This window comes from Centruroides sculpturatus, unplaced genomic scaffold (assembly GCF_000671375.1).
Source record: "Centruroides sculpturatus isolate CEXI.00-Female unplaced genomic scaffold, Cexi_2.0 scaffold10, whole genome shotgun sequence".
Taxonomy (NCBI): Eukaryota; Metazoa; Arthropoda; class Arachnida; order Scorpiones; family Buthidae; genus Centruroides; species Centruroides sculpturatus.
Genome location: NW_019384396.1, coordinates 1,323,992 through 1,396,080, shown reverse-complemented (window position 1 = coordinate 1,396,080; position 72,089 = coordinate 1,323,992). Strand labels below are relative to the sequence as shown.

Here is a 72,089-nt window from a genome sequence, read left to right as displayed (position 1 = left end):
TCATACAGACTAGTTCAAAGATCACATAAGAGAACTTAATTCTCAGACACCTAGCTTCATGATACTAAAGCTCAGGTAGTACTATTATTAATGTATTAGTTTTTATCTTTGTCTTTCAATTCTAATTTTATTCCTAAAGATTTTTTAAATAGATGTTTTATTATGTATTGTTATAAAATTTTAATATCTACAAGTATATTAGTTAAGCTTTTATTATAGCATTATACATAATTAAACATAATGTTGATATTTTTTAATATTTGGATTTGATGATGTGAATTTTTATGAACATTTTCTTATTGGGCTGCAATTTGAAAAAAACTGTAGACCTATAAATTTCTATCCTCCGTTTGTCCATCTGTCTTTCCATAATCTTGAGAATGGAGTTAGATAGATGAAATCCGAGACTATATATGGAAACCTTAGGGGCAGGAGACCCTGATTAACTATTTATGAAGTTTCAATGCAAACTGGAAGTAACGTTATTTCAATTCAAAAGTTTTCTCCAGAAAGCAGTTAATAGATATCCGGCAGGACTCTTGTTAAAGGAAAANATAATAATATTTTTTTGAATTTAAAAATTTTGCCAGGAAAAATTATCAGAAAGGAATAACATAAATAATGCAATTATATTTTTATAAAGTGTTAAATATTGTATTAAAGTATACCAGATTTTAATATTGTTTTATTTGTTAATATTCATAGAAATTGTTACCAAATGCAAATACACTACATGACAATCTTCCAAATATTAAGGGAATGCTGCCTGTTAAAAATTAAATTAAATTAATTAAAAATGGAGAAGGAAGAATAAATTGTAAAATAGATGCTATGGAGTATGAAGTCAGTTTCTACTATTTCTTTTCATCAATGCTTCATTAAATATTGGGTTGTTACTTTTCATTTTAATACAATAATCTGTTTATAATTGAAATCTTTTTCTGTGTTAGATTCCTATAATGTAAATCCTTCAAATATTATGAAGGATTTCGCATGAATAATTCATAATATATAGACATAAAATATTAGTATTTTCTCAAATAGCTAATTGCAATTCAGAGTCTTTATACATAGGCAAAAGGTTCATCTTATTATGCAGTGAATTATGTTGCAAAATAGAATATAGTAATCCCTTTATTTAAGTGAGTAACTGGTTATGTGAAAACAGCAAATAAATGAAAATCATGTAAATAGAGCCATGGAAAGTAGTTTAAAATAAGGATTCATATTCTCAAATATAGTATTGTAGTAGTCTTACTGGGGTAGGAAAATTTTAACTAACTATTAACTTTGACAGATAACAAAAAGCACACTTTTTGATGTAACTGTCATTTATTTCTATAGAGTTGATTATGTAAAAATTTTTCAACCATGTTAAAGTGAATTTGCATAAATGGAGGGATTATATATATGTAAATGCATTTTACCAAATATACTTATGAATTCTTCTCTCCCATTCATTACAAATGCATGTTATGTGCACATAATACAAGATAAAAGAACCTGCAAATGTGATTTGTCAGGTGGTCTATACAATGAGAGAAACTTTTGAATCATACTTTGCATTATGATATTTTGATATGTGATTTATCATTTAGAAAATGTTAATGTTTCTTCTGTACATTAAACAGAAATGAAGATCTTCCTTGAGCAGAAAATGCAGAATTTAATTTTCTTTTAAGATTCATAAATAAAATATTTATTAATTTAAAATACGTTTTGAAAAATAAAAAGTAATTAATTATATTATATTTTTTCCCATGTAGTGAATGCTTAATTATCCTTAATTAAGAGCATAATGCCCTTAAGGAGATTATGCTCTACAAAATTTAAACAGAATGACAAATTTAACACATTGAAATTTCTAATTTTAAACATATATAGAAGTATAGACATTTAAAATGTACAGTTGAAAAACTTAATTGGAAAGGTGTAGAAATGAGGACTTGGAATAAAAATAAATGTTCTTACATTAATTAGAAAGTGTGTTAGCCAGTATATGAATATAACTCTCAAATGCACATATTTATTAAATAACAATACATGTATAATACTGTATATAAATATTTAAAGATGTAGTTAAGCAGCATAATATCAACTTTTTCATAACATTTTTCTACGCAAATAAATACTAAAACAGTTATATAAATCAAAGATAGTTGTACATTGATGAATTTGTATAATTTTATTTTTGAATTTTTTCTTTTCTATCAGAGAATGTTTTGATTGGAAAATCATGAAACTAGCATTTCTTACAATAAAACATGTTAGTGAATAATTCTGTTTAAAGTATTGCCAAGAGTTTGTTTAATCTTAACTCTTCTCTGTGGATTAATTGCTATACAGTGAATCTTTTTAATCATGGATCTTTTCACTTACATACAATCAGGGCCAGTGAGAGGGAGAATAAGCCAGGATATGCTCCCAGAGCCTGAACATGTATAGGGGCCAAAATCAGAGTTTGTATAATAAAAGTTTTATAATGAAACCTAGAAAATCAGTTTATGTAATTTCAAGAGCACAAAGAGAGGAAAACAAATATGATAAATCAAGAGCATCAAATCAGAAGGTATAGAGCAGTAATTTCCACCTTTTTTTCAATCCACTTACTCCTTTCTTGAAAACAAACAAAATTTTATCTATTTCTAAACATCTGTAAATTGAAAATAGTTAAAACTATTGTGGAATGGTTTTTTGACAGTTGCTTCATAATTATTGACTTTTAATTATTAATTTGCAATTTAAAGTACGATGACACTTATTTTTGTAACATAAACATTAAGTTAGTTGATACTAAAAAACAGAATATTGCAAAGCAATTGAACTCAGACATTCAGAAATCTATAAAATATAATAAAGCTTGTAAAAAAATTAAAATCAGCAGTTTCTGTGAACTTGGGTCTAGAAAATTTTGAATCATCTGAGCATGAATTTCTTTTAAATTAAAAAATTGCTGATCCCTGAAGTTTCCCTGAAAGAAAATCCCTGAAGAAAATCCCTGAAGTTTGAGAAATAAAATTACATTTTATTTCTCAAACTTCAGGGATTCTCATATCCTAGTTTGGGAAATACTGGTATTGAGGGAATAGGGAAGCCCTAGTCCCTGGGCCCATGATTACTTTCCACATCTCTGCATACTATTCAAGATACTTTTTCTTTTCATTGTATAATTTATTTGAATTTTTGATAGCACTTAATTTTTATAATGAAAGATGATTAGATTTATTCATGTTATATTATTCTCTTCTATATTTTTAATATTTTCTATATTGTTATAAGCAAGAATGATAATCATTGTTAATACAATGATTATCATTGTATTAAGCAAGAATGATAATCAAGAATGATAATCATTGTTAATACAATGATTATCATTCTTGCTTTTGTTAACTAGTATTTTGATTTGGAAAAAAATGTTATGGAGAAAAATATTTTTTAATAAAGTAGCAAGTATTTTTATTATGATAGGTAAATTGATAAATTTCAATTGATTTACTTATACTTAATCTAATCTAATTTGCAAGCATAATTCAAACTATTTGAATTTTTCTAATTTGTATACGAAAACAACTTTATTAGGAGAGAAGAAAATGTTCTAATATTCTGGCAGTAATCTTGTGGTTACATTTAATTTGCTTGTTTAATTAAATTATATATGTTAATTGGTAATATTTGAGTGTTTATATAATTGAAAGTATTAAATTATCTATTTTTAAAAAATATATACATTTTAAAATATATATTAAAATGTCTTGACATATCCATCTTATCCAATCATCAGGAACCAAACAGTCTTGCTTCACAGAAATGACTTTTTATTAGAGGCTATGCCTCTGTAAAATTATGCAAATATAATTAAAAATGTTCACTGGTGATAAGCCCAATAATTAAAAAAATAAACATTGTTTCAATTAAATTTTAATTGAAACAATGTATATTTAACAAATTAAATAATTTAATTGATTAAATTATGTAATTTTATCTACATAATCTACATAATTTTATCTACATAATAAATAATCATACATGATTATTTATTAATTTCTTTTATTTTATATACATATATAAAATTTTGATATCTGATTTGCTAGCTACAATATAACATGAGATAATTTTACATTTAATTCCAAAAAACAATAATACAGTAATAATAATAATTGAAAATTTCAATGTCTTTGTACATTTATATATTACAATATTTAAAATATAAATAAAATATTAATAAATAAAACTATTTGTTAATATGCACTTATAAATAAATTTGGTTTGAGCATAAATTGATAAATAAAAATTGGCAACATTCTCCAAAACATAGTGATCTCAGAACTTTTTAGCTTTTGTAGACTAAATTCAGTTACATTTGTATATTATATATTTTGATATTTTATTAAAATGAATTTGCTCTTTCTACAAAATGAACCATTCAGATTTAAAGAATGAGATTTAATGGTTGCATTTGTATACATAAAGTTTATTTATGGTAGTATTTTTGTTTTTTTTTTTCTTTAATACAGTATTATTCAATTCATTGATCTCTCAGTGAGAACTGCTTGTAACATAAGGAAAGCATTTAACATAATGATTATTTATTAATTTCTTTTATTTTATATACATGTATAAAATTTTGATATCTGATTTGCTAGCTACAATATAACATGAGATAATTTTACATTTAATCCCAAAAAACAATAATACAGTAATAATAATAATTGAAAATTTCAATGTCTTTGTACATTTATATATTACAATATTTAAAATATTAATAAATAAAACATTTTAATTTAAGTAATTGAATTAATAAGTAAGTAATATTATCAACAATATTTTTAAATGTAATAGAGAATTAAAAATAATATTGATAAAATTACTTTAATTACTTAAAATAAGTTATTTTACTATTGTTTAGTAATGAAGTTTTTATGGTAAATTTTCATGCACTTTCTTAAATGCACACAATGGGAACAAATAATAAATAGTTAATAAAATACAATTGCTATTACTTCATCACACCCATGTACAGTGGTACCTCAGGTTACGAACGCCCTAGCATACGAAATTTTCAGGATACGACATGAAATTCGAACATATTTTTGCTCCACGATACGAACAAAAACTCACCATACGACGTTACATTAGTTCGCATTTTTCATTTGTTTTTCTTACTACAGTTATTTTTTTAAATGTATTACTTGGCTTTAATTTGAGTATGTTTTTCGCGTTGGAACGAATTATTTGGTTTTACATGTAATCGTATGGGAAAAGATGATCCACCTTACGACATTTTCATGATACGATCTCAGTTTCGGAACGGATTAATTTCGTATCCTGAGGTACCACTGTATCTGTGTTATGATTTTCTACATTAAGATTTTATATTGGCATAAACTCCAGAGTTTTGGATCAGTGTACATAAATTTGTTATATATATTTTACAATATATATGATAAATGAAATATTTCTAATATATGATCAACAAGACACTAATGCCAATAAATTTCAAGGAATCAATTTATTAGCAATGATGTTTTATTGATGATATAAAATGGAGTTGCTTGTCATTATTGACAAGCAATAAAGAACTGATATCTGAAATTATTTACAGAATAAGTTTCTTAAGCAAGAATTCGATTAGCTTTCTAAATGGACATTTTGTTATCGGTTAGATAATATATCTCAATAGTTGAGTAAGATTTTCTGACTGTAATGAAATATTTCACATGTTTGATAAAATAAAATAAATAATACATTTTCATCAGACATCGTTTTTTATTAACAGATATTTATCTGGAAAAAGATGATTTGTATAGAAGAGAAGGGATATTTGTATGATTTGTTTACAAAAAACATAAGGCTTTAAAGATTTTTAAGAAAGAGATTAAAGTTAAGATAAAGTTTAACTACAAGATAGCCAGTAAAGACAGCCTGCCATTCTGGGAACCAGGGTTTAAGTTTGGATTGAGGATGGTCTGTCAGGCTCCATCCACATATTTGTATGAGAAGTTGAGGAAGGCATAATTTAATATTTTTCATGTTGCAAGCAAATATACAAATAGTGTTTAGAATAAACTTCCTTGAATCTCTCCTCTATACAAATTTTTTCTTAAGCAAAGAGACATCTACTTTAACAAAAAATAATACATCTCTCATATTTATTTTTATTAGATTTATGTAAATTCTTTACCATAATTTGCAACATTAACATAAGTTTTATAAATTTTTTAAAAAATTATTTAAAATAGAACTAGATACAGTAAAATACTTGTTTCTTTTTATCTTTGGTTAAGTAATTATATTTGCTACTTCATAAAAAAAATATGTATATATTTTGTTTAAAATATAAAACTAAAAATAGAGTATTTATTTCTTCTAGGAATTAATTCTGATAAACTTGATACAATTTTCTCTTTGCTTTCAAAAATCTTATCTTAATCATTATCATATGTAATGTATGTACATTTATATTCTTATAGAAATGAATATTTCATTCCTTTTGATAAAAATAATTTGCTACTCATTCTGGAATCTTTTTTGTATACTTTGTATGTAACCGAAGAGAAACTGAGAATATTCAAACTTCAAATGAAATTCAAACATTCTTTGTATCTTCTCAGTTGCATATTTTTGCATTTATCTATAAAACTACTTGTTAATCTACTTTTATTTTTACAAAATTATTTTTATTGCCATTTATCAAATTTTATAAGTATGCTATGCAAATTATTCCATAGTCATCATACCTTCTCCCTATTAAACTTTTTTAAACACCAATGAAGGAGAATTGTGTTGTTATTGCATCCTTCAATTCCATTAGTTGTGGGCAAACTTCCCTTAATATGATGACAAATAATGCACGTACCCATAGCATCAAAGTTGTCCAAATACGTACAATCAGTTTGATGTTTTGAGCACAGACATCAATGTTATGTCGCAAAATTTCAGATGTTATCACTCAACTGCAGTCATTAAAATGTATTTTCTTACAAATTATTGGCAGCTGTGCAGTTAGATTTTTTTAATGTTAATTTTAAGAAGTGTTGTTAGAGAATAACTTTGTAAAACTTAAATCTGTTCAGAGTTTATGCACTTCAGAGATTTTCTTTATGATAAATGATGGAATAACCTGAAATATAGTGGAAGGCATTCCAATTATTTTGCTAAAAAACTGAAGTTAAGCATATTTTATCAGGTTATTTCACTGCTTGCTATTGATTATTATAAAATTAAAAAAAAATCAAAGTATTTTATGCCAGTGTAAGAGCAATAGAGTACCAAATGTTTTGTAAAGTTCCTACCTATTGTTATCCAAGTAAGTAATGATAATTCATTATATTTTTATACTTGTGTAAAATCTTTTATTTGTAAATTGCTTCAGCAGACATTTTTGATTGGTTGATAAACAATTCTATGTAAACATATCATGTTACAAAGAATATTGTACCATGTATAGAAATATTTTTTACTTTTTTATGAAAGTACAGCATCTGTTTTGGAAGTGTCCCTAATTAATATGTATAGTAACACCATTATAATGTATGAAAATAATCTGTAGAATATATGTAAATAAAATTATAAATTTTACAATTATATATAATTATATAGAATTATTAGAGAAACAATGTATCGGGTGTATAAATAACACAGAATAAATAAATAAAATTGCCAAATGGTTATTTATCTTTTGTCCAATTTATTGTTAGAGAAGTTGAAAATTACGATTGATTTGTCCTCAAAATGTTTATTAAATTACCAGAAAATTGTTGCCACTAGAGGCTTAAAATAATAAATTTTCGTGTTTGTCTTTTGTAAGAATTGCTTGTAATTAGATAGAATCATTTTCTTTAACAAATAAATAATAGACAATGTTAATAAAGTTTGTTGTAAAACAATTAATGTTCTCTATTTGCAATTACTATAACTTTTTTGTTGGTAACTTATAGTTTAATTTAAGAAAAAATTAAAAATTACCATCTCTTTCATATTGTATCCTAGTAACAATACCTTAATTTTCAATAATAAAATTACTCAGATTTCATATTCACGCAGCTAGAATTTAAAATAATTTCCCATGAATAAGAAAATTAAATATGACATATTAAAATGAATCATATTCATGTTTAAGCATGGATAACTTAAGCTTTTGCCATGCTAAATTTCACATACACACAAATATGTTTTCCAATACTCAACCTTGATCCAGTATCAACAAACTGGATAAGAAGGAATTTAGTACCGTCTAGATATTAGACCTTGTGCTATATTAAGTATTGTGTTATATGAACTTTTTATAGAGCTGACATAAACTGGGTTCAGCATGTTTCTCACAACTCAGCCCCACTATCTATGAAAAAATCATCATAAATTTTGCAGTGTTCTATGCATTATATCCAGAGCTGACACTAGAGTGTATGCTGTCTGGGTCAAGATATGCATTTGATGCCCCTTATTCCTTACATAAAGTAAAAAAAATTTTGTTTTTAAATACCATAACTTGCTCCATTAATCAATATTCAACTTGCACATGTAATATAAATATAAATAAAAAAAATATTTAAAAAAGTAATATGCCTAAAAATTTTGTATAAATTATGAAAATTTGCTGTCCTTGCCATTTGCCCCTGGCAATGCCCAGTTGCCCCTATGTTAGCACTAGCTTACATATCTGTAAACATATGATACTATCTATTAGATAGTATCATATGTTTACAGTAAATTCAATTGCAGAATATATACTGTAGTTAAAAAATAATAAACTAAAAAACCTAAAAAATAAGACTGTCAAGTGCTCTTGCACAAGTTTTCCAGTACCAATAATTTACAAAATTAGTGTGTGTGTAACATCATATGTTATGAGATTTTATTAAAAAATAATTTATAATATTCGTTATTATAAAAATGCTATTGGCTTATTTTTGGGGTAGGAGTAAGTGTTTAAAGAAATTGTAAATGCTAATAACAAGTAAATCCTTAATTACATCTGATCCCATTGGAGATATGATGCATGACTCCCCCTCTATCTCCCCACCCCTTGACCTTTAACTCCTAAAATTTAATAGCATCAATATGCCATAAATAGAAATAACCCTGCCGAGTTTCAATGTTATGTAAGGGCATTTCTACATTTTTTGGGCTCCTGGAGTGTTAAAGTGTTAAACTCAAAAAGTCCAGGGGAGTTAAGATTTTGGCTTATCACCATACTTTCTCTATGTTATATTCTATAATAGCCAAGATTCTTTTTATGTAAGAATTGAATAGCTGATCTATTAATTAATGGATAACAACTAAAATACAAATCCTTTCATAATTATTTTCCAATAAATACAAGAAGGAACGTTTGACAGGAAAAATGTTTAGTTATATATACTTAAAAATAATAATCTTTGAAATGATTAACTTATTTTGTTGAAGAAACAGCATGTCTCCCAATAGATTTAATAATTGGAGCATTAGGCACTTTAGAAAGAATACAGATTTGACTAATTCACAGCTAAATGTGTCACTGTTCAGCTATGCCAGTGTGAAAAATATGCTATAATGACACAGAGGCTCATAGTTTCAGAGTTTATTTCTGGAATTTTCAATGTGCATCAAAACTTCTAGACACAAACTCTCTTACCTGATGTTCTGCATCAGTTCATACAGACTAGTTCAAAGATCACATAAGAGAACTTAATTCTCAGACACCTAGCTTCATGATACTAAAGCTCAGGTAGTACTATTATTAATGTATTAGTTTTTATCTTTGTCTTTCAATTCTAATTTTATTCCTAAAGATTTTTTAAATAGATGTTTTATTATGTATTGTTATAAAATTTTAATATCTACAAGTATATTAGTTAAGCTTTTATTATAGCATTATACATAATTAAACATAATGTTGATATTTTTTAATATTTGGATTTGATGATGCGAAATTTTATGAACATTTTCTTATTGGGCTGCAATTTGAAAAAAACTGTAGACCTATAAATTTCTATCCTCCGTTTGTCCATCTGTCTTTCCATAATCTTGAGAATGGAGTTAGATAGATGAAATCCGAGACTATATATGGAAACCTTAGGGGCAGGAGACCCTGATTAACTATTTATGAAGTTTCAATGCAAACTGGAAGTAACGTTATTTCAATTCAAAAGTTTTCTCCAGAAAGCAGTTAATAGATATCCGGCAGGACTCTTGTTAAAGGAAAAGTATGATGTACAGGGGCAAGCCACTACTAATTTGAGGTGGAAAGCATATATTTTAAATTTATTTAACTATGCAGCTTGTCATTGTGACGATGTCACAATAAATAATTGCTCGTTTACATTATTTTTACATTAATATAAGCCTATATTTTTTTACAAAAACTATTTACTTAACCAATTTAAAGATGTCAAAGATATTTTTATAAATTTTAATATACTTTAAATTAAATTTGAAGTGTATGCTTTTTAATTAATAAAATATTAAAGAAAACAACAAAAATATAGATTTTTACATTAATTTATTTACCATTAAAATTACATAATCTTACGTAAAACAAATAAATATATATAATTTCTTAATAATTACTCACATTCTTAATAAATATATCACCATTTAATCCTTTTGTCGTTTAAATTTTTTTTGGAAATTTTTAGCATTTTACATAAAATAATACTATATTTTATAAATTTAAGATGATATTTATTAGTTTTTTTAATGTAATAATTCAAACTATAAAGGCAAATTGCAATATTTACAAAAATTTCGTTTCTGATTACGTTTTGCAACTTTTTACTTAACTATTAGATTTCGGTTTGACATTACATATGAATGTAGCTCGCGTCCTACTTATTGAGGAACTCTACTTAGGTCATTGACTAGTATCGTAGTTGATAACTTTTTAAATAAATAAAAATCTAATTTTGGCACGAACCGTTTTATGTAAAACACTTCCAACTGTCTTATTTTATGTATGCATTTAGGAAAAAGTGCATACTTAAATTTTAAATGAAACTTAAGATGAGGTTTTGTGTAAAGGAGTTTTGCATCATCGTGATGCGGAAAGGAGTAATTAGTGCCGAATGATAATTCAAGATCCAAATCTCTATAAATGTGGTTACAAATTTATTAAATAAATAAAACAATTATAAAAAATACATAGATTTTTAATTTTCTTGACAATAATTATCAATATAATCATGATCAAACACTACTTGACCATAGTTATATTGATCCTTCTAGTTGTTTCCAGTGTTTTATAACATAATCATAAAATTTCAGTTTTTTTTAGCGATCTTAAATACCACTCTCCATAACAGAATGTCGTAGAGTACATTACAAGATTTTACAATTACCATAAAAGCATACTTCTGCGGTAATTACAAAGTATGGTGAACACCAGTGCCGTAACTAAAGGCAGAGACTAGGACAAAGGAGTCCTGAAATAAGGTATCAAAAATCATCGTAATTTTTTCAAAATAAGAGGGCCAAAAATAAAATTATGCACAGGACACTTGAAAAACCTAGTTACTACACCTATAAGTGTGATCATACTCAAAGAATTACCATACTTACTTCTGTAAGTATGGTAATTCTATGGAGATAGTAAGAAATCTAATCTTGTGCCATTCAGTTATTTTTCAACGCGTGAAATCATAAAGCGAATGACACAATATATTTATATTTTGGTTCCTTATGTAGAAAGATGCGCTCGTTCTTCCGTATACGAGTATTTGCTTTACCATGGAAAAGTAAAGTTTAACTCGTTTCTATTCGATCTTTAGGTGTTAGAGACAAGAGTACAAGAATTGATTATAAAAATAAGATTCCCCCTATTTTCCAAGAAATATCGATCCTTAGAAAATCACCTTTTATTGATAGATAACTTATAGTCGGATACACACGACTTACGTCATAAATTGTTTTTTTTACAAGCGATTTTCATCTAAAAATGTTTTCTACAAAAAGCTCATCTCGCAGAATTTAATACCCGATTACTTCTCACTATTTCCATTTCGATAATTTTATAAAATATTAAAAGTTTCTTAATAATAACAATACCGAAAACTTTTTGGAATGTCATTTTTTAATCACCATTGACATTTAATAAAACTAAAACAAAAATTAAAAGATAATTTTGTATAATACATTGGAGGATATGTAGTTATTCATAAAATATACATCTAAAAAACACCTTTTCTAATAAATTGTTATATAATTTTTTTTTTGGTTTTACGTATTTGGAATGATGATAATTATCATATTTTAACTATATATACATAGAGAAATTATTTTATAATTTGTGCCAGTATCAATCTAGTAGTAAAAGAGATGAATTGATAGGACAAAATCTCCCAAATGGAAGGCAAACTTGTTTCTTTCCGGAGATATTTGGATATAAAAATTCACATAATAATGTAAATAATTACCATTCTTTAATTTGTTTAATTAAAATCGTTTTGAAAGTCTAATCATTCTATAGAAAGACTAAAATTTTGCATGATTTTTTCGGATTGAATATTGTAAAGTAAAATTTTTTCCAATCAGATTTTTATTTTAAATAACTACGGAGCTAAATTTATGGAAAAATGAAAGAAGAATGCCTGTTTATGCGATCATAAAAGAAAAATATCAGTCTGTGAGATCGCAATTTATCGAATATCGTACGCAAAATGCTCCACAGTTTCACCATTAAATCATCCGTAATACGTCATTGTGACTATTAAAATTTTAATTTTTAGTTACATTTACAATGGTTTATAAGTTAGTAAATCAGTATTAATGACGATAGTCTCATAAACGTTTTTTAAAACGAGAAATAAAATATTTAAACTTAGAATTGTCTGTTATTTGGTTACTATTTGAACTCAACTTCCAATTAAAATTCATTTAAATTCAAAAAGTCGAGTTTTTCGTTTTTATTTTCAGTTTATCTTCTCAAAAAAAAGAATTATAATAATAAATGTTTAGTTTTAATCTCCAAATATTGTGCGTATTAATAATAATTTGTTAAAAAAACGACCGCTCTCACAACGTTTTGCTTTGTATATCTGCACTGGAATGCCTCTTCAATGTCGAAGGCATCAAACTGGGCACGGTCAGACTGTTTGTCTGGACGCTTTCCTTTAGAATAAGGCTTAAATTCGGTACCGTGGACAAATAAGGTGACGCATTTGGTACTTGAAGGGTGTTGTAAGCCGATGATCCGGTAGCGGAGGAACAGCTGCTAAGTCGATGCTCCTTGCAACCTGTAGTTTAATGGGAAGAAAAAGCCTTACAAAATGGAAAAGGAAATGATAATTTCCGAAAAGAAGTCGTACGACATACAAAAACACGGGAAATTAACTACAGTTTGGATGCTTCCAACTTCTGTTAATTTTTTTAAAAATACTCTAATCCCAGTGATGTATTTTTAGGAAGATGCAGACCAACGATTCCCAATCTTTTTAAATAGGAAGATCCTAAGATGATCATTTTCTCAATCTAGTGCCTTAGAAATTCGAATTCCGGAAGTTTTATTTAAATATTTTACCCGTATTTTTCTATTATACTACACGAAAGAATTAGCAAAAACAAATTAATACCCTCGAATGTCCGCGGAACACAAGTTGCAAATCGCTGATATAGGCCTAGTTTTAGAAACTGAAATTTATCACGTGTTTCTAGTAATATTTTTGATTTATTTAATCCATTTTTTTTTTAAGTCTAAGACATTCAAATTTTATTACAATAAAGATTCTATAAAAATCTAATATTGATTATTTGATTAGACTTGATGTTCTTTATAGTTATGTGACAGATTTCGGAGGAAAATTGTCCTAATAAATTTCACTTAAGAATATCCAGAAGGAATTTCGGAATTGTGAATGCCGAGAATGTTGACATCTCTAAAAATAAATGGAAAATTATTTAAATTTCTCGAATTTTTTAAAATTGATTTCTGTCTCGAAACTTTGGGTGTGTGCGGGGGAGGGAATTTAAAAGAAAAAAACAAGACATTCGCTATTCGTAGAAAGTGTTATTTGTTTCAGATTTATTCAATCTGTGAGAAAAATAAATTTTAATTTATATCTACGACAAGATGTCGATAATCGGCATCACTTAGACTACTGAATGTCGCCAGCCATCAATGAAGCTGATTATTAGTGAGTAGTTGAGTGACATTGAGTATTAGTGTGTCGATTGTCCTTGTTGTCGTCTAAATTTAATTTTCCTACTCGCTCGCAAGTAATTGTTTCGGAATTCTATTCATCCTATCATGAAAAAATTTCGTACTATATTTAAAATATAGCAGTTTTTTAAACCATTAACTAAATTAATAATTAAAAACTTACATGAGAATGACCAGTTTAATCGATCTCTTATCGGAAAATTTAAAACTTTAACTGCTTAAACAAGATGTTCGGTACACTTGTAAAGTAGCCTACAACCTCGATATAACGCCTATGAATACTTGCGAACGGATCTTCCCCATCAGGCCACAACTCTAATATTTATGGAGATTATCCACGAATTACTAAATATACGATTTTGCATTGCAAACGACATTATTATCAGCAAATTCTGCAGTTTAGCGCCTGTTCGATTTAGTGTTAATTTTAAAGGCGAAAAAATGGTGACGTTAAATCAAAGTTTGATTGTACATTACTTACAAAAGATTTAAAATTGATTTGTACAACGATTTTATCGCTGAGAACTTTCTAAACTTTTTTTTTTTTTTCTGCATTTGTAAAAGATGAATTAGTCGAAGTGATGCTGTTTTGTAAAAATTTACAATACAGGTTTGTAAGCAACAATATAAACGTGTTTCGTATTTAACTTGATCACTTTTGATCAATGAGCCTTTTTAGTCTATTTTAAAATGGAGTAAAATAAAGTTTAAGTTGGTACTCACCTCCATTAATGAGTATAGAAGGAGTAGAAGGCCCTAGAGACGACGACGTTTGCGCCAAGTTGGAATTTCGATTATGATGACACATGACACTTTCTTTGGTATTTTTTTCCGGTTTCAATAGAGCAATATATACTTTCGGCATGAAGAGGCATGACAGTTGTACGGCCCCACTTAAACTCAGAAGAAAACTTAAAGTTACCACACGTATTGCGTTACTCGTGCTCAAAACGAAAAGAGGAAGAAAAGCCAACCAGATAACACAAGTGGTATAATTTGTGAATGTCAAATATCTAGCTTCGTTAAAACCGTCCGGACATTTTCTGGTTTTGAAAGCGTAAACGGTACAGAAACCGATGAGAACGAATGGATAAATAAGTCCAACTAGATACGAGGGTGTATCGGATCCTAAACAGATCAATAAATTGGCTTCTCGAGAAGGATGTATTCGAGTAACTGCCGGTCTGTCGTAAAGTAACCAAATGGTATTGATGATGACTTCTATAGATACCAGAACTGCCGTTATGATGAGTTGCGACTGTGGACTAGTGTAACGGGGTTTCTGACACGGTCTTCGTCTTCTCTGGTTAAATATCCGAGCGATGCGATTAGTCTTCGTAACAATAGCTGCATAACATAACGTGTAACAGAATCCTAAAAAGAATCTTGTAAGTCCACACGTAAAAGCCGATGGTTTGGCAACGATGATGAAGGTCATACCAAATGACAAGAATATTCCTGTTAGCAGAAGGTAACTCAGTTCTCTTCCTGATGCTTTAATAAGGGGAGTATCGCTGTAAGCCCAAAATACTAAAGTGACAAACGCGGTTAACAGTATGCCCATTCCTGCAAATGCCATGGTTCCCACTGCCCATGGACTCGTATAATTTAAATAAGCTTCCGGTATCGGTATGCAAGTAGTCTTGGTAAAACTCGGTAGAGTTCCCAAAGGGCAATCTTTGCAATGATACTCATCCGGTAAATATTGATATTGGGAGCAATTGGTGCAGAGCCAACAACAAGTGTCTCCTTCCAACTGTAATTTAGCTTGTCCGGTACGACACGGTTCGCTACAATAGGATCTGGGAAACGATGGCTCTTGAAATTTGAACCTCATGGCATTGATGTCCAAGTCTAATTTAGCTTCTCCATCGTCACCTACTTTAATACGTAAACAAAATGCTGATTTAAAATTTGGGTTAAATCTATTTAAATCAAAGAATTATGAAGTGAATTAATATTGTTAAATAGTGATTTCATAAAAATGAACGATGTTAACTAGTTTATTATGCAATAGATTCGGACTATTTTACTTAATTTAATCTTTATTGTCAAGTGATTTGTCCTCCTTTTCACGTAAATTTGTCCTTGAACTATAATTACTGTGTATATTTCTTTGGTTTATGATGCAACTATAAAAACTAGGATACTAAACTGAGTACTGTAGCTACTACAAGTCGACCCCCTATAACACTGTTGATTTTTCCCTTTTATATGAATTCCATGTTGTACGAGTCACTTAGATTTTACAAATATGTGAGCCGTCACAGCCCGGCACACATATTTGTAAAATCTAAGTGACTCGTACAACATGGAATTCATATAAAAGGGAAAAATCAACAGTGTAATAGGGGGTTCGACTTGTACTCGTTGTGTCGACCAGCAATGGTTTTAGTCTTAATGCAGCACTTTCATAGTGCAAAAAAACGAAACCTAATGCACTTGTGGTACTGTACTTTAATCGAAAAGGTAATTTCACTATTCAGTTTAAAAAGGCACAATTTTAATTAAAGACATTCGGCCTATAAATTATTTCCAGAAGTAGAAATATTGATATACAGTAATACAAAATGATTCCAATATAAAATATCATTAGCCACTTTTACGTTGGAGCAATTTTTTTTTTTCTGTTCTCTGTTACCGGTGATACTTCTTACCAGTTATAAATTGACCTTTTCTTTACATTGAAATTGTGTACATAGTTTCGTAACAAAATTTAATAAGTTTTATACAAAAGTTAACATAGTTTTATAACAAAGAGATTTCTTTGTTAAAATAATTTATTATGTTATATAATCAATCAAAATAGAAAACTGTTCTACTTACGCAAATAAGTTCCCACGGATCTCCAAGAAAAGCTTCCGTTGGGTAATTTCTGATAATTGATGATGCTGTATCTGGGAGGAGCATCTCCACTCGGAAGAAATCGGAACTTTTTACCACTTTCGTCTATAAAAGATCGAATATTTCGCCAATTTTGGATCACAACAACGAAAATTACATGTAGGAGCTAAAGGGAAGTTTAATGGTACGACTGCCAGTCTTTTATTGACAAAACTCTTTAACAGATTTAACTGAATAGTTTTTAAAATAATTATTTCTTGAGCTTTTATAAAAATTAATTCTCATAATCTCTACATAAAAAATAAATCATACTTTTATACTGAAACATTTAAAATCAATTATAGTATGATCCTATGTATAACTTATCTATAGGATTTATGACACTGGAAATATTTTTTTTGCATGTCTCTTGTTTTTCTGTACGAGGTTTTCTAACTGTTCTAATGAAAATTTCATTTCGTTGTCCTTGACTACGAATCAATTTGTTTACTACTTTAGTATTTTCCTGCGGGCATCTCTCCTATATTGCATTTTGAAAACTGAAATTTTTGCATTTCGCTTGATGTTACTACTTATTATTTCTCATTTAAAATATTTTTAATGAGTTCAAAATATCTTTAACATAATAAGAAAATAAAAATGATTAATTCCCCATTCTTCATTATTATTATTGAAATTGCGGGTTTGTTTCCTGTTCAAGACACGAATATTTCTATTATTGTTGTTTGGGGAGCGAACTGTAGCCTCTATTATTTGTGTGGTAACTATAGAAATGACAAAGAAATCATAAACACTCACCATTAAAAGAAACTTGTTGCAAATATTGCTTCAAATCTTCTCCATTAATGTGGGTCATTTTGTCACAAAGTCCGGGAATTCCTTTACACTTTACTTTGTGCATATCCTTGAGGGCGTGCGCAAAGGCATAGGCTGCATCTCTGACGAAGTGTAAGGCGGGAGCTTGTTTGTAACGGGTATCTTGAGAAATATCTTTAGTGGGCGAACACCAATGAGGATAATTGGTATTGTAGGGAGTGTGAGGCGATCCGGATACTTTACAATGAAAAAATTCCTCCCAAAATTCGGAAAACCACGGATTGTGATGATTTGTTTCTGGACTGAGTTTCTTGAAATAGTCGTCGAAACCAGATAAGGGATGAAGAAGAGGAGATACCGTAATAGCGCCTTCTACTACCGCTTCGTGATTTTCTACTACAGATTTTCGACCTCCCCAGGCATCGCTTCCTATCCACACGAATCGAGTGATCGCATTCTTCCTCTTAGCCGCGGCCATTAAATTACGAGCTGTCTGTTTGTCGGCAAAAACCACCACAACTGCAAGAGAAACATTTGAATTAGTGTTTAATCGCTTCTAAAAATATTAAGAAAAAATACTTTTATCTCATACTTTTCTAAATTTTGAATTGGTCAAAGTTAATATTTTGACAAATTTTTTTAGAAAAGTATAAGGGTATTAGCCTATATCGGTACTTAACTAACAACTAAACACGTTGGATACCTACTGATTATATCGTTTATATTTTGTTATTGGGCATATTATATGCTAAAGCGGCTATAATATAGCTAGATAAGCAAACCAATGACATAGTCTGTTTCAAATGAAACGAGCTGTGTCATCGACTCGCTTATGTTCTATAGAATATGCATATTTTGACCACTTGAAGATTATAATTCGCAGAAAATAACACATAAAACATTACTCTTTATATTAAAGGAAGAAAAAGGAAATTTACAATATCACATTCATTCTGTGAATTTTGTTTCCTCTTTAACTGTTCTTTGTTTAATACAGAAGAGATATATAACAACTTATCTCGTGTCTACTTCTACCACATTTACACTCACCTCTGGCATTTGTCTTGTGCATTAAATTTTTTACGACAGTATCGTAATCTGCATCAGAAAAATGGTCTACATTGATGCTTTGTGGACTCGAAAAACAAATGTTATACTCCAGAGCCAGATCTTGCAACTTTTCGTATCCTTTGTTTCCGTAATCGGTGTCCGAATAGACAACGGATACGTAAGTCCATCTGAAAGTCCTGAGTAACATGAAAAAAATAGGAAATTATTGATCTATGAAATGTATTGATTGAAGGTAATAAATTATATTGATTATGATTAATTTATGGAAAATTATGATCATATTCTTACATCGTATTTATGAGTACACTCACGTATAGTTTACCAAATCAATGTTGAATCCTAAGATCAAGATTAAATAAAGATACAATTTTGCAGTTGTTACTTTTACATATCTGCAAAATTGTTTTGTTTTATATAAACTGCATGAAACTGTATTGTTTTATATGGTTTATATAAAACTATATAAAATTGTATTGTTCAGACCCTTTAAAATATGCTTTAAAGTTTTTAGCATGTTTTACATCCTTTCAACAATTCAGATTTCTAATGTTTATGGGCGTCGTCAGAGGAATGGGAAAACGGGGCACTTGCCCTCCTCTGGGATTGAGTAAAAAATTCCACAAATTATAGGATAATCTTAAAAGTGATTGAGATGTATACTTACACCCTCGACCACGGGACGCTTTGTCTATCTTAAAAAAACCCCAAAGTTAAAGAATTAGATGATTATTATTATGATAATTATTATTTGTCTTGGAGTTTACCTTCTGGAAAATTTTCTGCGGAAGTCCATGCTAATGTTTCATACCGTGGTGCAGCGGATTCGATAAAATTACACTTTAGGATGAGTTACAAAGCGTAAATATGTAGAAAAACCTATTTACCTGAGAATATCCAAAATGGCTTGAGCTTGATTAACATCGGAAGGCACAGTTCGGAAAAAATATTCAAACTTTTCTTTGTTACTCAAGGTTGGACTGGTAGATTGATAACTGACCTTTAACAAAGCAAACAATCTTCATTTTAAAAATATCTTCAAAAATAACCGACACTCCAAGTATGTTTGAAATTGCTCACCTGAGGCACGTTAAACAATCTCAACATGTTGGCTAATTGAATGGAAACCGCGCTAGATTGACCTCCTATTACTCCAACGACTCTATCGAACATACCTTCACGATATTGTGGAACCGAACCGTCACTACACGTAAATTGTTGTTCGTCGTGGGCATTTCTTCGCGCGATAAAACCCTTTATGAAATCTAAACTCTGTTCTAGGGCATAAGCGGTGCTATCGCAACTGTCCAATGCTAGAATGCCCAGTTTGATTCCGGGTAGTAGTTCCGGATCGGAATTAATTTTGTTCAAGGTAAAGACGAGAGCCTCCAATTGTTGTAGTCCTTCGTCCTGGAACGATCCAGATAAGTTTAAAGATCGAACTGTAATTGTGGGATCCGAAGATAAACCTTACTTACTTGTAGTTTACCACACTCGAATTTAGCATTTCTTTCGTGAATGGGGAAGAGAGCTCCTAGCATAATGTCACCAGAATAATTACTCATTCTTTGCAGTGGCCATTGGATTGATGCCTTCGTTGCCATCATTGGTAGAAGAGGAAGAATGAACGCGATGGAAAAAATCCTCAGCCATCGATGCATGACGATTATTCCATCTACGGAAATTTCTTAATTAATTAGTTTCATGTAAATTCTTTAGAACATTTAGAATATTGAAAATCAAAAATAATTTTGAGAAATTTTGCTTATACAGTATTCAACTCGAGATGCCCAGTAATGGTCGAATGAATAACACTACTGAGTAGTGTAATAGTTATTGTTCTCAGGTGGGCGCCCGATAGATTTCACGTGATATTTCTGGGCTTTCTGCACGTGTATAACACCTAAATAGGGGCCCAATTTCCCGTAGAAAATCTCGCTGGAAGGTATTTCACCTTGGCAGATCGTTCTCGTTTTGCATCCCAAAAACCATTAAACTAACTCGAGATGAAATTTTTGTTTTCTCTATAACATATACTACATGTGGAAGATATTGTTTTCGTACATTTACATATTAGTTTCATATTTCTACATAGAAAATGATGTTCATATGATGAACAAACATGCCACATTTTGTGTTGTCACGTGATAATTACATCCAGGCCGGTCTTTAGGTATGGGCCTACCGGGCCTGGGCTCAGGGGCCTCCTAACATTCGAGACGTCGAAAATATGCAAAATTGAATAGAGCAACAAGTAATAAAATTATAATAAACAGTAAACAATCAAAAGATATGTTTGATAAATTTTATTAAACATAAATATAACAATACGTTTAGCAGAGAAAGCTAATTGAAAACATTTATGAACATTAATCCTCCATTACGAATTCCGTAAGGGGGCCTCTAAGTGTTTTTTTTTTGCCCAGGGCCTCGCACGTACCAAAAACGGGCCTGATTAGATCATCAGATGATAACACTTAAAATGCCCTAATTTAGAAGATATAAGAAGTCCTTCTTCCACAAACAATAATAAATTTTAAAGACGTGAGGCCCTAAAGTAAATCCTTGTAAGGCCCTAGCTGCAGTTTGTTTAATTTATGTGTAGAATAGAATTTAAGAATTATTCAATAATAAATGAAAATTTTGCTGTTTTCATTTTTAGATTTTATTTTAATAAAAATCGATATATTGTAATTTCTGTACGAATATTTTTTTAAATTAAAAAAAAAGCGTTATTTAATCATCTCAGACAGTTAAAAGTTATGTGAATTGTTAAATAATTAAAAAAAAAAACCTTTAAAATCACATAAATCATTAAGTAAAGTAAATATTTATGGATTTAGGGTAATCTATTGTCAAATTTTAAAATATATTATCAAATAAATGCGTTTTCAATTCATAATAATGCATTAAAATGTGATTATGGTACCATCTGATCCATTAAAAATCTCTAAAGGTAATGATAAATTTCTGATTTTTTAGAAAAATCTATCGCCATAACGCAAAGATATTCCTATGAAAAACTTTCCCTTAAATTAATTGGTGTAATTAATTTCAAGTTGGATAAATAGCGCAAAAACAAAAGATTTGTGTTCAATTTCTAAAAAAAAAAAAAAAAAATTCCTAAAATAATTTAAGAAAATTAGAATTAGTAAACTAAACAGTATTAAATTATAATTAAGTATAAGTTTATTTTGATCTTAGACATTTAAATATTTTAATAACTTTAAAAAAAAAAAAAGACTAATTCGTCCTTCAATAAACTCATTTAATTCAACAAAAATAGTCTAATTTAATTAACAAAAAAGCTATTTTGGCGTATAAAAATGGATCTTAGAAATCTAAAAAAATTATCAATAAATTCTTGTTATTTACTTTATTTTCCTGTTCTTTAGTTTGAGTCAATCCTTTAGCTTCAGAAATCGTCAGAATCTTCTTTCTAAATGAAATCCGAGCATTTAGATAAGAAACAGAAACCCTGTCATTTGATTTCCATCACATTCCCATCCATTCTATATAAGTTTATAGAGAAATTTAATACTTTTACTTATTGAATGATCGCTCTGACAGTACTTAATTCCCTGTATATCTTTTTATCGCCGTTTTCTTGTCACTTCTGCCTGTTTCTCAATGTTATTTTGTTAAAATTTCTCCAAGTTATCGTATTTGGACAATCTAACAAAAGTTGAGTTATAAGCAAAATAGCTATAAATATCATCTATAAAAATATACAGGAGTGTTATAGAATGATATAAATAATGTTAAATTAATAAATAAATCATAAAAAAAATGTAAAAAAGATCAGAAAATGTAACGTAAAAACATAAAAATGGTAGTCAATAATCGCAGAATGTGTTTAAAAACACCATTAAAAATATACGAGAAAATCATTTTAAAGATAGAAAATTTAACGTTGAAAGAGAAAATTCAGAAAATTTGACATTAAAAATAGGGAAAATGTTTTTAAAAAAACAGAAAAATGTTCGAAAAGCAATAGGGGTTGAAAATCTTACGTCATATACATGACATTTCCAATTGTAAAAATGAAATAAATTAATAAGATATAGACTAAAAGTAGCAAAGAAGAGCGTTAAAATAGTGAATATATTATAAAAAACAATATAGAAACAATATTAAATCCTCTACAATACCAAAAAAACACACAAAACAGTACACAAGAAGCAAAATGTGTAAGATAAAAACAGAAAAATGGCACGTTTTTTGTCATTTTAGCATCTTTTAGGTACAGAAAACTATTAAGACAAATCGGAAAGTACGATAGAAAAGACAAAAAGCAGAATTAAGATAATCTAAAGTTAACTTTTATCTAAAAATCCGGATAGTTTATTGCATTTTTGTCAAAATGTCAGCGGTAGAGGACGGCAAATAATCCACATTTCTAGGTAACGCATTCATTTTGGTATGATTCAATAATACGGATGCGCGTGTTTGATACATTTCGTATGGAAGAGTGTGAATTCCACAATTCCTATTCCCTAGAAAATAAGCGAAAGACAATAAGAGTGGCGATTTTTCTAAAGCGTTTTGACAGATGGGATTCGAAAACGAATTTAGAAAAGACAAAACGGAAATGAAACCTTGTGTCGGCTGATCAATCAACCTTAATGAAATTCTTTCCCGGTATTTTAGGCTTCTGACTTTGTCAGGGTTGCTTTTAACTCGAAACGTTTAGAGAAGCCCGAGAGTGGATCTTCGAATAACTCTTAAAGGATATCCGCTATTCCACTCCATCACTCTTCTTCCATAAATCAACAAAATTATCCAATAAACTAGAGTCTAATCACTTCATCTAGACATAAATATCATAACCAAAACACCTGATTTCTGTATTTTACGGCTTTCTCCTTCCTTTGTTTTAGCCTATATATAAAGAATTTTTCTAAGCAACTAAAAAAACCTAAATTCTCGTATTTCGTGACAATCTGGAGAACATTTAATTACTATTTCCATTTCAAATCCCCGTTTTGTAATCACTTTTCTGTTTCATTTTAAATCCAAAATACCGTTTTATATACTCTCCTCCATTTTCTACCTCACCCTAAATCCAAATCCTCGCCTTTTATACAAGAAAAATTACTCAAATTGTTTCTAATTTAAGACAAAAATAAGACGTAAATAAAAACACTTACAAGAATAAGCAAAGTCATCTTGTCCGGTTTGTTTCTTGGTGTGATGAAGCTTCGAAGAAGCGCGTGCAGCTCGGTTGCTGTCGTTCCACAGGAAGTGATGTCAACGATTGACGTCACCGCTTCTCCTCCTCTTTCGACTTGCGGTTTTGATCTGGAGTCGAACTACTCAATTTTTATTCGTCTTAGAACTGAGTCATATCGAAGTGACATTGAACTTCGTTTCCTTCTTTTTATCTAATTCGAAACAATACGAGAACGTAAAGGATGACAATTAAATCTTTGATTTTGATCTTAAACTTTTGAGCCGCAATTTAGGGGTACGCGGCTTAAAAACCTCGATTAAACTAGCATACATGAATCGTTTGATGGACGAAAATTATACTTTTAGTGAGATTTTAATCACAATTAAACAATATTTAATTATTTTCTTTAATAAAATTGCAGGATTTATAATAAAAAAGAATATTTCTTGCATCGCTCGCGAGTTTATTTATCACGCTATGTAACCGGTTATTGAAAAATCATACACGAAAACAATAAAAAAACACATGACGTTGTCTCATTACGTGTTTGTTTTTTTTTTTAAATTTTTTTTTGATGGATAATGTCGAAAAAAAATTTTTAAAAATTAAAAAAAAAATTGTAAAAAGTGTGCTTAAAACCGTGATAAAATGAAGCATTTTGAAGAAAATTCGTGAATGGCAAATAAGAATTAAGTAATATTCTTTTAAAAAAAGAATTCATTCTATTCAATTGAATATCCGTTTACTTCTATTCTATCTTTGATACTGGCAATAGTTTCAATTACTTTTTATTGTTCCATTACTTGAATATCCGTTTCAGAAATTCGTGTGGGTGTTTTAATCGATGTTTCTACCGTCAAAAAAAGCTATAAAATTCAAAATGAATTCATAACCAACAAATTTATGAATATATTTAAATTTTTGCTTTAATAATTAGACTATAAACTCTACATTTTTTAATATTATGCATGAATAAACGTGGCTGTAATCGGTGTTTTTTTTTGATAAATAATAAAAATAATATTGTCCAATCAATTTTTTCCAATCATTGACAAGACGGATGCTGAACAATAACAATATATAAGATGACAAATTTATCCAGAACTAGACGAGACAAGAGTTATTCTTTATCCAAAGTCATCGTGTTCGATTGCTGTACTTAAATCCTAATTTTTTGAAATTATATTATTTTCTATATATAATTAAATATTATATGACGTTATGATGAATATATACTTAAATTTCCGTGATTTTTAGGTGTTATTTCGATGCAATTTCACGCACGAATGGATTTAAATCACGAGATAATTCGATGATTCATAGGACTTATATTCGAGAATTGTATGTAAATGGATAGTGTACGATACTACATAGATGTTACATAGACTTGTATAACGTAGACTTCTCATAGAAACTTCGAAAAAGTCATTTTTATAGACAACTTACACGAATTACTATTTGTATACATAGAAACTGGAGTTTATTAAATAGAATTGTAAGTTTTATGAGGTGTTTAGAAGTCTAATAAGAACTTTAATTTCGTGTTTGTATAATATACGTTTAAATAAAAAATATTTTATGTAATTGTGTATAACATAGTTATGTAAGAGCACAGTAACACATTTAAACATATATTTAAAGGATAATTATTACATAGATTTAATGATTTTCCTTCGTTCTTTTCTGTCACGTAAAATTTTTTTTTAGTTTTTCTTTAACTTTGAAAAATTGGAGTTAAACGACTAGAAAAATACGGATAAAAAAGCAATTTCTTGAGAATTTCATACGAAATAATCTTTATAAAAATAGTACACTATTATATTAGGTAGTAAATCATTTTTTTCTTTTTTTTTGGAGATTTTTGTAATTTTTGAAGAGAGAAAAAGAACCGGATTTATCGATCGACATTACATGCAATTGGAGAAAGTCAATTTTAAACGGAATTCTGCATTTTCGTTTACATTTTTGTGTGTGTTTTTTTTTTCTTTCTTTCTTTATTGGTCGAATGCTCGGGAGTTACTTTCTTTCTCGCTTAAAAAAATGTTTTTTTCCCTCTGAAAATAAACACGAAAGTAATTTAAATGTGAAAGAAAACCGTCGATATTAAAATATCGAAATTTTATTAATAAATTTAGTCAAGCATAATTTGAAATTTTCGACTGAATGGTCCATTAAACTGGCGCGAGATCCGAAAATTTTAACTATGTTTAATCTGCTTAACATTATATAAATTTAAAAATAAAAAATACAATAAATTTCTCATTCAATATTTAATACTCTTAATTAATAAAGTAAATTTTTGGAAGAAGAAGATATTTTAAGTTCGAATAGAAGTGCTTTTTTAGACCCCTTTTTTCAACTCCTCCATGCAGAAGTAATGTTATTAAAGTTGCATTTTGGAAAAACGATTTAAATAAGACCTTCTATAGCTACTACATAGACAAATTTATAATATAAAAATGCGTTTTCAGGATACTTGAGAATATTTTTAGCTTATTTATATTGAAAATGAGTTTTTATAGATTAAATGTGTCTGTATAATAGGTGTAGAAGGACTTTTATACAACCTTTTTTCAAAATGTCCGACTTGAATAACATTATTCCTGCACGAAGGAGTTGGAAAGTGTCTTAAAAAAAGCCCTAATTTTACTAGGTAGACAAATTTAGACTGTAAAAACGCTTTTTAAAGATACTTAAGCGTGTGTTTAATATAAATAGGCTAAAAATATACTTAAGTATCCTGAAAATTCATTATTATAGTCTAAATTTATCAAAGTCTACTAGAAACAAGAACTATATTTCATATATTTGCAGCTTTTATGCTCTATAACGCTGAAAATAAACTCATAGTTACAATATTGGTGAATATCCTGTCGAGAACACGCGAATTTCCCCAATAAATCCAACTTTACAAGTATATAACGCATTCGTCATCTTACCCAGTTTTTAATAAAATGAAGAATTTTGATCTCTGATTTATATGGTATGCCGAGAGAATGAAATATAATAAAGTTTATAAATCATTTTCTATAAAAATCACCAAAAAAAATACATTTTTATAGGCAAAATTTTGTGTTATTTCTATGAAAAACGAAATAACTGACCGTGTTGCATGTGTTCTACAAACAACAATACAAATGTATGAACTAAATATAGAGAAATGAAGTAGAAAAACCAGAGATCAAGGTCAAACTGCAATCGAACTAATATCATGATAAATTATTAAAAACATTAATGAATAATTGTAGAACGTTGGAATTTTTATAAATATTTAAATATTTATACTCGAATCTCTTACATTTTCTACTTCCTCTTGAAATTGTTCTTATCGTAATACATAAAACACTAAAAGGGACGAGATGCCAATTCGCCATCTTACCTCTTCTCGTTAATTTCTTCATATTTTAATACTTTTTTTTAAATATAAAATTCAATATTTTATGTATAATGTGTACTTATAGAAAGTATGTAATAGTGGGGGAGCGAGTCTTACTCTCCTCGACCGAGTCTATTGTGTAACCACTTTAACTTGTTTGAGAAAAGACAATGAAACACTTAAAACATGGCACTCACGAAAGGTCAATTCAGTTTTAAACGGAATATTGCACATTTCTGAAGCAAATTTCAATATAGTTTGCCTTTCATGAGTTCGGGTGATGTCTGTTATCATCCCTTTAAGAGTTTATTGCCTTTCCTCAAACAGATTCTAATGAATTCTTCTAGAAAATGATGTTTCGCACTCTGTTCTGGCTGATTTATCTGGAACTTTAGCTGTGAGTGTACTGTACAGTATGGCATTCAAAATGAAAGGCGGAGAATTTCATCGGCAGTTAGTGTATTTAATGAGCAAACTTTTATTTTGTAAAGAACCAAATGACATTTATAATGATCTATTGCGAAGAGAAACAATGCCAAGTTTGTGTTACAAATTAATAATATTACTAGTATTAAATTTGTATGAATGATGTAGTAATTATCCTTTGAATGTCCTCAGCGTGAGACCAGAATAGAAGAGGAGTCTTCAATGGACTATAATCAAAACTTTTAGAATGTATTTAGAAAATTGATGGGAGTCCTAATTTCTGAACTGATTACTTTAGTAGTTGCTTATATTTTTTTTCGAAATATTCGACTAATTTTTCAAATAAAAAAAAACTTGATTAGAATAATTTTTAAGAAATGAAAATGAAATTCGTTTTCTTGTGTTAACTATATCCATTTGATTACAATTTGTGACAAGAGAGTTCGTCATCTTTGCCCCAACTCCTTAATTTATTCATGTTTAACTACGGGTCCATAGTATTAGAAACATATGACTCGTATCTGTAAGTAGAGTGATTACAGATTTATAAAATCTTGGCTCCATCTTTACTCCTTTACTCTATCTAAATGCTTAAGAGAGGGGTAATACTGTTCGTGTAAATAGATCCATCGTTTTTCTTACGTGTACAACTAACTGGCCATGTCTACCTGGCCATGTGTACGGTGATTAGAAGAGACGTTTCGGGACACGTATTAATCATAAGGGTGAATTCGGACAGCACCATTTTCATCCGACAGTGATCCTCTTCCTCCATTTTCAGGCATCTTCGCATTTGAACAACAGGAACACACAGAGAAGCGCATCACCTGGCTCACTGAAGCAAGTAATACAGAAAACGCTTCTGAGATCTCACAAGAATTAACTCTGAATCGAAAACGGTAAATACGACGAGAGTTATGTAGAAGGTTAACTACTCGATGACAGGAATAAATCAGCAAGGCTTTGTTCCTTGTCTACAGAAGTTGAGAACCAATTTGGGTTTTGTGAACGTAGTTACTTCGATCCCAAGTCTTAAAAACACAGAGATTGGATTCGTTGCTCTGCCTGTTTAATTTGATTTCATGAAAAATGTGTTGACCGAGCTGACTTTGTGGTAAATGCGATTAAACTGAACAAAGGGAGCAACATTTTCCCGAAATACCCCTTGCAATATGCTACATTTCGAAAACAAACAATGTAACCTACTTTTTCACCTAATACGTAATGTGCTATGGTACAGTACTGTGACGTACTGTACGTTTCTTCTTAAAAAAACGACAAAAGTATTTTCCAATTATATCGCTCCCTGTGATGGAGCTGTTCCCGGATTTAAGATTTAAATTTGTTTCTTCGTACTACCAGATAACGAAATAACAAAATCCAAACTGTATACGGGGGAAAATGGCAAGTTTATATCAATAAAAATGTAATAATTATACATTATTTTGTGTGAAATGTCCGAATTTTTCCCTCTTTAATATACAATAAGAAACCAGAATAAATGGCCAAAAAATATTTTTACAGACGTTAATACGCATTTCTATAAAGTTAAGTATTAAATTGAATATAAGAAAGATTTTAAGAAATAATTTTCGGGAGAAGACACCCGTAGCTCTTCGAAAGATGTAAAACCGGAAACGGAAGCTGTTAAGATTTTTGATTACCACCGGGATGCTCTTCACAGGATGGACTTTATGGAAAATGTCACGTAAGAGTCGCATCACATTTTTTATTGTATAAATTTACTTTTAAATATATTTTCTAAAAAAAAAATCGTCTAATAATTAAAAATTCAATTTTTTATTTTTATTTTGGAATTTTCCTACTTCAAACTTTCATTATTTATTATTTTTCTAGTTTGAGTGAATTTGATAAAATCGCAATTTAGAAATCAGTTTTAGATCGCGATCTACAGTTTGAAAACATACAATTTATTACTCTCTAAATATTTGAATCGGTAGAAAATCTCTTATAAATAGACTCTAAAATTCTTCTAAAATATTATTAAAAATAATTTTAGATTCTTAATAAAAACATCATTTTTTAAATTCGAGTAAAAACACCCGAAAATTTCTTTAAAGAAATATCATTCTATTCAATCTCGATTTTCAACTTCTTAAAAAAATTTTGTGATAAGTTTTTTAAAAACAGTTTTATATATAAAAAGAATATGTATTTTATTTTTATTAACTTTGTAATAATAAAATTTTATCTTTTATTTTATTTTTTTAAAATAAAACTGTTTAAAAGTCTAAATAAACTGTTTAAAATAAAACTGCCAAGAAATTCTGTGCAAGAGTTGAAAATTAAACAAAGTTTTAGATCTTTTAACGTAAATAAAGTTTATAAAAACTTATCTTAAATAATTTTTAGAGAATAGAACCAATAAATGATTCTAACTGTAATTGTTTTCACTCGAAGATAATTCCAAAATGATCTTTCTAATACAATTTTCGAATTTTTGTAACGTACAGACTTCCAAACGTGCTCTTCAACTTTTTCTAATCTCGAGTGAAAGAGTGAGTTTTAAAACAAAAATTACTTTCGAAATAACATCACTCGAAAGTCTCTTCATTCACTTCTCTATTCGTCAGGAGTTACAGAAGTATCAAGTGCAGCTGTGTGTCTGTCCTCATTTAAATACAGTATTTATTTTTTTTTTTTATATCAATTCTTTGCCATTCTACTTGTAAATTAGAATTGAAAGTCTGAAATGGCTCAATGTAAAGGATTTCGTTTGAGAGAATCAAGCAAGTGCTAAAAATAGAGCCGTTTTAAACATTTTTATTTGAGAGATCCATACAAGATCCACGAAGTTATTTCAATGGCTTTATATTGTGGTGTTCGAGTGGTATTGCATCATAATATGGTATTTAAAGAAATGAAATACTATAATATAGAGCCATCTGGAAGAGTCACACGCACAGAGATTCAAAGAGTTCTTTTCATATGAGTCATAAGGCCTTTTCGTTAGATATAAGAACTTTTTGTATAGTATAAGAGTTCTTCAGGTGGATCATGAAAAACAGTTAATCAACGTGAAGAATTCTTATACTAAAGAGATCGGAGCCTTCTGAAGAGTTATTATTTAAAATCACTTTGCAAGAGAGCCAATTTCTAGAGAGACATTCGAATAATCGTCATATTTTTTTTTCTTTTTAAATTTAATAAGCTTACAAGGAAAAAAATTCACCTTTTGACACTCCTTTTCCTTTGATTGCAAATGTCAATGAACTCTGACATCAATCGTTGATAAAAAAGGAGTGCATAAATCTCAATTTATATCAAATATCCTTTCTAAAAAACAAAAAAATTTATTGTTCTTATTCTTTAACACGGTATTTATTTTAGATATTTTATTTTTTCAAAATAATGATATGTTTTTTAATGAACACATCTCACGAAATGCTCTTATAATATCGAACAAATACAAAAATAACTTACATTTTTCCAATAAAATTTCTCGAATGACTTCCTACTGTCTATAATTTATTTTACCCATTTTACAAAGAATGAAATGTTCTTTTCTATATGCCAAAGAGACCGTCTGTTTGTCTGTCTTGCTATATCGAATGCAAAAGGATGTACGGAAAGAAGCACGCCACTAAATTCCTGATTCATTTGAGCAGGACCATGTTGTTATCCAAATAATGAGAAGGCAGAAAGCCAAATAAATACGATTTCATCATCTGTAAGCTTCAAGAACCTTTCTGCAAATTTTAAAACTGAAAATAAAATGTTATTTTAAGGCTAATCTATCTGAAAATCGGGATGTAAGCGTAACTTCTCTTTCAAGATCACGATCAAAAACAGAAGAATCATTTTATCTCGAGTTTGGCCTCTTCGGGAACAGGATCAAAGCTTAAATGATAGAGTAAATGAATAATTTACATTTGGAAAGATTAGAAATTGATAGAAATGTCAGTAAGAATTCGGGTGAAGAAACTGCAATGATATGGCCATGTTATGATGAATGACTGGAGGCGCAATTACAATATGTGGATAAGAGGATGATGGAGGCAGAAAATCAAAAGGAGAAAGAATAGGTGTAGACTAAGGAGAAGATGGAATAGCTACATAGAGACAGAACGGAAGGAAATTATAGTACTTACTGAACGAAAGAAAGAATTGGAGACATCCGAAAAGAAGACGGGTTAAAGGGGACTTTGGATCGCAGAATAATAAACCAATGCTTAGCGTGTTATGAGCTTTCGAATTCATTCTTCTTCAAGGTATTTTACACTGAAAATCAGGATTAGATCGAGTAAACTATTGGATATTTCATCAATAATTATGTAAAATGTGCGCACACGAAACGAACGATTAATACGATTTATGTAGTGGAAATCTCTGTTGAATTTTCTTCATTGAAACATAATTCCGTTTTTTTTTTTTTAAATTTAATGTTTAAGGAATGTAGTTTATTTTTTTAGCCTTTAACCATAGTTTACTGTCGACTTTTCCATTTAAAGTAACACATAAACGCTCTCGAACTTTCGTTCCAGGTCTAAGAGCGTTTTCGTGTCGGATTCAAACAAAAGTTTTACGAATAATTACAAAGTCTCTACCGACTTCATTATTTAAATTTGTCATTTGACATCCGTGCTTAACAGTGGAAAAACATTTCTGCTAAGTAATTTGCAAAAAAAAAAAAATATTTAATATTTCCACTCGAATACTGTAAAAAAATTAAAAAAATGATTTAAAATAAAATACGAAATTTGAGTAAATATAATGGTAAACCAATAAAAATTTCACGCATATTCGTCGCTTATAAACGGTGAGAAAATGAAATTTGTAATAAAAACGTTTGTGGAAACCTATTTTTTGCGCTTATCGATCGGATTTTTTTTACTCTTAATCGACGAACTTCTTCAATCTTTATTTGTATGCACGGAAGGAAAACGTTGCCCGAGGAATTTCTTCACAAATACTTTTAATCTCTTAAAACTATCCATGAGGCAGAAAAAAGAGAAATTTGTCAACATCCAAATATGATATTTCTCTCTCAATTTGTGTAGAACAAAGGAATTCTCCCGTATACTTCGATCGGAAACACGTTTCGAATGTGTCACGATACAAGAATGTAATACCCACGTGTGCACGCGTACATTATGTAATTATCCGGTTGCCCATTGAACAAACACTAGATTTAATTAATATAGGCCTAATTACCGTAACATAAAAAAAAAAATAGTTTAAGGTTGATTCGTATTATTTAACAAAGATCTTTTTGAAAGAAGTTTTTGTATTTCTCTCTTGTAATTACAAGAATAATTTCTTTTATGACATTGAAAACGGACACGAGAGGAATTAATAATAAATGAGAGAGGTTTATTTTAAAAAGTTAATTAATTAAAGAACAAAACAATACGAAAAACCATGCGAATTAAATTGCTCGGAGGGTTCTTAATGCATCCCGGATTACGTGAATTTCGAACAGGATGTACTGTACAGTACGGAAACGTGTGGAAAATTTGTAAATGTCAGAATTTTGTCTGTCTGAATCACGTTCTAAGGCAGACAAAGGCTTCGGCGATATTATTTGGATGATGCAAATAAATAATTTAATAATATTCGTTTAAACGAAGACGGGAAGTTTCTGCGTGAAAACAATTTTGTTGTTCGTTTTTTTATTATCGTAGCATTTCGTTTTATTAGAAAAATCGTGTTTTAAAAACAATTGTTCGATTGTTACGAACGTGCGACAGTGACATCATCGAAACTGTCGTTGAATCATCGTTTCGGTAATTCCGGATGTGACGTCGTAAAAGTTTATCGTCTCTTTTAATGAAACTTGAAAAGGAAAAACAAAATTGAAAATTCTAAATGGTATCCCGAATAAAATTGTTGATTTACACAGGTTTTTACGTAGAAAACGCGTGTAAGGTAAAATCAGTTACCTTACACAAGGTATTTGACTTCGGCTCTAAAAAAATTCTCTTATCTTTTTAAATACAATTTAAAAATTATTTTAGAAAAACGAATTCATAAAATTAAATATTAATTGAAATCACGTAAAAATTGATTGCTTTCAATTTATTTCATATTAAAATCGTTATCATCAATCGAATAGTCGAATTATCAATCCAATATTATTTATCTGTAAACATTTTGTTTGGATATAAATAAAAAATCTTTATTTATGAATGTAAAAATGAATTTATATTTTTAATAAGTACGTATTCTGAATTTAAATAAATTGTATTACTGTATTATAAAAATTGTTCCAGATAATAAATTAAAATTCTGTAAAGAATTGATATTTACTCAGGCATTTTTGTATGCTTCCTACTTGTTCTTTTGAGAGAAATCTTTAAAGTATTTAGGAACTTGCATCTGACGTAGGACTCTTTTCAAATGTTACTTAATTTTTCTTTGGTAGCTATTTGGGTAAATATATAAAATTAACTAAATCCTGTTTTATTGGAGTGCCACCATTAATAGCTGGAATCTAATGAGTAATTTTGCAATAAATTCAAATTTTAAAGCTTTGTTTTCTGAGACTAGTACATGAAAAGCTAGAAAATAATTGGGTACTAGTCTCAGAAAACAAAGCTTTAAAATTTGAATTTATTGCAAAATCCAATGCAAACTTCTTATAAAAAAAATTAGCAATAAACTTTACTCTTATGTTCAAGATCAAATGTAGGAAACCCATAACTAATTTGTGGTAAATAAATGTTTATTCCAAAAATTTGAACATTTTCATGTTTTTTTAAGTGAATAATGTTCATATTATGTGAAATATATTGATGTAGAAATGGTCATTTTCTTTCTTTTGTATGATCTTGAAATGTTAATCAATCTTATTTAAATAAGATTTAAAAAATGTTTCTTATACTACAATTTGTTTCAATAACAAAATTATAGTATTGTCTTTTTTTTTTAAAAATGTATTTAGGCTATGTCTGCTGTAGGAAAATGTCAATAGAGCAGTGACTTTCGACCTTTCTGAGTTAGTGGTACAGCAAAGAGCCAGTGTCTCATTAAAGATAATCTCGTAATTGAAAAACAACATTGAAGGCTTGCTTTTTTATACAAAATAAAATCCAATAAGGAGTTGCATAACTTTCCTGGCAAAAACATTCAGAATTGTGTATGGCACCCACCAATCCCTTGGATTTTTTTAAATCTTATTTTTAGTATTGAGAACATCCATTATTTCTGAACTGTATTCTATAATGGAACAGTATTTTAGCAACTCTAATAAAATTGACTCTTATAAAAGATTAGAAAACAAATGTAGATGCAACTTCATTTAAACATTAATATTGTTTCAATAGTTTATTTTAGAATAAAGTTTTACATAAAGACTGTTAAACAATTAAAATATTTTCAGTCATTTTTTTCATAATAAACTGATGGCAATATTTCCTTTATAAAAATCTTTATATATCTGATTTTTAAATTAACTTGAATACAGAAAAGTTTTTATATTTTGTATTTATTACTAGATTTGATTACAATGAAGGTGTTATTTAAAAAAGGTTGATTTTAATACACTTATTTTTCTTATTCTTCTGTAAAATTGTGTAGAAAGTACATTGTAAACAGACCTACTAACAATGTGAATCAATAACATGCAAAAGTAATTAAATTAAATTAATTAGAAAATTGATAGGATTCATTAATGACAACATTAAAATCTCATGAATAATAAGGCACTAAAGATTTTATGAAACCTAATTTATTGTCATTGTAGAATTGTTTACAAGTATAATATAATCAACAAAAATAATTATGTATATCTATATATAATGTATATACTTTTTTAAATACATATTTCACATTTTTTTAGTTTTTTTTGAAAAACAACAAAAACTTTATAAAAATTTACTTAAATACAATAATTCTTGAAATTTTAATAGAATAAAAACAATGAGATCATTTCTAAAATACTTAACAACTATTTTACATTTCGTTTCTTGATCCAAAATAGGAAAAGAAAAAGAAACTGGAATATTTTATTGAGAATAGGTTCTTCGTAATGGACGGAATTACAGGCAATTAAGTTTTGGTTGTCTTCCCAACAAAAGTATTTAATAAAAATTTTTTTAAAAAATTTGAAGCAAATTTGCAGATCATCCAATATGATAAACTGTAATGGCACTAACATAACAAAAATAATTAATTGTGCTTTGTCAAATTGTAATCTTTCTTTTTCTTTCTTTCTATGTAAAAATTGAGATAAAAATTATCTTACAATGTATGGGATGAATGGAACTTTGATAGATTCAATTGTGGACAGATAATAAACTCATTTGAAAAAAAAAAAAAACTTTGAGAAAATAATATGTCCAGATAAATATAACAGTGTGCAATTTAAAAACATCTCTGATATAAAACTAAAAATATCACGATCACATTGGAAGAACATTGTCATCATCTCAGTATATACAAGATATAAATTATATAGGAATTAACTGTCATTTTGATATATTGCACAATAAATAATTTCAAATAATACAAGAAAAAAGTCAATAATTATATTACAAACAGACACCAAAATAAATGCTCAATGTTAGAAATATTTTTAGGGATTTTATTAATAAGCATTAACATTTAGACCCTTGTCCCAAGATTCTGCCAGCTTCTGAAAACATGCTGCATAACAGTTTGTTGATTGCTGTTGAAATTACTAAAGTTCCTGAGTCTCTTCATTTCTCAAAGAACATTACATTAGTCACTCAAGTGTTTAAAGGTCCAAAAAAATATGTGGCTTGGATCTGACAGTGAGCAATTACCATTTTTTCAGGCCTTTAAAAAGAATGCTGCAGTGCCAAACATTTTCAAGCAGTGAAGAATCAGGTACATATACTGCAGTGACAGCAAATAAGCTTATGCAGCATATATTCAGAAATTGGCAGAACATTGGAGCAAGTGCCTGAATGTTTATGGGGATTTTATTAAAAAATTAAATATTCTAAGTTAGAACTTTTATCTATTTTGGCAAGTGTCTATCTTTAACCTAATTACTAACTTTCCCTTGTAAATTTCAATAAATAACACAGTGTGTCTAGTTTAATTAATAAGACTAGCATAAATATTTAAAAACAAAATTCAAATCTATGATAGAGATCCTCATCTGCATCAAATCACTTCTAAAAATACTCTGAGTATTATAAAAAATCTTTGGCCAATGGTTTTAAAAATCTAAAATTAAATTCCTGTTTTATATACATAAAAACACAAAACTGAACCAAAACAAAGAAAAGTTTGAGAAAGTTCATTTTAGAGTGAGATTCAGACTCACTTTTCTCAAACAATTCAGGAATGTATATACAATATTTATAAGTTCATATATACATACACAGTCACACACAGATAAATATGTATATATATAAATTCAATGTACAATATATAGGTTTATAAAATTGATATGAACCTATAGAATTGTTAATTATATACTGTCAAGATGAGAGGAAAAAAGAAATGCTGACTCCTTATCATTCCGGAATTATGTAAGAAAATGCAATTCTCTCTTTCAATTCCTCGTCTTTTTCTATTAACCTGTAATTCAATTTAAAATAATTACTTTTATGTATTAAGTTAGTAGTGTATGTATGTGTATATAATATATATTTTGCATACTTTACTAATAAATGCCTTTTTTCATCCTGTAAATTTTGACAATTTTTCTCTAATTTCTTCTTCCATTCTTGTTCTTGATTAAGCATCTGCTGTACAAGTTTTAATTCCTGTTTTAATTCTTCTATTTTCTCTCTTGAACAAAGTCTTTCTCTCTCTATAATGTCCCTTTAAAATAAATTCAATAAATTACATATGCAATTTTTTATTCCAATTTTATTCTTAAATTAATATACTGCATCAAATATAATCATGATCCTTAAAGTAGATAAATCTAATTTAATTAATTTAAATCTCCCCAAATGGTACTAATTAATATGAATTGGAATGAAATAACTAATGAAATTTGGAGAACAGTAGAATAATTTCTCAGACTAAATATATGATTTTGCAAAAAATTTGTTGAAATTTTGGTTACAAGAGGAATAATACTACTATATAATGCATAAAGTGCTTTTCCATATATAGGTTCACACAAAAACCAAGACGAGGATTCATAAAAAAAATTTTTTATTATAGTGTTCTTGAGCAGCTCAGTAGCATTACTCAATTTTAACAGTTAAACTTCATTAAGAATTTACAATCTATTAAAATTATATAGTAATCTAGCCATTGTTTCATTTAATATCTGATAATAAATTTTTTTTTGCATAAAACAGCCATCAGCATATTGTGAAGTCATTCCCAAATTTCATTACATTAGTTCATCTGATCTCATTCCAAACATGATGAATAAAAAGATATAATTATCTAGTAACTATGTATCTCTATTTTCAAAAATATACTGCTTATTGTTTTACAGTATACTTATACACACAGCTCTTTCCTTACACAGTGCACAGTAGATTGGTTCCATATAAAATCAAGACATATATATATTAAAAATAAAGGCTAGTTTCCATCTTTTTATTAAATTTCTGTTGAATTTTTCTGAATATATTAAACCAAAATCTAATTTGAGTACTGTGTAAATGAGGAATTAGGTGTATACAGCAGGATCCAACTTTACGTGGACTTGCCATTACTTCAGGTTTACACTTTCACATTACAAATTTATAAAATAAGAATTCTCAATTGCACACTAACTATGTAATTTTCCAAGGTGCATGTAAGTTTTACAACATCTCATTCATTCTTGTTCTGAGAAAGCATTATTATAATTCATTTCTTTTATGAAAGTACTTTGCAAGCATGAGAGAGAGAGAAGATAAAAAAATAATTTTTAAAAATTTTGGTTATGATTTACAATATTATGCTAGTTATTGTTAATATAGTGTTTATTTGCCTTGTTTATATAAAAATGTGAGATAGGTATAATAGTATGAAAAATATTAAATAATTAATGGGGTTCACTATTTTATGCAAATTTTCACATGTGTGAGAAATCTTGGAATGTATTGCTCATGTATGGCAAGGCCCTACTGTATATATAATCAAAAAATATATCTGTGTTGTAAGCTGCATATGTTAACCAACAATTTCAAATAACTACTACAAAAAAATGTACTTAAAAGTATTATTTGTTAAAATTTACTTTTCATTTCTAAATTATATATTTTAATAAAATGATTCAAACTACTTACTTAAGTTGTCTCACCCTATCTTTGTGACGTGTCTTTTTCTGTTGATATTTCATTGTAACAGCTTCTAATTTATTACTTGTCATAAGAAGTTGATCTTGTAATTTTGTTAATTCAGTTTTCAATTTCCTAGTTTGTTCAACAAAAGATAATTCCTATAAAATAAAGAAAAAATATTACGAATTTTCCAGAAGAGAGATGTATTTACAATAGTTTTTATTTACATGTTGAGCTGAAGAAGTCCTGTTATCTAAGAATGAATATAGACTGTCTCCTTTGCTGGGATTTTCAGGAGCAGAAAGTTGTTTAACTAAAGAATCTCCTGCAAATGATTTTTCAATATTTTATATATGATTTTAATACCATGGTTTTATTTACTATTTTTCTACTCACTTCTAACTCTTGTTTTCTCTTTCCTTAGTTGGTCTTCTAAATCATCAAACTGAGATAAGGCTTCAGAAAGCTAAATAAAAAAATTTAATGTAAAAATAGCCATAAAATGTCAATATAATGACATTTAAAATTTTATATAATTAAATATTATAATTTACTTTAAAGGCTAATGTTTCATTATCTAATTCCAGTTGTTTGTTGGACCTTTCAAGAAGCCTGACACGTTCTGAGAGTTCTCTTATCTGACGTTGTTGTTCTTGGCAACGTAGTTTTAACTGCTGTTTTTCCAGTTTTAACTCTTCTAGTTCTTGTTCCATTCCACCATTCTAAATTTGTTAATAAGAGAATAATTTTATGTAAGAATAATTCCTGAATATTGTATGAACTTATTTTATAATTTTGTTTTATTTTATTTCAAGTGAGAAAAGATATATGCTTTTAATTTCACTATTATTTAAATATACTGAGATAGACTGGATTAATAAGATCAATATGTCAATTTTATAATGCTCAGCAATTTGTATTTTCACTACCAGCTAATTTCTTCCATCTTACAATGATTTAGTGTGTAAATTATGTATATTGCTTCTTTCTGCATTTTACAAATTAAAATACCTATTTATTGATCAGGTTGATTTTAAGCATTTATTTGATAATTTATCCATTAGTTTAATGTCCTAATGATATAATAAAAATGAACTATGCAAGTATTAAATTGCAAATGAATATTCAAAATGTAGAAAATCTGTTTTTCAGCTCTAATTTAGAGCTCTAATTTAGAGCTGAAAAACAGATTGTACATCAAAAATTATTATTATTATTCCAAATTTAACTCAAACTTTACATTGCCTTACTACATGACATTCAACACAAATATAGGCAGTCCTCAAATTTCAGATTTAACACATTCCTAAAAATGTGTACAAAAGTGGAATGTCCAAAAGTCAAGCATAGAGTTGCATGTTAAGGAGTTCCTATTCCTAGAGTTAAAAACAAACACTATAAAATTTATTGTTAGTGAGAGAAAAGTTTTCATTTATTTACTATAAACAAAAACTTTTGTTGGATGTAACAAAGTATGAAATATTTAAAATATTAAATGTTTTTACATTAACATTTAATATTTATTATATATATATCAGTGATATAGTAGAGTGAGGAAAGTGGAATTGTTTAGCAGGGTATTTATTGCTAGAATATCTCAAGAGCTAAATAGGAGAGATAGGGAATTGCCATTTAAATTGTTACATCACCAATTCAGTTGGATAAGATGGTGATTATTCCTATGTTAAGTTTTAACAGTAGATTACTAAGCAATAAGAAACTAGTCCTAATCCATCCCAGCATAGAAGGATTCTTATTAGGTTTGGACTTTTAATAATTATAGAAAAAATAGAGAGGAGGACTAGATAATTAAATTGAGTTGGATGCTTCTTTTAAATGTTATATTAAATGTTTAAATGGCTTATGTTACTGTAACTAGCATAAAGTGTTACTATACAATAGTTTGAAATTTTTGTTTTATTTGAAAATATACAATATTTTTGTTTTATTTGAAAATGCAAGTGTGACATATGAAAAGCAGGTTAAAGGTATCAATGTACATTGTCAAAAACATGTACATCCAAAAGTCAAGGATCTTCTGTATAATGATTTGGGTAATATAAAATAATATAAATAAATAATATTTAAAAAAATATTTTTCAATATTTCTTCAAAAACTTTTCCTTTTATGACACAAAATTGATTTGTCATTCATATTCAAGGTACATATTAGCCTCTTTTGTAGTATATTACTAAGATAATATATGTATCTGGCAATCTGTAAACAGGAAAATTGTATTGCATTTTAAACTTCTTTATAGTTTGTTGTATAATGCCCTATCGATGTATGGTGCTTATTCTCAACACCCACTATCAATTATAACAAGTACTTACTATGAGAAAAGTTGTATGAGGCAAAAACTAGTCAGACAACACTATACGAGTTATTTCATAGATGGCACCAGTGGTTAAATTGCCAACTTTGAGATAACTCATAATGGGCAGTTGATGTGTTAAATAATAGACATTACTTTTATAGATAAAAGAATATTTACCAATATATGATGTATCCAGGATTCTTCTAAATCTTCATGAGAATCTTTCTTTGCCACTTGTCTAACCAATTCTTCTATCTAAAATTTAAAAAATTTAAAAATAATAAATGTTTACTTATAAAATATATTGACATATTGTGACTATTCTAATAACGATTGTATATAAAATAAAATCTTTAAATTTCATTCTTTAAAGAAAACAAATTATAAAAAGAGTTATAACAACATAGATTCTAGTTTACAAAAGCAAAGTTTCTCAAAGTTTAATATATACAATTCAGTATGCTTCTAAATAAATCACTGCAATGCTATTCTTGTATTACATAATCAAGAAATTACAATTCCATAGGTGAAACACAAAGTATAAAATAGTTTATTAAAATATTTGCATCCAAATCCAATCAAATATATCACAAAGTTACCATTATGATTATTTATGTTTCATCACACAAATATATTGAAGGAAGAATGAAAGAAAGGAACAGGGCAGCCTCCAATTTCTGAAATCTATACAATTCAACACAGGCAGTAGCATATCTAAGCTGGAATTGCCACATTCAAGTGATTAAATCATCTTATATATATCCTTACAAATGAGTAAACATTGCAAACAACTGTACATGTTAAATTTTACAAAGCATAGTACAATTACAAGTAAAACTTTAAGAGCACCTCAAATTCTTATCATTGCATCTTATTTCATTAATATTTAATCATTACCAAAGTCTGTAACAATTTACACACAAACCATTATTATTTTGTGAACACAGTCAAATTTTAAAATGTTACTCTTTGTTCAATATTTTCTAAATAGGGAACATCAATAAAGAATTTCAAAAAGAAGATAAAAATCTACATATTACTTTAAAAGTTTATCTATATTCAAATAAATTTTTGTGCAACTTTAGCTATTAAAAGTTCCCAAAAAATTATAATTTGAATTGAGACTAATGAACGATTGCAAATATATATGATAACATGTAAAATGTATCATGAATGTTTTTAACATGTTTTTTTACTTAAAATAAGGAAATACTAAATTATTTACTGTTCAATACAATAAATTATTATACATTTAACATAATGAGAATTATTACCTTTCTTTTTGCATTATTTAATTCAACTGTTAGATGTTCTTTTTCAGTTTCTAACTGTGTAATTTCATCTTCATGAACTTGTCTCAACTGTTCTTTGACATGCCTCATCATCTCTTGTTGATGTCTTATTTCTTCTTCATAATCATCTCTAATAAATATTCACATCAAAACTGATTATTGTTTGATATATCACAGTTAAGTTACTTTAAAAAAAAGACCTCATTAATTTGTTTAATTATTATTATTAATTATTAAAAATAAACAAGTTTATAGTCCTCTTCTAACTTCAAAATCTTTCAAAAGGTTCAACAATGTAAGAAAATATAAACTTCTAGGAAAATAACTGTTGAATTGTTGTTTAATATTGTTTCCAGAAAACAAATTATATTTTAAAGTTTTAACTCAACTACTAGTGAATTATGTAAATAGAATACTTAAAATATTTTAGTTATCTAATTTATTAGATAATGTTTTTAACAGGAATTTTCAGAAACACAATTCATTAAATAAAATTAGTCTAAAGATAAAAAAATGCAATAAAAAGTCACAAGATTAATAGAATTTAAGTCATTTTAATTATTTGTGTATCTTTTTGTTAACTAAATGAATTGTAATTATAAATAATAAATTTAAAAAACAATTTTATAATGAAAAAGTTAGAAAAATTCGAGATATGTTATAAGAAATGAAATCACAGAAAATATTAAAATTTGTGCATTATTATTTACATCAGATTTTCAGAATTTAAATTAGGTAATGAATATAAAAGCAATATATTATTTGTATTTTAGCTTTACATTAGAATGACTATTATAAATTAGAACTATACATTTTTTTTTACTAATTTGAAGTGAATATAATATGAAATTATAATTTAAAGATAGCTTTGTAATTCATATATTATAAATCACAGCAATGACAAAGTAATAAATTTATTTCATTAATTGTAAATGTAAAGGTAACATCTTTTTACTATCGTTAGAGAATTTTTTAAAATTAAAATTAGTGCACTTGAATTTTTAATTTTAAGTTAAATCAATCTAATTTTTCAATAATCAAACAGAAAATCATTTAAAATATTATCATCAGTTAAAAATTACACATTTGAAGATACTTTGCACACACTAGACTCTCTTTAAATGTATGCCTTGCTCCAATTTGACTATAATCTAGTCTCTTCAGACGTCTAAGGAATTGCTTACCAGATATTATATTGACTGGAGAGAGAAGGTGAGATATGTAAATAAATGCATCTTAAAAGTTACAATCTAAAATTAAAACCGATTTTTTTGACAAGTAATGAAAAACATTTACAAAAAGTAATTTATTGTTTTTATTATTTATTATTCTTAAAGAGCAATTAAACTTCTATTATTTTATTTGCTTAAAGTAGACAGATATAATTTTTTAATACTTTCTATATACTAATGAATTAATAAAACATTTAATTTTATATAAAAATTGAGAATCATTAAAATGATCTATACATAATAATGTAACAACTCTGATCTCTTAACTGAAATCTTTAGCTTCAGACAGTGTAATGACTCTAAAGCATAATATTTTTATATTTGATCTAACTGATTTAAAAAATTTCATGATTATAAATCTTAAGACTTTAAAAGACTTTTTATTTACATTTTGTTATTTTAATTAGATGCTTCATAATAATAATAAATTTAATATGATATTTTAAACACAGTTTTATTAGTTTGTTTTTCTTCATTACATTCTAATTTAGAATGACAGAATATTTATAATTTTGATCCTGTTGTATAGAAAAAATCAAAGTTTAAAATCAAAACATCAAAGATACCATGTGAATGATAAATAGTTAATATACATTTTGCAGAAAAAGTGTCAAATATAACTTAATTTATAAGATAACAGTATAATATTTCATGTGAATTACTTATAGTGAATAATGTACTTTACTTACTTTTGTTGTTCAAGTATTTTCTGAATTTCAGGAGAGCATAGTTTTAAACTGTCAGGAAGATTGGATGCCAATCTTGCAGCTTGCTCTCTCTTGCATCTTCTCTCTTGTTCCTGTTCAAGTTGTTCTTTTATTTTCTTCCTTTCAACCAAAAAGTATGCAAAAAGTTCAGAAATACTCAAATTGGCTAATTCTGTTAAACCTTCCTGCAATATCATCTGTCTTATTTCTCTGCTAACAATCTTTCCATTTTCATTATCCTGTTGGTCTAATTCTCTCCTTAACTGCTTATTTTCTTCTTGAAGTTCTTGATATCTTTCATTTGCCAGTTTCTTCACATGTTCGGCAAATTTTTCTATTTCCTAATAAAAATATTTATATTTTATTAACTACTTCAAAAACAAATACTGAAAGAATAGGACAACTATAATAAAAATATAATGAAACTTCTTAAAAATATTGATACTTTTAATTCTTCATTTTGCTGATGATGAAGTTTATCCAACTGATATCGCATAGAAACACAATTTGATTCTGCATCTGCTAGCCATCTCCACATGTGAATCAACTTTTGGCTGTCAGGTAAAGTGACATCTAAACCTTCTCTGTAGAAACGTTGAGTAATTTCTTTCTTCTCATCTCCTGCCTGTTAAAAACAAAAAAGATTTGAATATAAAATTATTGATAAATTATTATAATTAAAAACACTTGAAGTAACCCTAAAGACAAAAAGTCCTCCTATATTAAACTGATAAATTATCTTCCTGAGAAAAAGTATGAAAAGTTCAGTTATTAAACTTTATTAATATTGTTATTATAAACTAATTCTAACAAAATCAAAATTTAATAATTATAGAAAAATATTAAAGTACAGGTAACCCCCGTTTAATACGGGAGTTACGTTCGAAAAAATTGCCGTGTTATGCGAATCCGTGTTAAACAAAACAAAGAACTAGTGCAAAAAGGGGGATTAGGTTCCAAAAATTAAAAAACATATTGTTAAATCCTTATTTAAATCGGATTTATTATTCATTTTTTTATAGGTTAAATATTTATTTATTATTTAAGTAAATATTTTACCAGAGGATTATTCATCCTATATGATGATCTCGGCATGAGCATCATCAATTGGTAAGTTTGTGAGTGTGTTCGTTAATAGCACGCACTCCCGTTCCAGAGCAACCTGCTGTTTGTAGGCATTTAGCAACGATGGTGAAAGAAAGATGGCGGCACCCGCACTATCGATAGTATCGTGTGGAGAAATCTATAATTCTAAAATGAGCTTTTAGAGGCAAAAGAAGGGTCCCAATTGTAAAATTTAACCATTAAATGGATTATTTGTTGAAAGAGCATTCAAAGTAGCCACAAAAACAATTAGAATGCTCGCGCAGAGTTACGCGGAGGTATAAAAGAACACACTCTTTATTACATTTTATGTTGTATGAGGGTTTTACTCAATTCCCAAACCGTGTTAGAGTGAACCCGTGCTATAGAAGCGCTATGTTATATGGGGGATGTTCCCAATTCTTGAACCATGTTAGAGTGAATCTGTGCTATAGAAGTGCCGTGTTATACGGGGGTTACCTGTAATACTTAAAATATTTTTAAATGCTAAAGTTAAATTTATTTACAGGCAACTAATTGTGAATTGTGAAATTTCTTGTGTTGAATAAATAAAGACATAATACAGTGAAAAAGAAATTAAGAAAAACTTTGCAGATTTTTTTTGCACAAAAAGTACTTGTATACATAGTTAATATATATTTATACTTGTTTTCTTTACATCTTATGCAATTAATGCATCATCATCTTTCAGTTATGTTGGTAAATTATGGTCTGTCTTCACAGATTTCAAATTTCTCTGTTCATTTTGGATTTAATATTCTACTAGGAACAAAATACCTGTGATACATCTTTTTCCAACTGCATTAAAATATTTCCACATAGCAACATTTATCTAGGCAGTTTTAAATAATCATTCTTTCAATTGTTATCATATTTACTATACTCCAAATATCATACAGGTTATCTTTTTCTACATCTTTGACATAATTAAGTTTAACGTAATTTGTTATCTGATGTTCATATTTATATAACAGACATTTTACAACAGTCTATATATTATTTTCAAAAAGTAAAGGTATGTGGCATCATGTTTATTTCACATATCTTCAATTTAAATATGACATAAGTAACATATTTGAATTGAAGCATATTAAAAATTTATCAAAATAAAAAATTATATAATCATAAATATATTCATAAAACTAAATGCTTATTCTGCAAAATAGTTAATTACCAAGTGGCAATGTTTTTCAGCTCATCAATTGCAGTAAGTTATTTAAAACTATATTTAAAATTAGAATCTTTGATGATTGGAATATTCCAACTTTTTACGACAAATACGAAAGCCTTGTGATATTTAAGCATTTTCTCTAAAATCACACAAATTTCAACCTCTAAATAAGATTATAATGCATCAAATCTAATAGATATGATGTTAAAAGATAGTATTACATAATAAAATCATAGAAACTAAAGAAAATCTATGGTACATTGCTCATTATGTTTACAATGTTTAGTTTTTAAAAAGGAAATACATCATGTAGATAGACGCTAAGAATTTTTTTATTGATTAGAAATAACTTATCAAAAATTTGAAATGTACAAGAAATTAAACAAACTTTCCACTGAAGATAAAGTAAAATAAAAATGAATGTAAAACTTTTGTTTTAAGTTGGATTTATCTGTTTTATAAATTACAAAATGATTTAATAAAATGTATTTCTACAATACAGTGCATGAAAATATAAATAGTTTTTAACTCAAAATATTGCAAATATCTATTCTGATTATAAATAAACAGTTCTTTTTTTATTATTATTATTATAATTAATATTAAATTTATTTCTGTAAACCTAAAACTCCTTAGAATGCAAGGAATAACATTTTATTCAAAATATGAACCATTTAAAATGTGCACTTTTTAAAAACTTTCAATATTGCATCATGGATAATGTGATAAATTTTAAATACAATATATTAACTTCGAAGTTTCCATATATAGCACATTTTATGGCATTAAAATACTGAAATAGCCATATTTTGTTGTATTTAAAAATATAAATTATATTGCCAAGAATGTTTCCTTAAGTTTCTTTTGGAATTGTGTGATTGCATCTGGCACATTCAATGGCCAAATTTGTATACGTGAAACAAAGTTGATCCTCATTAAAACTAATAGCTTAATAACACAGCTAAATGGGAAGAACTTATCACATCAAAATGAAACAAAAAAAAAAAAAGAGGCACAAGACAATCAGATATAAACTTTATTGATATGGGAATGCATTTCGGATGCTAAGACCACTCATCAGCCTTCTCATTTAGCCATGTTGTTAATCTAAAGGTTTTAATGTAGATTTTGCAGGCTAGAAGCATAGGATTAACTTTAGAATAAATTGATATTACAACAAAATCAAAGTAGCTGTTAAAATCAACACAATGTTTGATCTAAAACAATAATAAGTGTTAGATCAAATCAAATAAAACTGTAATAAAATCTAGTTTAAGTTAACTGGAACAAAGGACAGATTTTACAATTATTATAAACAGAAATTCATAATGTTATGAATTTATATCTGCATCTAAATTCTAATGTAGATTTCCTAAGAATTGATGAAACTACATTTTAATAATAAATGTAAACACAATAAATGCATAAATACATTAATAATTTATAAAAAAAAATTCATTGAAAATCCAAATATTTATATTGATAATAAGAAAATTATATTCTTTAATTCCTGGAATTTTTATATATAAATTTCAAATTAAATTCATTAAATTTTATACAGATGATCTCTTCATTGCTGTATAATGTAACCTTTGAGAATTGGCTTTTTTTCCACCCGTCTCTTAAAAACTAGTAAATATCTAAATTTATTCTATTTTATCAGATGCTATTAGCATATATAACTAAGCTGCTAGTGCAAGGATACAGTGTTCAAACAGTAACGCCTGTATACACAAAAGGATATGATACAGGTACAATAATGATGATATTTAAATTAAAATACAGAGAATTCATGTAAAAAATCAAGGCTACATAACTACGTATATTCTGATAAGAAAAAGAGCTGTAACTCCAAGGCCCAGATCTGCACTGGAATCCAGTCTGCAATCTCTTATAATAAAATTTTAATTACAGAGACTACAAAATCATAAAGTTATGTAAACATAAAAATAAAAAACCATTTAACTATCCAGCATAATTCTTTAATAACATAAAAACATTTTCAAATGCATTGAGCGTTCATCATCAGTTATTTCTCTAATTCGAAATGGGAAATTTGAAAAATTACGCAATCGAATTTCAAATAAACGGTTATGTATTTTTAAGTTGAATTCTCCAGTAAGCAAGTATACAGTTATGTAAACACACAAGCTCAAGCAGTGATGTGAAAAATTAACTTTATAGAACAAATGTTTTTGGAGATCTTATGTCTTCATCTTTTAGTTCTGAAGTCTTTCAAACATAGAACACTTGTGATGAATGAAGAATGATACTTCTAGTAAATGTTTAATTTTTAACTAACAATTATTTATTGTGACATAACCACAATGACAGGTTGCATTTTTAATGGTATTTTTAATTTATTTAATTTAAAATATGTGCTCTCCATCTCAATTAGCACTGTAGTGTCTTGCCCCTGTATATCATACTTTTCCTTTAACAAAAGTTGTGCAAATCATCTTACTGCTTTCAGGGGAAGTTTTGAACTGAAATAACATGACTTCCAGTTTGCATCAGAAGTTCATATATAGTTATGATAGATATGGAAACTTTCGGGGCCTTCTGCCCCTAAGATTTCCATATCTGGTCTCAGATTTCATCTAACTCTGTATTTGAGATTAAGGAAAGACAGATGAACAAATAACAGTGGCAGCCTGAAAATAGAACAATTGTTTAACATTTAACTCTATAGAATGATTATTTAAAATTTAGCACTAGTGTTAATTTTTTACATTACTGCTGGAGTTTGGGTGTTTTACTTGGATTGTTTCTCCAGTTACATAGTAGCTGTATGTAAAATGCAAAATCATAAACTTAAAACATTTTTTAAAAATTTTCATTGCATAAACTTTAAAAGTGTTCTTTACTCTTAGTCCCTTTTTGTACACCATCAGGAAATAACAGTTTCATAGCTAGCAGTATTGTCCGAGCTATAATTTTTTATTAAACTAGAAAACAAATTTAAATTTAACAATTTCAAATGCATAAAGGGAGAAAAAAATGTAATAAATCAAAAGGATTATGGCAAAGATAGAAGGCCCATACTGTTCTATACTGATTTAAGTCTATGCATGTGCATGCATGCACATATACATATATATACAGAACATATTTATTTTTGCTCCTTCATCCACAAAAAGTAACATATTTTCATGACTGAGTGCTTAAATGCAATTTATTCTGTTAGATTCAGAAAATATAATGATCTGGATACAGCATGTTTTCAAGCTGTCTTGCCAAAGTTTCTACAAAATCAAGTGAATATGTTCCTACATTATGAACAAAGTTTTTTCATCCTGGAAGTGAGCCAAAGTCAATGCCAAATGGCAATGACTTTGGCTCAACTCCAGAAAAATCATTGTAACCTTAACATTTCTTCCATCAAATACCATTTTATTTAGTTTGTTTATTACTAACCGAAATTGCATTTATGACACACTGTTTTATTTTTTATTACCATATACTCAAATACTAAATTTTCAGAAAAAAAAAAAAAGTTAGTGTTCAGTCAGTTTTGGGTGTGGTTAAAATCAAATTTAAGATACTCTAAATAATTAATGTAACTTAAATCTTAAAATTGTTCCAACTATCTATTTCATAAAAATTAAATGAAGAATCTCTTATAAAAAAAAGTACATGATGAAAACTAAAGTATAACTTTTTAAATGTGAATAATTATTCTAAATCAAAAATAAAAAGTTACACTAAATTTATTTAGATTGTCCAAATTCTTCAAAAAACACTTTCTGCTCATAAGATACAAACTATGTGGCATTGCAAAACTGATTTTGACTTTAAGTAATTTTGACTGAAAAGATATGGGAAATTATCTTTAATTAAAAATGGTTTAATACAATATTATAACTGCAAAAATAATTAAAACTTTTAGCTAGTTTATAATAACCATTATTACGGTAAACATTTTTATTAGTAGTATCCTGGGCTGAAATTTAGTTGCCAGTTCAATACTGGATCCACTGATAATAAAGATTTTTATAGTAATTACTCATTATTACAAAATAGCTAAAAGTAATAATATTATACTGAATCATTTATATATATATAAATCTTGCTGATCAGATAACTGAAGCTGAGGCAGTTAAGGTTTCAGCCTATTTACTACTCCATGAGACCCAGAATCAGAACTAGGTAGTCAAAAAAATTTTTTTTGGGGTGATCAGGTCCTGACCCTCACCACCCAGCTGCCTGGCAAAAATTACAATAAACTTAAAAATGGCCCTCAATGCCCATAGGGTGGAGTTAAAAAAATCATGTCTGCCTGTAGCCTCCTGAGTTTGATCAGTTATCATCAAATTAAAAATTACAAAATACACATTGTGTTGGACTGAATTTCAGTTTGCATGAACCATTCCATAGCATCCAACATCCAAATTGGAGCCAGTCATTCAAAAATTTTCAGTAATAGACTGTCTGCTGTGAGCAATATGTCTAGTCATATGGGCCATGGCAACTTATGGCCTAAATTAGAAAAAAATTGTTTTTTAATTTAATGGATAGTGGTTGTATTTTGTATATTAATTTATTTTTCTCAAGTGAAACATAACCATTCCTTATTTTAATGTATGTTATCAAACAAATGGCCCATTAAAATATTCCAGATTTTATGGTGAGCCATCACTGAGTGAACCAAAGAAATATTAAAAGGTATATCAAATAAGGGGCTGTCCATAAATAATGTCCACACTGGAAAGGAGGGATGGAATGAACTTCAATGAACATCTGTTTTATTTCATTAAATTTTATGCATTTTATTATTCACAAATTGATCAAGATTTTGAGAAAGGTTTAGTTTTGTTGGACATCTGAAGAGAGACGGGGTTATGGAAACTTAGACAAACTGGAACAATGGGGGAGGGAGAGTAAAAATTTCAAGAAAAATGCAGACATAATTTATAAGAAGACCACTGGAAATACTATAATTATGGCAAGGCAATAAAGACAGGAATAAAGAAATTGAGAAATGCAGAGATGATGAAGATAATTGGAGAGTACTGGTTTAGGGATGAAGACCAGTTTCAGCATGACTAAGAGCTCTCATGCCTCATCAAAAAAAGAGCAAACTAACTATATAGTTTGGCTTTACAAACAAATTTTTAAGAAAATCAAGAAATTAGAATATTAAAGTTACTTTTGTTTCAGTGTATATTTTTAATTACAATTATTTAATAATTATTAAGTAACTTGTGCTATATTTTGATATGTGAATTTTTAAGTATTACATAACAGCCCAAAAATAATGGTACAAACTTATTAAGCAAACTATTCTATATTTCATAGTTGTTTTGAATGCACTGAGACTTCATTTATGCTTTCTCTGTATTGGGATATTAAAATACTGAAAAGTTTAAACATTTATATCTTACCTATAGTAAATGGATAGCAAATTATAGTAAATGTATTTGATATCAGAAACCTAATTATAAACAAAAAATCTTTTTGCAAAAAATTATTGGTCAGCTATCTGTTAGACATACAAAACGTCCAATATTCAAATTGAAAACAGAACTGTTTCATTTGGAGAACTTACACATCATCAAACTGCACACATTCAGAGCTGCACTCCAGCAGAGCACAGCTCTTTCAATGAAACTTCCATATATATCAATTGAAATGAATACAAAAATGTTTCTACTATTTTCCTTATGCTGAATCATTTTATTTTTGACTGCAGTATAAATTTTTACCAATATATATTAAATTGCTGTTTTTAAGTACTTGTGAAGAATTTATAACAAAATTTACTATTTTATTATACTAGTTATTATAGTATTACTAATAACTAACATCACACAATTTTAATTGGGCTATAATATGGCATCACATCAGCATGGTAATGAGGATTTGCAGGTTAGAGTCCCATTTGAAATCAATCTTTTCTTCCAGAGTATTCTAAATTAATTACTTTATTTCTAATTATTAAATTTAGCACAATATGCAGCTTAACTGCCTACCTTTAGTCCAGATTACATAATACTGTTGTAATTATTGTACTGTTAATCATATTATAGTCCAATTAAAATCCAGTGGTATTATTTGTTTACTACTATAAGCTGTTGAGCTTAGTTTATATATAAATTATACTTTATAAAATACTTTTAACAATTTAAAATTATTAATTTATTATTATAAAAAATTTTTAAATTCTATATTTGTTATTTTCAAATAAAATATAAATAGTAATTGACTACACTAAAATTTAATATCAAGAAAATGTACATAAGTATATAATAACACACACATTCAGATGAGCAGAGGAGGCATATGCTAAAATTAAAAATAAAATATAACTATTAATCACCTCAGCAAACTTAGTCTTATTCCAATATTATCTTATAAACAACAAAATGTTTTGAACAGCTGGCCTAACTTAAAGCTAGCCCACTTGAATGAAATAAAACTAAGGTCACTGAGATGATTAGTATTTACATTGTTCCAGTTTCAATTTATTTCTAAGTAATAAAATATAAAAAAACATCTTTTCTTTTTGAAATAAATATATAAAGATATACATGTAAATGTTTTTAAATTTAGCTACAGGAAAATATCCATTTTCCTAGTGCCCCTTTACAAACCTAAATACACTTACACACATCTTAATTCCAAAATATTAACAAAATGCAATACAGCACGCAGAAGCAAATATAGTTACTAATTATTCATATTTTATCCAAAACTAGTCACATCTGCCTGGTGTTAATCAGGCTTCCCAGGGAGCACAGAATTGAATGTGATAAAAACATTGACTCTAGTAACTAAAATATGCATTTATAGACCAAAGTATTTACGATAATGAAACTGTAAAGTATTTGCTGTTTAGTGTAAAAATTTTAACATTTTTGCATATTTATATTTACTTTGCACACTGTTCACAATGTATATGTTATCATTATCCTCAAAACTGCTTATCATTCAAATATTTAGGATCATCATAATTTAGATTAGGTCATACCATTACTACTTTAAATCAACTTTAAACATCTAAATATTTATTAAAAGTTGTAATCTCCAAGACAGATTTTTAATAAATTTTTAAAAAACTGTATTTTGATTCATACATATTTTCCACTAAATTCACAAACTATAATATTTCTGTAATAATCTAATTAAATAAAAAAAAATATCCATATGAAATGTACTGTATATTCATTAATATTTCAAAAATCAAATTTAGGAGAAAACATCCTAACTTGAATGACTTTATATTTTGGAAACTTTAAGATAAAGTAGATATAGACTTAAAACTATATTAATTAGTAATAAATAACCGAGCCGTCCTTATTGTTATAATTTCAGACTCATCACACACCTTTCCGATTTTTATTTATTAATGCACGACATCCCATTAAACGAATAAAAATCGAAAATGTGCTCGACCGGTCCCAAATCCAATAAGGCTAGCGGGCTCGTAGTTATTTATTATAAATTAATAGATAACAACAGACCAGAAGTTTATATCAAATTTAAAATTACTCTTTTTTAAAATAGAATACATTTATTCAAACTTTAATTTCTTAGGGAGTCAAACAACAGATACTTCCATTTAGTACGTGTCAACGATGACACAGCTTACCTTTTTTTTATACGTTAAGCCGTAATAGAATAAGAAAAATCTCTCCACCGCTAGAAGAAAGTAAAATGCTTCCAAAATTGCCATAAAATAGGTAATTAAAGTAGAAATATTGAAGTAGAAATATCCGTACCACTTATCTATTGCTCATATAATAATTAGAGCAAAGAATTAGAGTAGATTAATTTCGTTTTTCGCTCCGTCACGCTGAAAAATTCAGAAATGCACGCTGGCAGGTTTCTTATCCAAAACTATCGCAACTCAAACTTCAAATTGCATATCAATTCTCACGTTTTGCTTTCGTAACACTTGATAAATAACCGGAGATTATACTAGTAACAGAGTATATGAACTTTATTTATCGGAAAATATCGTATAATTCGGCGTATATAAGTATTTACGCTAACCCGAGCGATGCATTAATAAGAAATCATTGGTAATAGAGAAGTATTGTTTAGTTCCTAACGAATGAAATGAGAATAGAATTAAAAAGTAGGGAATATAAAATGAAATCTCACCATAACAAACGATCGTCTACGTCTTCGATGTAATTTAGATGCGGAAAACGATTTCCCATCACTTAAATGAGTAGGGATGTAGCGGGGCCGATAAGCAGCCCAGCTTCCTCTCCATCCCGCGTTTGAAATTTCCCGAAGATGGCGCCAATGTCGCGATTGACGTCAGAGGAAAATCCGTCATTTTAAGGTTTCCGGTAGTTTTCGTAGAAATTTCCCCATCCAAAAAAGTAAATTTAAAAATTTATTATTATTATTTTTTTTAATAGAAATTTTGAAGCTGCCTGCAATATATTCGATATTAGAAAATGTAGAAGAGTTTAGATTTTTATATTTGAAAATTATATAAATTCCTTTACTTTTATTTATTTATTTTTTTGTTTTCCCCAATTTTCTTTATTTGTTTTATTCCATAATTTATAAATTCCCGATTTTAAAATTTGAATTTTAATTATTTAAGCGTTAAAACCGTTAAAAATATACTTAAACTTCTCTAATTTACTATATCCTTGTTTTTTCCTAATTTTGTATATTTATTTTATTAGATGTTCCGTGTATTCTCTATTATTTTATTCTGTCATTTAGAAATTTTAATTCTCTAAAATTCTAAAATATAAAATATTGTGTTAACATTATGTAACAAAACCGAGACCACAACTGGAAGATGGCGACAAATACATTTTGTTGTTGTTAATTATAAATAGTTGCTCAAGTCTTGCCTAAATGAGTGTCTAGGCAATCGTTTGGAACTACAATATTTGGAATGGAGAACAAATTTATACAGAACTTGTAAAACGTGCAATCTTTGCGTGAAATAAGACCATACTGTACAGTACTTTTAATGTTGTAAACATCTGAAGGAGTACAACAATAGCATCTGACCGACATCTAAATTATTATAAATCTATCCAAAATAAACTAAAATTTAATATATATACAGGTCTGAAACGATATGTTTTAATCCATTCATTTCCCAATCATTTTCCTTTCCAAAATAAGAAGGGCAAAGTTTGCATTAAAGAAGAATGATAAGAAGAGTTTTCCCTCTTATTCGTGGATATTTTTGGTTGGAAATTTTCCTGAATTTTCAGGAAAAATGCTTTCTTATTGGAAGTAGTTTCCTTGAAAATTCAAATCACAAAATTATAATTGAAACTGAATTAATTCTTGATTTTTATTTTTATTTCTGTAAGAACTCAAGTAAAAATCAAATTTGAAAATATTCTTAAACTTATTCTTCAGCTGTTTTCTGTCCGTAATACCCTCATCTAGCAATACGTGTTCATTTACATTTTAAAAATAATTTATCCTTCCATTAATCTTTCTATTCTTTTTTTTTCTTCTTTTTTCTTTTCTCTGCTGCTCAAAGTTTTAATACAGTAATTGAAACGTGGAATATTTTGTAGAAAATAAAATGGTTAGATGTTTTTGCATAACTTTTTCAACTGTATACCATTGTGACCTTATTTAGTTAATAATTGCTAAGAAATGGCTTCCTTACTTTTAAATAAACATGTTCTTTAATTGCTATCTGTACGTTATCTGGAATTACCATGCATAAAACGGAAATAATGTAAAGGTACACATTTTTGTAAACATACATTTACTATTGGGATTCAATTTATTGACATTTATTATTACATATTAATATTGCAATTTCTCTTGATTGTTTCTTGACATTACTATCCTAATTTACCTATATTGTGTGTCTTTGTTTTCTATCGTTCTTAATGATCATTCTGTAACCATCTTCGATCGTAAGTATAATCGAAAGTGATCTCTAACTACAAATGGATGACATTCGGAAACTTTTTAATGCTTTCATATATCCAAATTATAAATACTGTAGATTCAATCAAGGGCACAATGTTACAAGAAGGAACCAGGAAGGACAACTGCTTCTTCCGAGATTTGTTTTATTCTTTTTCTTTTTTGCTTTTCTAGAATAACAATTTTATGAATCAAAGATATTTTATAAGAGTAAATTTATTTTAATAGTTGTTACATTAAAGCAACTACAGACCATGCACGACGAAATGGCCGCTCTAGTTCTTAAAGCCATACATAAGAGCTGTACTATTTGGAACACTCCAAGTTTTTTTTACAGTAGTTGGAGTGTTTGCTTGTTTACACGTTTATCATTCACTCTCGTGAAGACAGGATAGTATAAGTAGAGAGAAACCTGTTTAAAACATTCTGCAAAAAATTATAGCTACAAAACTTATATATCTAAGATCCCTTAAGGTAAGTTAATTCCGTTAAAGGATCATCCGGTTGTCGGGACCGTGGAATCCAAGGGCGCCCGCAGGATTTTGTCTCGGGAGAGACAAAGCAAATACGATTAAATTACCTAATCAAGCAATTTATTTATTAAAATCATATTTCTTGATATAAAAAAATATTCGTAAATATATTATTAAAAGTTTTGCTGAAATTTACGTATTTTACAATTAAATAAAACTCAAAACTAACAGAGTGAAAAATACTTAAAAAATTTGACTTATAAATTTTACTAATTAATCAATTAATTAATAAAAACAATTACGAACAACAAGACGTCATAATTGAGACGTAACAACTACGTCAAACTTTCGTTTCCGTTTCCGCAGTTGCCCTGTATATTCATTAATATTTCAAAAATCAAATTTAGGAGAAAACATCCTAACTTGAATGACTTTATATTTTGGAAACTTTAAGATAAAGTAGATATAGACTTAAAACTATATTAATTAGTAATAAATAACCGAGCCGTCCTTATTGTTATAATTTCAGACTCATCACACACCTTTCCGATTTTTATTTATTAATGCACGACATCCCATTAAACGAATAAAAATCGAAAATGTGCTCGACCGGTCCCAAATCCAATAAGGCTAGCGGGCTCGTAGTTATTTATTATAAATTAATAGATAACAACAGACCAGAAGTTTATATCAAATTTAAAATTACTCTTTTTTAAAATAGAATACATTTATTCAAACTTTAATTTCTTAGGGAGTCAAACAACAGATACTTCCATTTAGTACGTGTCAACGATGACACAGCTTACCTTTTTTTTATACGTTAAGCCGTAATAGAATAAGAAAAATCTCTCCACCGCTAGAAGAAAGTAAAATGCTTCCAAAATTGCCATAAAATAGGTAATTAAAGTAGAAATATTGAAGTAGAAATATCCGTACCACTTATCTATTGCTCATATAATAATTAGAGCAAAGAATTAGAGTAGATTAATTTCGTTTTTCGCTCCGTCACGCTGAAAAATTCAGAAATGCACGCTGGCNGAGGTACCTCACATTAGTCAATTTTTAATTAATTTAGAATTTCATTTCCGTGCTTTTTTCCGTGGGCCGAAAAATTATGCAGTAAAACCTGTGTAAACCGGAATTTTACCGTGTAATACAGAATATTTTTCTGGTTTGGCGAATTTCCGTTTTGAACAGTTTTTTTTTTAACATAGAAAATCGCTCCTTCTGAAGAATTTTTTCCGTTTAGGCTGGTTTCCTTTTTATTCAGGTTCCGTATGGACAAGTTTTACCTCACACTGATTAATTTAGGTAAACATTTTAACTTTAACAGAACCAGAAGAAATACAAAACTTAGAATCGAACATTTATTACTGCACAATTCAAAATTCCTGTTACACATTTTGTGTCCAGATGCACGCTAGAAAATGCACTGGTGTTAAGTGTTTAAATTATATATTAAATGCTTGTGTAATATGTAAGTTTATGACAACAATTAGTTTAAACTACAAGTTGCTAGACTTTCCCGGCACTCAAACTTGGGGTTAAGAAGTCCAGCAAGACCGATAATTTTGAATTATACTAGGATAAAAAAAATTTAAGTAATAACAAAAGCTTAAAAGGAACAATTCTGTTGAATTGTGATAACAATCTTCGTTTTTAAAAAAAAATATTTAAGTTTAGAAAACACTATGACACTAAAAGTTAAAAAGAAAGTTGTGTGTGGTGCCATCTGTTATGAGATATTATTACAGAAAACTTTTATATTATTTTCATTATAAAAAGACAAAAAAGCATAATTTTATGGGTATAGACAAGTTTTTTAAAAATTGTAAGTGCCAATGGGAAGTAAAAGTTTCATTAAGTCTTCGATCCCACTCGAAATATGACCTATGACCTCTATTTCCTCACTCCGTTGAGTTCCATACTCCAAAAATTAATAGTATCAATGACCCTTAAATACGTTTAATCCTGATATATTAAACTAAACGTCTAAATTTCGATCTTTTTCGATTCAAAACGTCGAGATTTGAAATGATTACAATACATCCCATGTTATATACATACTAATTAAAACAGATAGGAAAGTAAAAATACAATTTTTTAATAGTTCGAGTAAACGTGGAATTTGAAAATAACTTATTGACGATGCTTCTTCTATGTAAGAAAAGATTTTGGGTCCGTTCTTTGATCCATTCAGATTCTCAGTTTAACTCGAGAACTGTTTCACAACTTCTTTACTAATTCATCACATCTTATTTTAATAATTGATTACTGTATATCTTTATTAATTCATATTAATTGTTTATATTGATGTAAATTAATCTACTTTTGTCCAATCCATTTGTATTAAAATCCATGTATTAGGGCCATAGATAAGGAACTTTTTTGCTTCTGTAAATCTGTTAAGAAACAATGTTTAATATTTTTCTCTGCAGAAAGGGTATGTATTCAAATATAATATCTGTACATATTTGCACACGAATACTGAATATATCCACTTATATAATCTGCAATAAAATATTTGTACTGAATAATTCTTTTACAATAAGATGTACCATATATTACCTTTTTCTTAAAAATGTGTTCCACCTTTGTAATATAATATGATGTATATTTAATGATTAATTAAAACAGAATTTGAGATAATAATTATTATCAACGCAATCTGATAACTTTTATTAAATCATTTAAGAAATTTCTAAAATATAATTAAAATATAGGCCTATATATATACAATTTTTCCGAACAAAAATCAATCAACAGTTAGAAATTTTGTCCGGAAATTTTTTAACTAAATAGTCTGCTAAAAAGTATTATATTAAATATTATAGTTTTTATCGGCGATAACATTTCATCAATTATATTTCATTGGCACAATTGGCGCCATGCAATTGATTGTCATTTGTTAATTGTTCTTCGTTAATCAGCATTAGGATGTCTCGAAGTTCATCAAACGTTAAGACCTTGTTATCTTTAGGCATCAATTTTATCCATAAATTATTTGAATTATTTTCTACGCGGTCGATATTTAGAGTTTTCTGCGAATTCTTTGCATCTCCCGATCCAAGATATTCTTTTGGAAATTGTATATTAGACATTTCAGGAAGATCGCTTTCGTAGAAATAGCAGGTGGCATACGGTTCAAACCGAACACCTTTCTTTAGTTTTCCTTTATCGTCACTTTTTATTCCGAAAGAAAAACAATGTTTATTTGCCTTTTTCAACTTGGATTTCAATGAATTTTTCAAAGTCGAATGTGGTTTAGGTTCTATTTCTAACTCGACTGCTTTGTGTGCCGATTCTGGTTGCAGAACCTTTAGTTTGATATCAGCTTGTTTATTAAATATTTCTTGTGGCTGCATCTGTTCTTTAAATGTACTGTTTGTGGTATATTCTGGAAATATCAACTCATTGTTATCGTACGTTGAGAAATGTTCCGTGACTTGCGTCTCTTTATCAAGTGTGCATTTGTTTGGATGAGAATGGTTAAGTTCGGTTATATCTAGTTCCTCGTCAGACTTCAGAAATGATTGAAGCAATTTAACGTTACTTCTGTATTGAAATATCTCAGGAAATCTTTTGTTTATGTGCGATAATGCAACCCTCGAAATCCACATTTTAATTTGATGTTTACACGATAGAAATAATTTTATTATAACGATAATTAGGATGCATGATGTTATAAATAATGTGGAGAAACTAATCGTATAAAACCATACTCGGTGTTTGATAATCCATGAGTAATTTGAGTTGAAATATTCTTCGTAAAGTCTAGATTTTGTATCACTATAATTCAGGGATGTGTTGTTAGTACGATTTAGTGTGTCGAGTTCTCCATTCAGATCTGTTTTGTCTCTAACTATTTTTTTATACTGTTTTTGGATGTCGAATATCGAATAGTCTTCGTATCGAGGACGATAAGAACTTTGAATAATTTTATTCAAATTCTTCTTGTATAAAGAGTCCGTTTTCTTATGCGACTCTACAGGGTCAACCCAATTGTATTTTCTGTATAAATTCTCTAAAAGTTTCCATTTTTGTTGCATTTTTGCAGTTTTTCCTTTCTTTATTTTGTTCGAATTTTTATTGAATCTTCTTTTACTGCTCGGCTTAATGTCGAAGATAGAGAAGAATTTGGATGAAATATGGCTTTTCTTCTTTGCTTCTTTCTTTTGAGTTATCTTCGATGAAAACTTGTCATCTGAAGGAGCTTCAAAGATCTCTTTTAAATTCTTGTTGGGTACTTTTGACAAATTTCGGTATTTCATGATGAAATCTTTGATTTCGTTCTGTTTCTCGGATCGAATCGGAGCTGTTGCATCCTTCCATTCGTCCGCTGAGTAAATATTGTCAAATTCGATCGATGAAATTCCTCTCGCATCAGCTGACACTTCGAGGAATATCAAAATAAATATAGAAATTATAAACATTTCCATAATTTTAGCGATATTTGCAGGAAAAATCATTTTCAAACGCTTCGAAAGTAGCATCAACAATGAAACTAATACGTAATTCTGAATATTCAATTATTAAGATAACAATGGAAATGTTTTATTTTTTATAAAATAAATATTTAAAGAGTGTTTTAATAAATATTATATCAACAAATGTTTTTAATGTTTTTTTTTGTTTACTAATTTCAGTAATTGCAATGTCTCTTAATTATAATAGTCTATTGTAATTAGTGACTTTAATGCCATCGTTTGTGTTACAGCAATAATGACTTCAAAATACAGGATAATTTGGAAAATTGCTTTTAAACAGCTCCATATAATTTATTAGGAAAGGATACCAATAACTTGTTTTTATTTTTTTATTTTTATTTTTATTCATCCGTTAGAAGAATATTGGTTCACTTTTCTAAAAATGTCAAATCTTACGGGTATAAACAATGCGTTCATATCTAACAAACCGTAATTATTTGTGGAAACACTTAAAACGGATGATTTATTGAGGACATGTTGCCAAATTGACAGCCTTGATCTTAATATGAGAAGCATCACAGATGCTCAATTACGGCTTTGATTTTTGTTCTTAATAATTGCATATATATTATAATTATATTTTAAAATTTCTTAAATGATTTGATAAAAGTTATCAGACTGCCTTGGAAATGATTATCTCAAAATTTGTTTCAGTTAATCATTAAATTTACAACATATTCAAGATATTGTAATACAGGGTTGTCCAACCTTTTTTCCGAATGGACCAAATTAGAAATTTAGGTATATTCAGTGGGCACAAAGATACTTTATATAAATATATGCTTTTAGAAAGTTTAAAATGTGAATATTAAATTTTAATAACAAATATATAATTATAAAAAATACTGTATTATTGACAGTAAAAAAATAAATTATTCTCACACAAAATAAAAATAAATTCAATGCGATTTTTGACGTTGCCTTTCTTTTAGCCTATAATATTGTCAATATCTGCTTTTATGATACTAGTCTTAATTCTAAGAATGTTAGTTGAATGGGAATCACTCAACCTATTTCTTTCGGCAGTTTTGATGTTTTTTTATGCACGAAAAGAATTGTTTACAACGGTATATATTACCCACACATGCATTACAGGCTCTAGACTCTAGATAAAACAGTTTTCTAACACCACTTACGTCAATATGACATCAAAGTGTACCAAGTGTAAATTTTACGACATAGTTTACTAAAATAAATGAAAATATACCTTAAAAATTTAGGGTGCAGTGGGCCGCATAAAAATATTAAGTGAGTCGCAGTGCGGCCCGCGGGTCGCGGATTGGACATCCCTGTTATAATACAAAGGTGGGATACCTTTTTAAGAGAAAGTTACTATAGGGGAAATACGTACAAAATGACATAGGCAACATAATTCGAATTTGGCGGTCTTAAGCGCGCAACTGATCATGACACCATGTTATCACAGCGGCGTTTACTAACCTGTCAAAAAGTGAACGCACTCCTCTCATTCGCCCGGGTGTCATGGCCGACGACAAGCGTTGATACGTTACGAGTTTTTTCCTTGCAACAAGTTTTTTGTATAGATGGTAAGTTTTTCACTATTTTATCTATTTGTGTAGCATTTATTTCAACCCTCAAGAATTTGTTGTTGCACTTAAATAACTTTTTCCATTAAAAATATCACCTTTGTATTTATTTATTTTATAATTTTGTTTTTTTTTGTAACGTTACAAAACGACATACATAGGCAACGGATATAATGGCATAGGTGTGTCATTTAGTCCATAAGAGCTCAGTCAAGGAACTTACCTTAACCTCTTAACGTTTTATTAATTATAAAAAATAACAGCAATAATACAATAATAACGACATTAATACAGCTGAAATAACAGCACCTATCGAACAACAAGCCGATAATTCATCTCAGGTTCCATCAGCAAACACTGAGCAAGAACTTTTTTTAACTCATTCAATTCAATATCATTTATCTGCTACTACTAAAGAACATCCATCGTCCTCTACTCTTGCTGTATCTATTGAAGAGATTTCTCCAGTCCCAAAGAACGTTTTATAAGTGGTCAAGGAAAACGTAAGCCAAAGACTCGACAAACCTCTTTAGTTTTAACTTCTATTCCTAATATGAAGGCAATTAAATCAAAAAATGAGCCCAAAGCTCCACCAGAGAAAAGGAGACGAAACGTTACTAAAAAGTTACTTGAAGAAGACAGTGAAGAAGAAACTTTTCCTGATAACTCTCGAGATGATGAAGAGAACTGTCCATGCATATATTGCAATGATTTTTTTTTTTCCCGATCTAAGCCTGGAGAAGACTGATTACGGTGCATAAATTGTTTGCGTTGGGCTCACGCTCCTTGCGCTGACGTTTCTAAAAGATCCAAGCGTTTCATTTGTGAACTTTGTCAGTAATTTTATAGTTTTTAGGTTATGTCATTTTGTCCTTACGTAATGTGCCATTTTTTTCCATAGCGTATGGAAAAAATGGATTTTGTCTGATCTAAATTAAACTAACAATATTTTTTTTTTCTATTATTTTTATATTATAAATGCTTATTATATTTTATAGGTAAAGAACCAAAGATGATTGGTGTAGAATATAACAGTGCTGTGATTTACCAATAAAGAGTTATGAACCTAAAATAAAACCATATGTCATTTTGTACGTATTTCCCCTACATTTTATTGTAAATAATTTATTCAATACAAATACTTTATTGCAGATTATATAAATGTATACATTTAGCATTCACGTAAAAATATATATCGATATTATACATCTGCATACAGGTGGGAGGAATCACTCCCACCATTATGTAGGCGATTCTTATCTATGTTTTAGCGATACTCCTAGGTAAGGATCCTGTCTACATATACCTGACTGAAATTTACAATGACGTGTTGTTAACTAGTGGAGGAGCGAAGGGGATTTCCATTGTTGGAATATCATCGGTTGGAAGTATAATAATAATAAATTTCCAAACGGACGTTTACGACGCTAAAATAGTGTCAGGCCTCATTTAATGAATCGAATTCTAAACTGGACTGATTAATTTAATCACTGTAGACCTCTGAAATTGGCACTAAATCGAATGTGGCACAAAACGTAGTATCTCAAACAAGAATAATAGACCTACGTAATAATGAGATCTATTATTCTTGTTCGAGTTCAAGAGTTTGTCATTGAGTTTAATAATTGGTAGATACCGAAAAATTTCCTATTTAATATTTATGAGAAGATCCATCTGAGTAGTCGTCAGCGTTTTACAAAGGTGGCACTAATGGGAGGACGCTATATAAAAACTAATCGAAATTAATCAATGTGTAAGGTATCATCTATTTGAAAATATTTTGTAAGATTATGTATCAGGCCTAAATTGAAATATTTTGTTAAATTTTTTCGAAAAATGTTATTTATTCCAAAGTTATTTTCGGAGAATGGTCCATCTATGATATGTCAGTCTCTATCTCTCGCCACTCTGGCCAAACCCACGGTGTGCTTGATTAATTAAAGGCCCTCTTAGTGCCCATGAAGTGGAAAGAGTAAAAATATATATTAGAATAGAACTATATTATTTATATTCTGTAAGAATTTACAATATTGAATAAAACTAAAAGAACAATTAAATCTATTTATTATCCTAAAACTAAGAAAAACAGGAAAAAAAGTCGGCAAATATATTACTTGGAAGCCTCGAGTTTCATAAAATAGTTGAAATTTTTGTTTATTTTTTACATGCTTTTATCATCTTCTTTCGTAAATATAGTAGACCTGTAAGTAGAAACAAGCCTGTTTAAGGAAAATGATTTTAATTAAGCAATTAGCTAAAGAGCAAAATATGTAATTCAGATCAACTTGATCTGAATTACATATTTTGCTCTTGAGACAAAATCCTGAAAGCGCTCTTGATACTAATTACGAAAATAAAATGTAGAAACGTTCGTATAGTAGTCTTTAGATGCAGGCAAACTAGGCTTCTGCCTAGTGCAAAAATAGAAAACTCTATACCTTTTGTAGCTTTTAATATAGCCATGATAATATATAAATAAAATAATATAGAAATATGAGTTTAGGCACTTGTTTTTCTTCACTTTTCAGATAACTTTTAACTAAAAAATATGTTTTATAATCTTTTTTCAATAAAGACATGTATATTAATACTGTATAACTTATTTTTTGCTCATATATACTGAATGTACACACGCATGCACATGCAAACTGCATAAGTGTGTATTGTACTTCAGTATACACGGCGCGCGAGACTGAAATGGTAACGATTACAAGGATCTTATGCTTCTAATGGCTTCAGATACATGCAAATATATGCTTGTTTATACTCGGCCTTGATCTAGTATTCGAAATCCAATGTTAATTATGCTTTGTATAATATCGATTATAGTGTTTACCGGCTTTATGTTACATAACTTATATAAAACGGCTGAGTCTTAAGCAATAAGCTAATAAGTTGATTTAAATTGCATATTTTACTCTTGAGATCCACCATACTTGAAATAATAAAATCAGGAAAAACGTTACAACATTTTTTTACATATATTATATATTAGATACAGCAGTTAACACTACGATATATAAAATATTCTTAAATTCGAACGTCATTCGATCCACTTTCTTTACTAATGCATAAAAATATCATTATCTTTCAAGGTTAACCGAAACTTAATTTTGTTTATACAATGACTTTGAGTTAAATCTGTGACTAGAATACAAATTTGTTAAGGTATAAAAAAGCAGATTTCAATAAAATTGCTTTTCTCTCCAGTAACGTTTCGTATGAACTGTATATGGGAACAGTCCACATAATAATATTATTGTGTTTTATTACCCGAGCTTTTGAACAATAATTTACAATTTCTCTAATTAATTATTATTATTAATTAAAGTTTAAAAATAACTTTAACTTTATCGGCGATCCTCTTTATATGTATCGGAAGGTCACGACATTAACTAGGAATACGGGTCATGATACGGGAGAGTCGCGCTTAGAGGGTGAGAAATTTATTATTAGTATTTGTCAACCTTTTGAAAAGTTCTGTGTCAAAGACTTATTTCGTTATTAGTATAATAAAATTTAAAAAGTAATAGAAATAAATATAAATAATGTATAACTATTTTCTCTCTTCTTCTTCAATAGGTAAAGTATTGAAAATTTAGTAAAATGTATAAAAATGTTGAAATTGTTGCTTTAAAATCATGAAATAATTCATTATATTTGTTATTTTATAAAATATTTAATCCTCTATAACATGTAATTTTTGAAATTAATTTAATTTAGTGTAAACGAATACAATTAAGTAGTAAAGATGTTTAATATCTCACTTTAGGAAATAATTTATGTATTAATGAGTTTAAAATTAATTATTTAAATGCATTAGAGATTCGATTTAGATACACTTTTTACTTCTAATCGAAGCACTAAAGTTTTATTTTGCATGAATTAGAAAACTTCAATTTCGTGTTATTGGAATTTACACTCATTATTTTTTTTTTTCGAGAATAAAATTCAAACAATTTCGTCTTGTATAATATTTATTTGTTAAAAATGAGAGAAAATGTCTTTTTCTTGAGATGCCACGCTTGTTAGAATGTATATGAATAATATATGAGGACAATCAACTTTTGAATTTTAGTAAGTCAGACCGGTATTCTGCGTGACCCTTTAAAAGTCAAGGACAAACCGCGATGGTTTTTCCATATTATATAATAATTGTATATGAATCAGTCTTCGATTGTCTTTTTTTTTATTCTTTTATTCCATCTTCCTATTAATAACTATGAAGTTCGTTTGACGTCCTGTTTCTACCCGTAACGCGTCTCAGACAGAATCTAAATAACCGACGCTAGAGGTCGCTCTTCTATTATATACCCGAGAAAGTGTTTGAGGAGGGTACTTCGGTGTAGGCAAGTACAGATCGATCGGGATGAAGGTAAAAATATTATTTTCGTTTGCATTAATAGGATCTATTTTTACGTTTAGAATTTAGACATATGAGGTATTTTTTTTCTGTTATTGTTTTTTAGTGGTCGCTGGGATTGACGCTTTTTTGTTTACCCGCTTTCCATTGCTTGATTGGCAAAAGGTCTAATTCTCAATTAGAGAATAGCTTGTTGGGCTACCTCAGAAGCGCTCGTTCTCTAACCGATACAGCGAAGTACGATGCAAGCGATCATTTGGCAGAGAAGGAGATTCTCCCTCCGCACTTGCAACAGGAAGATCGCTTATCCGAAATTCCAAAATTATATAGCGCCAGCGATTACTTGGCAGAGAAAAAAATTCTACCTCCTTCTGTTCTGAGCGAAGAAGAGAAGAGAAATTCCGATTTTCCTCGTCTTTATAGTGAAAGCGATCATTTGGCAGCCAAACAAGTTTTGCCACCGTTCCTGAGAGAAGGAAGACTCTACGCCAGTTTCGAACCGTTTTATAGTGATTCCGAACCGGATTTAATTAAACGTGAAACTTCGGAAGATCATTTGTTAGGTTTTGGAAGAATTCTCAATAATTAAACTATCGATACTCCGCTCTGTAATACCGAGATTAACTGTGCCAAATTGTTGTAAACAATCTTGAGGATCTGTTTTTTTTTCTGATGTTTTTCAATAAATATTTGCATATATTTGTGTTTACCATTTGTAAATTTTGGTTGAAACAAACAAATATTCCATACTTTGAAAGCGAATCATATATTATATTCACGTGTTTATAATCACAGGGAGCTTGCAGGATTTAGATCAGTGTTTCTCAACCTATAACGAATTGTCGCCCCCTTCAATAAAATCGTTACGCAGTATCGCCCCCTTCACTTCAAAATTCTGATGCCCAGGGCCAAGGCTAACGCCAAATTCGTACTGCATCGAATAGACTAGTGACTAGTATGATGTTATTTGTTTAATTATTGTACGATATAACGAATAAAATATCTAATTAATCTTAATATAATGTTTTACTATATCGCCCAGAAAATTGTTTTTCGCCCCTCAAAATATAAATTGTTACTAATCGCCCCCTCAACATGGAAAAACGCCCACATGGTGGCGATATCGCCCCCGTTGAGAAACACTGATTTAGATCAACCAACCAATCAATTGATTAACTAAGACCATGTTCCTTAAATAAGTTTGTTCCTGTACTAACGTCCTTTATTTCTTATGAAAATAAACAATAAACACGCGAAAAAACAAGAGAAAACTAACTACTCCAAAAAAATGTGGTCTCTTACAAATAGTACAGCTACCGTATACGTGTTCAAAAAGAAATGGAAGGATCATCTGTTCGCTCGTAGACTATAGTTATTTCAGTGTAAGTACTATTAAGTGTAGTACTTTTATCAAATACATTTGCTCTATAAAATTCCCACTACAGCAAAAGAAAGAACAAAAAAATCCGGGAGAGACCGTTCTTCTCTCGAAATTTTTCCTAAAATCGCTCTTGTTTATAAAATAAAAATCAAAAATCAAATCATAAATCGGAATGAATGATTTTTAATTATATAACGAATAATTTAATTTAATTTTTATAAATTTTAATTACGAGATTACACAATTGAACAAAAAAGAAACGAGATTCGTTAAATCAACCTTGAAGTATTTACAACAAGGAACTTCATTTAAATAATAATTACAAGTGATGAAATCTTATTCTTGACCTATAAAAATTAAGAAAACATAAAAGTAGAACTTGTAAAATACCTTTAAAAATATTTTAAATAATATGAGTGACTTAAAATTCAGTTAGTTAACCGTTGTAAACAGTTTTTGGTGATTCAAGAAAATACGGTTAATTGACTTTTGAGCCACTTCTGCATATTTTGAATTTTTAGTGAATATTTCTTACGATAGAGCAAATTAATAAATACTTTAAAATCTTTTATATTTTTATAATAATAATTGTTTAGATAATATAAGAATTAATTTTCAGTTTTTATAGATATTGTTCAATGTCAGTTTTTAAAATTTGATATAAACAATGAAGTCTTTTTTCAATTATACTTAAATATTTAATGTTAAATACAAGTAAATGCACATAAAAGGGACGTAAAGTTATTTTGTTTATATTTTGTACTTTTTGTTTTCGTTTTTTCTAATTACAAATGTAAGAAACGTTTTCTAGAATCTAGTAACTAGTATATCCAATGAATGACAAGTTGTTAGTTACTATGCGACATGTCATCTCTCATTGGATAAGAATTTGTGGACGATCTCTTCTGTGATTGGTTCTAGACTTTAATCAAATTTTTATAGCTAAATTTAAAATTTTATGAACGTTTTGAATTTTCTTCTCTCACAATCTACACTAAATTTATAAGGTTATGGAAATGTCTTTAGGATTAAAAAAAATGAAAAATTCTATGATAAAGTTTTTAGATTCAAATGAATAGGTCTATAAAATGTTATTTGTTAAATAGAAATAAGAATTTTCTATTCAATTTAAATAAGAATTGTCGATGATGAGAACTTGAAATACATGACTTAATATTTTTCGGAACGGCCATTTTGTCACTTTTGATATAATTTTTTCTTATACCATAAAATCAATTGTTTCCTGTAGCTTACACTAAAAAGCTTTTGTACAGAATTGCAGTATATTAGAATATTTCAAGATGGTCTGATAACTGTGAATCAAATATAATATTAGTTCGTAATTTATATCAGCAATCAAAGTCTTTCTATGTGCAAAAATTACCAGTAAAATTAATCACAGTTGTTTATCTTTACTATCTTGTTGATTATCTTTACATGGATGTGAATGTTTGTTCATTTAAAGAAGACATTTTTAGAAGTATATTCATATAAAATTGATTCGCGCCATATTGATATATATATTTTGTCTTTTTTGACTCTTTTCGCTCTATGGATACTAAGAGGGCTTTTAATCAAGCCCCATTGCGAGTTCGGACTGACTCACAATGGAGTAATATATATCCTGGATAGACTATCGCAAAAGATTCTGGAGTTTTTCGACCTGTCCGGATTGCATTTTCTGAGGGGACCCCCCCAGGGAAGTAGACTGATACTTTAGACGCTCAGTCATCCAACTGATCGCCATATTGATATTGTGGATCGAATCTTTTAAATATCATTATAGCCTAAATATTTCTCACGACTTTGATACATTTAGTAGTAGATTAGTTTAATGATATTTAAAATAAAATTTAATTAATATGTAAAAGTTATTTTAAAATTATGTACAAATTGTTATCTCTAAAGAATTAAGAAATGATGTCATTCTTTCATTTTACACATTATTTTAAATTTATAATAAATACGGAGAATATTTTTGAATTTTTTTTTCTATTTATCATATTAGTTATATGCATACGTTAGGTATCAAATGCATAGGAAACAACTTTTCCTTATAAACATTAGGAAAAAGAAAAAAGTAGAGAGGGTAATAACCTGCAATTTCTAGAAGTGATGCCCTTCATTGAACCTTGAACGAGAATGAAAGAAAAAATGGAAGATTACTACTAAACTAGTCTTCGTTTATTATCCAGCAAAATGATGTAAGTAAGCGCGTAACAAAATATAAATAAAGTAAACTATAGTCTCTACCAATAAGGAGAATAAGATTTAACTCTTTGGGCCATTTAAGTATTACATTAGAAAAATTTGCTCTTTTTTGATCCCCTCCCCTAGTTATGTCATCAGGCCAGAAGTTAAAACCATTCGCAAATATATAGGAATTATTTTCGATTATGTGATGACTGGGGAGAAAAATAAACAACAGGTGCAATTTTACATCATCAAAGACCCACCCTCTTTTCCCCATTGTCAACAATTGGCAAATACGAACGAATATTCCCTCATAAACTGCTGACGTAATATCAATATTCGAATGAATCCTTTTTTGTTGTTACATTAAAAAGATAATTTCGTGTTCATATGATCTAACTTATGAAAAACTTATAAAATATTTTAATACAGAGAAATCTCAAAATATATAATACCACAATGCTTATTATACATTTCTGTTGAGAGTTATGTTGTTCTGAAATTTAAATCAAAATATTTTCTGGTAAAATTTAGATCATGAAAACTTGAAATAAAATTCCACAATTTGCAGTATGAGTACCGTCAATATATCTAAGATCCCCTCTATTACGTGGTTCCTAAAAATCCAATAGACTGTCATAAATTGACTTTTCTGGAAATATCATTTGAACTATATATAACTTAATAACATAATAAGATAGTCTACAAAAATTACAGCATTCAGGAAAGTTACTATTGTAAATTTATATCAGTCATAAAATGAGAGTCTACTGCAGTGGCGGATTACCCATTAATCTGAGTAGTCATAAGTCTAGGACCCTAAAGGAGGTTTGAGAGCAAAAAGAAAAAAACAAAAAAAAATTTTTTAATTGACGTGCTATTATAACGATATGTTAACTAATAAACTAACGTAATTTAATGTCGCTTTGTTCTATTCAATAAAGGG

The 72,089-nt window shown here is 28.3% G+C and overlaps 3 protein-coding genes across 4 annotated transcripts; 1 reads left to right on the top strand and 2 right to left on the bottom strand.

Moving 5' to 3' along the window:
* Positions 1–12,176: 12,176 nt before the first annotated feature.
* On the bottom strand, positions 12,177–24,122 carry LOC111618430 (metabotropic glutamate receptor 3-like). 2 transcript variants are annotated; one of them, XM_023359972.1, is made up of 9 exons: positions 24,010–24,122; positions 20,338–20,534; positions 19,940–20,269; positions 19,747–19,859; positions 18,842–19,038; positions 17,774–18,310; positions 16,958–17,080; positions 14,855–16,012; positions 12,177–13,208 (listed from the first exon to the last, which is right to left on the bottom strand). In XM_023359972.1, the coding sequence occupies exons 2-9, from the start codon at positions 20,518–20,520 to the stop codon at positions 12,988–12,990; spliced, it is 2,862 nt and encodes a 953-aa protein (XP_023215740.1). In that variant the 5' UTR covers positions 20,521–20,534; positions 24,010–24,122; the 3' UTR covers positions 12,177–12,987. The 2 variants fall into 2 exon arrangements, with proteins under 2 accessions (XP_023215740.1, XP_023215742.1); XM_023359974.1 differs by having other exon boundaries at positions 13,069–13,847.
* An 11,182-nt stretch (positions 24,123–35,304) lies between these two features.
* Positions 35,305–55,065, bottom strand: LOC111618428 (trichohyalin-like). The gene is made up of 11 exons (XM_023359970.1): positions 54,933–55,065; positions 44,997–45,176; positions 44,534–44,892; positions 42,595–42,742; positions 41,498–41,575; positions 39,557–39,724; positions 39,399–39,468; positions 39,230–39,327; positions 39,009–39,160; positions 37,429–37,593; positions 35,305–37,347 (listed from the first exon to the last, which is right to left on the bottom strand). The coding sequence occupies exons 1-11, from the start codon at positions 54,933–54,935 to the stop codon at positions 37,284–37,286; spliced, it is 1,485 nt and encodes a 494-aa protein (XP_023215738.1). The 5' UTR covers positions 54,936–55,065; the 3' UTR covers positions 35,305–37,283.
* Positions 55,066–67,434: 12,369 nt separating this feature from the next.
* On the top strand, positions 67,435–68,268 carry LOC111618429. The gene is made up of 2 exons (XM_023359971.1): positions 67,435–67,581; positions 67,676–68,268. Exons 1-2 carry the CDS (start codon positions 67,576–67,578, stop codon positions 68,156–68,158), a joined length of 489 nt encoding a protein of 162 aa, XP_023215739.1. The 5' UTR covers positions 67,435–67,575; the 3' UTR covers positions 68,159–68,268.
* The last annotated feature ends 3,821 nt before the right edge of the window (positions 68,269–72,089 follow it).

Excerpts from the sequence above, each read along its gene's own strand:
- LOC111618430 (XM_023359972.1), bottom strand. The coding sequence starts at position 20,520 with ATGCATCGATGGCTGAGGATTTTTTCCATCGCGTTCATTCTTCCTCTT. Across the intron at positions 16,013-16,957 it reads ATCCGTGGGAACTTATTTGC|TAGGTGACGATGGAGAAGCT; the intron begins GTAAGTAGAACA and ends TACGTATTAAAG. Across the intron at positions 13,209-14,854 it reads TTCTATACTCATTAATGGAG|GTTGCAAGGAGCATCGACTT; the intron begins GTGAGTACCAAC and ends ATTAAACTACAG.
- LOC111618428 (XM_023359970.1), bottom strand. Across the intron at positions 44,893-44,996 it reads AGCAAAATGAAGAATTAAAA|GAAATAGAAAAATTTGCCGA; the intron begins GTATCAATATTT and ends TATTTTTATTAG. Across the intron at positions 39,725-41,497 it reads CCTGGATACATCATATATTG|AATGGTGGAATGGAACAAGA; the intron begins GTAAATATTCTT and ends TAACAAATTTAG.